The sequence below is a fragment of the Aedes albopictus genome, chromosome 2 (genome assembly GCF_035046485.1).
Source record: "Aedes albopictus strain Foshan chromosome 2, AalbF5, whole genome shotgun sequence".
Lineage (NCBI taxonomy): Eukaryota > Metazoa > Arthropoda > Insecta > Diptera > Culicidae > Aedes > Aedes albopictus.
Window position 1 is genome coordinate 367,152,746 of NC_085137.1, and position 72,089 is coordinate 367,224,834.

Below are 72,089 nucleotides of genomic sequence, written 5' to 3' on the forward strand. Positions count from 1 at the left end.
TAATTGGCACACTCCAGTCTGTGCCCTTTCTTGTAGATTGGGCATATGAGGCCATCCAACCAACTAGTGGGCAATTCTTCATCCTCCCAAATCTATACTAAAAGCACAAATACCAAATACCAAAAGCACAAATGTCATTATTCCCGGCCACGCTCATCTTTACCGTAACTTGAGATAGGGGAAGGAAATGTTGATGTAGCACTTATTTAAAAGGCCTCCGACTCAGTGACACTCCCATAAATACTATGGAGTGGGTGGTTGAGAGATATATTAGGTCAAGCATTCGCCTGAAAGCTGGCGATGGACCCACTGCATTGGTTGTTTACTTGATTAAAATTTAATCTTTTGAAAGCCGGCAATCAAAAAAGATTTTTTTTTTCTATTTATTGTTTAAAAAATTATGTTTCTGTTAAGTGTGAGGCCCAAGCAGAACCGATGCCTCCAGGGTCATCGGATTTTTGAAATAAATGTTAAAAACGCGAGAAAAGAAAAAAAAATAATGGCGGCTCGAGAAATAAGAACATATCAACTTTCATAAAATAATAAACAAAAAATCGCGTTAAACAACAACAAAAACATCTTATTTTATTTAAAAAAAATAAAAATTAAAAAAATAACAAAAATAAATGAAAAAAAAGTAAAACATATCGCGTAAAACAATTTAACTCGTTAAGATCAAATTTATTTAATTTAGAAGTAATTATGTTTCTGCTCAGTGCGAGGCACAAGCACAACCGATCCCTGCAAGGTGATCGGAACTATGCAATAAATGTTTAAAATGCGCAGAAAAAGTTGGCGAATCAAAAAAATAAAAAAAAAATCTTGACCCCTAAAAAAAAATAAATAAATAAATAAGTCGTCCCGAATGCCGGGTTACCCGCTTGTACAACTGAAATAGAAAATAGTATTAAATGGTGGTAGGCTCACAACAGTTACAAAATTTTTGGAAATGAATCTCTCTAGACATAGCCAAAAAAATACCTGAGTCCTCCTAAAGCAAATGTTGTATAAACAATGAAAAACAAAATACAATAAATAAATAAATAAAATAGAAATTAAAGAAGACCAAATTTTGATCTTGGAATCTTCCTGCATTTAAATTAACAAAGCTAAAAAAATTACTAGTTCAAAATTTGTTATGGTAGATCTTACGCCATAACCATGGCCATAACGCACCATTATAAGGTGATCTACCCACGTTACGGGACTATTCGTTCACAATGAACAAACTTGTTAATAAAATCAAATTTGGTAACAAACTACGAAATCATTTTTTTTTGCGCAACTGCTGGATGAATTTGCTGAAGAAACTTCTGTCCGAGTCCGAGATTTCCCAAAGTATTTTGTTTTTAGATCCAAGTTATGGAATTTATGAAATGGAAAGTGAAGGACGTCTTGTTATTATTATTTTTTTTTTTAATTTCACGCACAACTGGCTTTTGGAAAACTCAGCACCATCAGCTGGGACCCAGCATTCATCAATTACACCGCCTTTAAGAACATAACAACCATTCGCAACATCTACTTCACGCTCAGCACTAAAGTGCATAATTTCCAGACTACACCAAAAATGTGTAACCCTTGCACATTCACAAAATCAGCTTCTGTGGAGCGGATCTGGTGTGATGGTTAGAACACTTGACTATCACGCCGAGGACCTGGGATCGAATCCCACTCCCGACAAACTCACAAAATGTGAGTTCTTCCTTCGGAAGGGAAGTAAAGCGTGGGTCCCGAGATGAACTAGCCTAGGGCTAAAAATCTCGTTAATACAGATAAAAAAAAATCAGCTCCTGTGTCCACAAAATCGTTAAATTCACAAAAAATTTTGTACAGCAATCTAGCTAGGTTTACTATTGACCTTGGGAAACAAAAAATATCGACATTACGCATCTAGACGAGTGTACAAGCTGTTTATTAGAATGTTTAACTGTAACACATTTTTGTGTGGTCTGGAAATTATGCACTTATGAGTAGGGCTTACACATTTTAGTGCTGAGCGGTTTTACTGTGTTCCTATACAGTCTCCCTTATCATTATATCTACACTGCTAGTAATCATATAACTGTGTTATATGAGAAGAACGCACAAAGTCCGGGCTGATGTGAGATTACAGGCTTTAAGGATCACCACTGCACTGTAGACAGGTCCGGATTAAGGACTGTGATGGCCCGGGGCCGGAGCGGATGTGGAGGCTCCTCGGTGATATAAATGCGATAAGCAAACATTTTTTTCATTGTTTTTAACACTGTTCTTGAGCAAAATGAAAAATAAAGTTAATGTTTAACGAGCAAAGGTGGGCCCCTAAAATGTGGGGGCCCAGGGCTTGGCGCCCCTCCTCGGCCCCCTCTTACATCTGGCCCTGACTGTAGATTAGATTGCTAATTGACCAGTTTTTGATAGACGGACGTTATTTTCTACATTTTCGACGGCAGGAGACGGTAGGACCTATCGTGGCACCAACAACATCGTTATTGAACATTTTCTTGGCGATGGTAAAGTTGCGCCCAAATCTCTCCCTCATGTTTGATTCCGACGGTCGTCTTTTGTAGAGCAACAGAAGCAACACATTTGGTTTCACGACATCCTTTGTCGCGTCTTAATCTGATTCCATTGCATCAAATATTCATATGGTAACCCTAATTATTTAAGAACGGTCTCATGACTTAATGGAGAAACAAGTTGCAAGCGATACGCTACGCATTGAAACGATGAAGTAACCACAGGCAATTCACTTTCTGGTTCGGCAGATGGCCCTGTTTGGCTCCCGTTAGGTTTTAATTGCAGTTCAAGTTAGCATGTCTCTTTGACAACCCTAGTAAATTATACTTGTTTTTTTTTCGGTGGTTTGGCGTAAGTATTGGATGTAAAGTTGAGAAAAAATCTTAGATTGTTGCCGCCTCGCTGCAAGTGAGTGCAAGCTGTATCAATTTCAAGTAGCGGAACGTTGAGTTATCCTGATAACGGTCGAGATATGCAATGCGGAAGAGTAAATATTTCAATTCGGTCGTATCACGAACAGCTGCCCGAACCTGATAATTTGCGTTGGAGCAAAAAATCTGTAACATGCTCCAATTGAAGAATTTCAGCTGTGGTGTTTTCAACGCGATTAAAACACAACCGTTACAACAACTGCCGATGCCTTACGATGTGCTTTGCATCGGTTAATTTCAGCGCGATATCCATAAATTATCACATTTAACTAGCACTTGTGTCACGTAGCGTAATTTTGATCCGGCTGCGACGCCACCACCGTTTCGATTTATTAGCTGCACAAGCACGTTCTAGTCGTCCGACTACCGGCATTAGAACATCAGAAATGTGCAATGGTTTACTTTCCTTCCCAATCGACATTGAAATTTATTACCCAGATCTAACGTAAAGTTTTAGTTTGCTCGATATTTTATACACCCACCTTATGCGAGGGACACACTTGGTTTTATGAACAACATTTGGCTACCATTACGTTAGACTTAGAAACCATTTTAAATTCAATATCTATCCTCAGGAGTTTGTTTTATAAACCCTCTAACGCCTGGACATATTTTATTCCTTGCGTAAGTTGAATGTCAGGCTTGAATTATTGAAAAGAGTAATCATTTTTATTGTTTTAACATCTAAATAAAGATGGAACCATAAGGTGACGCACAAATCACGGTATTTAATATCTACCCTCCGTCATACCATCATCACAATTAGATGCAACCGATCATCAACCTATTTACTGGTGTGTCAATCGAAACCGCCAACCAAAAATAGTAAAGTTATGCAAATCAGAAAAGAAAGTCCTGCCAAGCCAAAAGGTTTTCACGTTGACGGCAGCACGCCAAGCAATCGAGCTGCATACGAGCAGACATTGCTCCTGCTCTCGTACATGATTACGCTACTCTCTTTGGTGGTTCAAGCTATCCCCCCAAAAAAACGTCAATCTATGCACTCATCGGTTTCAAATGCACCAGTGTAGTAATTTACCCACCTACATCTGTGTGTAGATACAATAAATTCTCGAAAGGGTTGCTCGGTAGGTGAGTTCGGTAGGAATCGTCAAACCGTAAGCAGCGAGTAAAGTCATTAAACGTGGACATGAGGTTTGCATAGTGTCCGCGATGCGATAGACGCTCGTTAATTTACATGGAAAGACGGAAGAGCGTTGCCAAATCGCACCGCAGATTTTTGGCACCGATCGGTCGCACATGTTACCGATCGGCTGCTGGCTGCTGGGGATGAACTATTATGTCACTCGTAATTTTTACTTTTACTCGAGGGAAACGATGCAACTGTTTGTACACCGTTTAGCAAACGTAAGGGATTGTGGGAGTGTGTGTGTCCCTTAGGATTTTTATAGAAATGCGAAAATTGATGCATTTGGATGTAGTAAATTGGCAGTGGAATATGTTCGCGAGCCATTGAGATCGTCAATAGAAAGAATTTCCCACTAGAGGTAAAATCTGAGATGAATTTGCGTAAAGCAGATGTAGCCAGATGCAAGTTCTATGAAACCCAAATAATATATTGATATTGGATTGGAAAGCATTAGTACTTACAAACATTTATTTGCACAACATCTTACCTTACCCTAACGGTCAGACTAAGATCTGAGTGTCCTCTGCTGTACTTAGGAGTCGTTTCCACTCGGTCCATGGCTGTGCGTCTCCAGTTCCGCACTCTGCGAAGGGTCCGCAAATCGTTCTTTACTTGATCTACCCACCTAGCTCCTGTCGATATAAATTCGGAGTGGCGGGCGTGGTTATTCCTCCCTGGAGCCCTTTGCCATCATGTACTTTGTCTTCGACACATTAATGACTAATTCGATACGCCTGGCTTCACTATTTAGTCAGATGTACGTTACCGCCATCGTCTCAAATTTACGAGCAATAATATAATATCATCAGCGAAACCAAGCAGCTGAACGGACCTCGTGAAAATCGTTCCACTCGTATTAATCTCCGCTCTCCTAATTTCACCTTCTAACGCAATGTTGAACAGCAAGCACGAAAGACCATCACCTTGCCGTAACCTTCTGCGAGATTCGAAGGGACTCGAGAGTGTCCCTAATACTCGAACTACTGTACACACGTCACTCGATCCATCGTCGCCTTGATCAATCGTATCAGTTTATCCGGGAATCCGTATTCGTGCATAATCTGCCATAGCTGTTCTCGATCGATTGTATCGTACGCCGATTTGAAATCGATGAACAAGTGATGTGTGGGCCTGGGCACGTTGTATTCGCGACATTTCTGCAACACCTGGCGGATGGCGAACATCTACTCCGTAGTAGCGCGGTGCAATCGGTGATAGACGGCGGCATAAAATTTGAGAGAGTATCTTGAAGGCAGCGCTCAGTAGTGTGATCGCGCGGTAGTTCCCGCAATCCAACTTGTCGCCCTTTTTGTAGATGAGACACACGATACCTTCCATCCATTCCTCCGGTAATACTTCCTCCTCCCAAATCTTGGTAATGACCCAGTGTAGTGTTCCACCGTATTTTAGAAGCTCGCTTGGTAGTTGATCTGCTCCAGCGACTTTGTTGTTTTTCTACCGGCCAACCTCCTCCTTAATCTCTTGGAAGTCAGGGGCCAGAAGTTTTTCGTCCTGTGCACATACTCCTAGATCTGTTACCACGCCACCTTTGGTACTTGCCATTGAGGTGCTTATCGTAATGCTGCTGCCACCTTTTGACCACCTCACGCTCGCTCGTGAGAATATTCCCGTGATTATCTCGGCACATGTCGGCTTGTGGCACAAAGCCTCTGCGCGAGCGGTTCAGCTTCTCGTAGAACTTTCGTGTGTCCTTAGCGCGGTACAGCTCTTCCATCGCTTCGCGATCTCGTTCTACCTGCTGGCGCTTCTTCGCCTGTCTATAACGTGCCTCATTTGCTCTCGTACGGTGTTGCAACATTCTCGCCCATGCTGCATGCTTCTCGTTTTTTTCAACTGTTCACATTCGCCGTCGTACCAGTCGTTTCTGTGATTCGGAGTCGCGAAACCTAGTGATGTAGCCGAGGTACTGCCTATGGCGGATCGGATGTCCCTCCAGTCATCTGCAAGTGTAGCTTCGCCAAGCTGCTCTTCCGTTGGTAGGGCCACTGCCAACTGCTGCGTGTAGTCTTGAGCCACTTCTACGTTACGCAGCTGCTCGATGTTGAGCCGCGGCGTTCGACTTCGACGCGTGGTGATAACTGTCGAAAGTTTTGAGCGCATGCATACAGCGACTAAGTAGTGATCCGAATCTATATTCGCATGTATGTGCGGACGTTGGTTATATCCGAGAAGAATTTACCGTCGATTAGAACGTGGTCGATTTGATTTTCTGTTTGTTGGTCGGGTGATCTCCAGGTGGCTTTGTGGATATCTTTGCGGGGGAAGAAGGTGCTTCGGACTACCATACCACGGGAGGTTGCAAAGTTTACGCATCGCTGGCCGTTATCATTCGATGATTCTATAACATTTACCCGAAAACCATTTACCCGAAAGACATTTACCCGAAAACCATTTACCCGAATGTAACATATACCCGAATGCCAAATACCCGAATGCGACATTTACCCGAACGCGACATTTACCCGAATACTTTTTTACTATGCACAAATTATGATTTTGTGAATAAAGTTCACTTATTTTGTTCTATTTAAAAAGTGCATGTATTATTTAGTATTGTGGATCAGAAAAGCATTTTGATATTCCTCTGGAACCCATTTTATCAAATTTTCCCTGAAATGATCCGCGATAGGAATTCACAGGGCATATGCTTGAATCAAACTCATAACTGCAGCTTACATTTGTTATGTTAACGCTGTTAGCGTTCAATCTAGATATTTACTCTTCTTTGATTCATATGCTGTTCTTTTGATAAGCAAAGAACAGTTTATGATTCAAAGAAGGGGAAATCTCTGTTTGTAGGCCAAAGTGTCATTAGTTCGAAACGATTAGAAACAGCCCTCGGAAAATCAACATATCATTAGAAAATAATATTTGACAGAAAAGTTTGCAGATTGTTCACCAAACAGAACATCCCATTATTAAAAGAAGGAAAAATCTTAGATGTAGACTTGGAATACATCACGCAATCATGTAAGAGTGTAATTTAAAAGAACATCATATAATCGAAACAAGGACAACACTTATATGCATCCCAACTACCAATAATGGTAGCTGAATAACAGCTTATTCAATCAAAATTTCAAAAATTAAGCTTATGATTGGCTTATTCTTCTATTGTACAGCAACAATGTTTGTTGTGCAGTTAGTAGTTCGAACGCCTACAAAATATGCAGCAGTGCAACTCAAAAGAACAGCCTTTGAAGAGAAGAAGGGAAAATCTCCGAAGGATAGGTAATAGTTTGGCCACCAAACAATACAGTGATACTATGTCTGTTAAAGAAACTCTACCCCCTTACCTCGAATGCCATCATAACCTCGAATAGGACATTATTCCAAAAGCCATTTCCCCAAATGGGTCATCACCCCGATAGATATGTATAATAGTTCCCTAAAGGATATAGATAGACAGATGGATTCACGGGTCTCCTATGGAGTTAGTAGTTCGTCCGCAACAAACTAAATAACATTTCAACTCCAACTCGAAAAAGTAGCCTCTTATGGAAAGAATGAATACATTCTATGGAGAAATTACCAGTTTAGCCAGTACCAGCCGACCAACTTATCAACAATTTACGGGTGGACAATGTAAATTCGAAAGAACAGCCTATTTTAAAAAGAAGGCAAATCTTAGAAGAAGTGGATAATACTTGCGGTATGGCTGCCAGTTTGTGATCGTGTATATAAGTAGCTAATTTTGCATTTTTTGGGCGACGTCCTGATTGATTCGGATTGGCGTTCGGGCTAATTGGATGGAGCCGTAAAAGAACAGAATATCAACAAAAATCCTTTGATTAAAATAGCATTGTAACAGCCAGTTAGTCCTGTACCAGAGTGCTTGATGATCCACTCAGTCTGATGATTATTAGGTCTAACCAAAGCCTGCTATATGATACCGGGCCATAACATATTTATTACAGTAAAACCTCCATGAGTCGATATTGAAGGGACCATCGACTCAAGGAAATATCGAGTAGTGGAACAAAAATCCTTTGGGAAGCGTTTTGAAGGGACCATCGCAGTAACCCAGAAATATTTTTTTAGTATGAAAAAAATTACCTCCATGAGTCGATAACGAGTCAAGGAACATCGACTCATGGAGGTTTGACTGTATTGACAAATCATATGGGGATCAAGTACACATTTTTTTATTTTTCGGGTAAGTGTCGCATTCGGGTAAATGTCGCATTCGGGTATTTGTCGCATTCGGGTATTTGTCGCATTCGGGTAAATGACGTTCGGGTAAATGTCATTCGGGTAAATGTCTTTCGGGTAAATGGTTTTCGGGTAAATGTTATAGAACCCATTCGATACGGCGTGCAGGCTGTTTCGCCCGATTACCGGTCAGTACATTTCCTCCCTTCCTACCTGCGCGCTCATGTCGCCGACAACGATTTTCACGTCACACGGCGAGCAACCATCGTACGTTTGCTCTAACTGCGCGTAGAACGCTTCTTTCTCGTCATCAGGTCTCCCTTCGTGTGAGCAGTGGACGTTGATGATGCTGTAGTTGAAGAAACGGTCCTTAACTCTCAACATGCACATCCTTGCGTTGATCGGTTGCCACCCGATCATACGTTGTCGCATCTTGCCCAACACTATAAATCCTGTTCCCAGTTCATTAGTGGACGGCAAGCTGTCCCTTTGCGCTGATGACTCGGCGATAAGCTATAGTGGACGTGTTATCCGTCACCTCGTCACCAAACTTCAAGCCGGATTGAACGCCTACGTCAACTACCTGAATACCTGGAAGATTCGGGTAAACGCCGCCAAAACGCAGATAATCGTGTTTCCCCACCGAAATACCGACCGTCTTAAGCCTAACACCAAAGTAAAGGTGAGAGAATGCGAGGTGGACTGGACCAACGAAGTCCGCCGTCCGGTACCTCGGCCTTGTAATGGACAGCAAACTGCTCTACCGATCGCATGTGGATAGCCTGGTCACCAAGAGCACAATCATGCTGAGACAGCTATACTGCCGTGAATAGCATATCTGTCCCATTTGCATAGGAAATCCAGCAAAAATGGGACTGATATGCGATTCACGGTAGTATACCCCCTCATCAATCGCCGGTCGAAGCTCTCCGTCGTCAACAAGCTTGCCATCTATAAGCAGGTGGTACTTCCCATGCTGCTCTACGGTTCACCAGTCTGGATGGGATGCGCCCCAACTCACATAAAGAAACTTCAAGTGGTGCGTGTGGTAGATCCTCTATTAATGTCCGTTTTCACTTCGTCTACTTCGTACGCACGCGAGTGCTACACGATTGGTAACGCGCGTTGATTGATTGAATCAGTCTCTTCCCGACCGCGCGCCAGCATGGTTTGTCGTATGCCGCAGCGCGTGTGGCATTAGCAGATAACATTAAATAGATCTTTTATGATCGTTACCACAGTGCGGAACAGGTTCTTGAAAATGATCCTGAACCTACCACACAACACAAGGACTACAGAGGTTCCCAGGCTAGCGAATCTTGACCCAATTCTAACTATAACTAACTTTGCCACGCAGCACCGAACTTGAGCCTTGGTTTCAGAATGGGGCACAACAAGGAAAATCTATTCGTATTGTAAATACCTTGTAAATAGTGTAAATATTTTGTAAATAGTAGTAGTTTGTAGTTATTAGATTTAAGGCGTGGAGCGGACCTGGTGTGATGGTAAGAACACTTGACCATCACGCCGAGGACCTGGGATCGAATCCCACTCCCGACATACTCACAAAATGTGAGTTCTTCCTTCGGAAGGGAAGTAAAGCGAGGGTCCCGAGATGAACTAGCCTAGGGCTAAAAATCTCGTTAATACAGATAAAAAAAAAACATTCAAGGCACAACTCCCAACAGCTAACAGCTGAACACACAAACATACATGTGGCCGGGGTTCTGCTAAACCGAACTAAGCGCCAAAAAGATAATTTCGAGATAATTAAGCTCAAAGTTCAACCACTCACAAATAAACAACAGCGGAGATTATTTGAAACTTTTCCGCACACATGTAACATACACGGTGTTCAATAAGTTCAGATACACAGTAAAATTCAATTTATTTCCCATCTGTAATTCAGATTTGCAAAGTGAATGTATTAATTGAAAACTCACATAATACTGATCAAATACAGTATATGTTTTGAAATAAACTGTCCTTTATCCTTTTGAAATAATTGCGAATGTGTCCTTTCGGCCGGCACGCACGTCTGTCATTTGTATTTCGTCTAGTTTTTAGTGAGTAATGGTGTTAAGTTAAATCAAAGTAGGTTGTTAATCCATGATAATCTATTCCAAAACTTGATTATATCCCTATTGTGACAAATTTTAACCAAAATTGGCTTTATATAATGTACTTATGCCTTTTTCATAGATTTATGCACATTTTGACTGAACTTGCAAATTTATCACCATATCATCACTGAAATAGCAGTGTAAAGCTTTTGTCTATTAATCTAGTTATTTTAATTTAGTATAGTGAGATGTAAACTCAAAAGTCAACGTTTTAGACTTCTGTAGCTTGAGCAACTTATCGAAAATTATTCCAGCGTGCCGCAGCCAACAAACTTTAGATACATCCTTAGGCTTATAAAAAAGTAGAAAAAGACTTTATTCAAAACCATATGCTATATTTGATCAGTGTTATATGACCTTCCAATAAATACATTTACTTTGAAAATCTGAATTACAGATGTGAAATTAATTTAAGTTATATGGTGTATCCGAACTTATTGAACACCGTGTACAAGCCTTCATTAATCATCAGAAATGAAGAATACATGTAAATTTTTTGAAATCATTGATATAATTACATTTTATTTCTTGGTTATTTGCACTCAGTTCACTCTGGTTGAACAAAAACATTAGAAAATGGTTTATAGTTCAGTTTGGCTGGATGTGTTTTTTTGTTTCAGATAAAACCAGTTGGATAGTGAAAAAATCTCGATTTTTCATCATCTATCAAGTCGAAATCGATATCACTCACAATTCTTTACATGAATTAAAGAGGACGCGTATAGTATGGTTGCATGAAGGTCTCAAAATAGTTTGAAATATGAACGGCGGAAGCCCTCGCAACTCAGCCCTTCCCACCCATGCTTTTTCTTCATAAGCGGTGCATGTGGAGGCACAGAGCAAGAGTGAATATGTCAAACGATGTCCTTGCATGCCCTGAGGTCCTGAGATGTGAATGTGGAGCAATTTGTGTACTTCAAATTTATGCTGGTCGAAGAAAACCATGAAAATGTTCTGCCAAAGTGCACTAAGTACAAAAAAGTTTTCAAAAATATGAAAGAGATTCGAACTTGGATCATCTGAGTAATAACCAAGCGCGAATTTACTCCACGAATAGCTGTCAGAATTACTGGATTTTTACATGGAAGGAAGATCATCATTTTCTTCACCTAATGGTTAAGAAAACTCAATTTTTCAAAAAATGGTCTTTAGTTCAGTTTAGCAGAACCCCGACCATGTTATAATCTTAACAAAACGCAGCGGAACTAAAGTTTGAAAAGCAAAGCTGAATCACTTACTATGTACACATTGATTGTAAAACAAGAAAAATGATTAAAATAAATATAATTGAACCTGAAAAAAAAAACTTGAATTAGTGGTGCCACAGCTTTGGTAGAAGGTCGCCGCTCGATGCCCGCTTTTCCACACTTTATGTCCTATCCAAAAAAGCTCCTGCAACTCCACCGAAGTTGCGGGGATGTAGTTCGTCGTAGATTATCCTGTAACATCCTGCGAAACCAAGTGACTTGCAATTCCATGTTTCAAGTTTTCAATCGTAGTCTTTATTTCTCCATGTGGGTCTTTGCCGATTGTATCGAGTCGTATTTTCTCCTATGTTATTCGCAATGGGGATTTTTACGGGTGGCTTATTGGGCCTACGCCAACACTCCTGTCTCGCCGGAGGGTCTTCGTGCCAGTTCTGTTAAACGTCCCAACAAACACTGGGACGACCACGCTGATGGGGCTACCACCTTGGATCTAGCTGGGCGAGATGCAGCATTTCCTACTCAGCCGCTGGATGCCAGAAAAGATGCTGTTTGAGCCGCACCTCCTTAGTGAACAGACGCTCGAGTCGTACCTCCTCAATCTAGCTGAAGTCTGAAGAACAACAGTGCCCAGGCTCCACTACCAGCTAAGCACACAACTCTTAGCTGGCGGTCTATATCATCACTTGACTAGTGGAAGCATGAGGTAGGAACTTGGAAGGACCAGAGCTTTGTTGGACGCTCTAATATTTGACTCATCGTTGTGAAACCCAAAACTTGGCTAGCATATTCGAAATTGCGTTGCATGCGGTAGTCAACCATTTGTCACGCATAATATATAGCAGTTTCCTCCTTTGGCGAATGTTTTCCGAACATATGGTGCCAACAATTACACACCAGGTTCGTGTTTTACGACACTACATGGAAAAAACACTTAAATCTGCGAACGTCTTCGCCAATTACATAAATTTACCCAGTCTCCCTCGCAGTTGCACTGCTGTCACGACGGTGCAGTAGCAGCACACACCACGATGCGATTGCTGGCCACATCAAACTTCCGCGGTGCATCTCGGAAAGGTACCTACGCAAACGGACATTTGGTTGACCATGCAGCACCGTCCATCGGGAACAACATGTTTCAAATTGCAACAGTGGCTCTGGAGTGCTGTGAGATACTTGGTGCTGTTCATTTGGGTAGCTTTGAAAGTTTGAACGTTGAAAATGTCAAAGTATGTAGATGTTGCAGAATATCTAACCACAACTTAACAAGCGGATATTTTAGGAACTTCTCGAAAAACAATCAACGTCACCCCTTTGTACTGTACCCCTATCTCCACCCAATCTTAGGCGGCATCCCGATGCCGTATCGGTGCCCGTCTGTCCAGTACGGATCTGAAGCCAAACCACGACGGAACCCGCACAAGATGGAACCTGTAATTAGTATGATTATGTCGATTGAAGTACACACGACGGCAGCCGGCAGTGTACATCCGAAGTCGAAGATAATCAAGATTTACTTCAAACATTATCGGATTCAAAGACGGCAGCGGTCAGTATGAGTGTGACACAAAGTGGCAAGAAAGATGCCTACACGCTGTCAGGCTTCCATTGGAGCAAGGCGTTCGAATCTGCATAAATCGTTCCACCCAATGCACATTGCACTGGTACTTAATACCCATCGGGAGGAGATACCGTGCGGCACATATGGGATCGTTCTCACGTGTCGATGCATTTACTAGAATGTGAGATTTATATGACTGCTGCTGAGCTAGTATTTGTCGAGTGCGGCCTAACGATAATGAATTCATACCTACACGGTACGCATTACGATTCTTAACAAATCAATTAAGGCTTATGCGGAGAACGCATATTTGAATTCTATGGCCAGCAGCTATGTTGATAATCGGTATGCAAAATAGTTTAGGATTATAACACTGAAGAGTTGTAGGATTTGCATAACTATGTGTAACTCTATACGTAATTAATATAACCGATCAAACATCATATCGTTTCCGGGGCGTTATGTCTTTATTGGAATGTGGGGGTTGCAAAAACGGTGAGTCGATAAGGAGACCGTCCAACAAAGCTCTGGTCTACACAAGTTCCTACCTCATGCTTCCACGGGTCAAGCAGGCCAAGAGTTTTTTTTTTCTTTTTTTCCTTCTAAACCATAGGGAGATAATCTGCAAACAGACACCCTAACAGGAAGGTTAGGAAAGTGTGGGGCTGAGGCCGTCTTCTACTACAATAGTAGAAGCTAAGACTACTCTCTCCTCGACCCACTAAACACATTCCTATGGTCGCCAAACCCTACGTCTCTCCGGAACCGCCAAGAAGGTATTGCTTCAGAGAGGGGCTAGTGCACATTGCACCCTCAAGGTTAGCTGCGTAGCCTGCAGCTACGAACATCGATGACTCGCTTTGGAGAGTCCATCACGGTAACATGCTGGCGCTTAGCCAGTTTCCCGAGTGGTCCTCACCACTCCCTTTGTCCTCGGAAGGCGGGCAGGATCAACCCCGCCCGCGCCCTACTGCTGAGCGGACATCAAGAACTGATGCCCACATGCAACTCGATCTGACCTGCCCGCAAAGGAAGGGTATCCTTACCCTTCAGGCCCTCCCAAGTAGCACCTGCAACTAAAATGGAAATGATCATCGTTGCAAACATGTTGCAACTGAGTTTTCATGAAACAAACAAAATTAAAATCGTGTTGTTAATGCCAAACTGAGGTGTAACCGTTTTATAACAACTAGCAAAATGAAAACAAACGTCATCATTAGTCGAAACTTGCGAAACCAATTTGTAACTGAAATATTATCTGATTGTTTCAACGAATCTTAGTTACAACTGTTTACAAACCAAATCAACCAAAACATTGATTCTGATTGTTATAAACATGTCGCACCTGGAACTTATTTAGAACATAACGAACAATTTTGACAGGAGATATAGAATAAAATGTGCGGCAAAATGTTTTTTGATCACGAAAAATATAAAATGCACTATAAAAAATCAAAATGTTTCAAAAATAACGAAATCATGTACAAATAAAATGTAACCTTTTCTTCATAAATTTATCGACATATTCCAAGTTTTATAAAACTAAAGTGGTAAAATAGAAAAAATAAATCTGATTGGAAGTATAATATTGACCCAATAAAAATAATTCTGCCTCATTTTCGCAGTACTGAACGACTGGTACCTACTGGTACCACTGGGAAGATTTGAATATATGGGGTTTTGAGAAATCTAACGTAACGTACAAAAATATTAGGAGTTTCCCACGAACAATTTTACAATGGGTTTACATTTTTTACAAAAAAAAGTGAAATTTTCATTACGTAATAAATGGACAGCCTCTTGTCGACGCAAATGGGAAGTACACGTCCAAGTGACTGCTTTTTTTTTATTATTTATGTCCTACACGGAAAATTCAAACTACCTTATTTTGGGTCGATTTAACCCTAGTATCAAATTGATTAGTTACCCAAAATTAGGTTGTTTTTCCTCTCTCCCCCACAGATCTTGTCAGAAAGAAACAGAGATGCGTCTATCCAACGGGGGTCCTTGAGGCCAATAAGCCAGTTTTGGGTAAATGTAGATTTACCCAAATTTGGGTTGAATGAAGGGGGTCTTGAATTTACCTACTCTTGAGTATATTTTTAGTTGGAGGTAAAGGCAATTTACCTTGTGTGAGTTTAATCAATTCACTCAAATGTTGACTTATTGGGACGAACTATAGGATTGCGTCAAAAGAATCAAATTTTTGGTAGTTTGGCGGTTCCGTGTACCACGTGTACCACGTGAAGCATAGTTGTACTTTGTCAATACGAATTCCCATAGATATGATTCAGCAAACAGTATCTTTCTAAATTCTAAAATTAATTTTCAGCATTTTATGGGTGCATTAAATAAGCTGCTGAATGCACTCCGGCAAAGCAATATGGCGAGTTAATTTTTACCACAAATGCCTAAATTTTCACTCGCAAAATGATAAGTAGACTGAGGCGCGTTGAGAATACGGAGCTAAAATGCGTAACTTACCGATAAATCTGGAACGGCACACAAATTGACGTTCTCGGTCAGCCTTATTTGCGGTATATTTATGCACACAATTTATTCATCACATGAACGATACTGTTGGTGCATAATAACTGGTAGTGACGAATGTGGTGACTAGCTGACTAGTTGTCGAATCGGTCACCATTTTTTAAGTCTACTATAAGTTGTATCTTGGTTATAATTCGGTTGCGTATTGAAACCGTTTATATCACGAATGGATGTTTTATATTGGCTCCACCTCTTGCGCTTTTTTGATTGCAATTTAGTCGTTAATAAGACGATTGGTTCAAATGGCATAACTTTCAATATAGTTGCATACAAATTACAGGAACTTATTAATGTCCAAGTGTGTTGCTTGGGCTATCAGATGCATCCGTAGGTTGCAGACAGCAGGGTCTCACCTACCCCGACCCTTGCCGGGGACCCCTTTCCAACCGCGGGCTCAAATCCAACCCAGTAGACTGACGCCACGACAGCACCGCTACCGGGACTTCCTCTCCGCGGCCACATAATCGCTGTAAGGGTCGATCTCGACCGCAGGGCACCGGTATGACCTACGAAGCCGACTCCGAACCCCTGGACCACCTCTTGTTTTGCATCTGGACTAGCCATTCTCCGAGTCCACGCGCCACCTCCTCTGTAGCTCCCAGACGATATGGGTGATAGCCGTCAAACTCATCCCTACACATCCTCTGGACCAAATTGTCCGGAGTTGTGTCCTCCCCGCATGTGGCAAGCATGCCGTCACGCATTGTGCGAAAACACGGGCACACGAACAAAACGTGTTCCGCCGTTTCCTCTCTAAACCATTGCACACTGGGCATTCAGGAGAATCCGCATGTCCGAAACGGTGTAGATACTGTCGGAAGCAACCATGACCTGTAAGGACCTGTGTCAGGTGGAATGTAACTTCCCCATGGTGCCTATTAATCCAACTATCTACCCTCGGTATCAACCTATGGGTCCACTTTCCTTTCCTGTCCCACGCGCGCTGCCATTTGACCATAGAGGCCATCCTGACAGTCCTGCGTACGCCTCTTGTGCCGCGCATTTCGAAGCACTCCATGTCCTCACTGATAAGAATGCTGATAGGCACCATACCAGTAATGACGCAGAGAGCGTCGTGTGACACGGTACGGTACGCGCTCGTAACCCGCAGGCACATAAGCCTGTAAGTACTTTCCAGCTTACGTCGGTAGCATTCAGTACTTAGCGCGGTGCCCCACGCCGGGCCGCCATACCTAAGTATGGACGTAGCAACACTAGTCAGAAGCTTGCGCTTACTGGCGTACACCGCAGAGCTATTGGACATCATCCGGGACAGTGCCGCAATAGCTGTGGAGGCTCTTTTACAGGCATAATTGACGTGGCTACCGAAGGTAAGCTTATCGTTGATCATCACGCCCAAGCGTTTGACAGAGCGCTTTGACAGGATAGTGCACTCTCCAACACTGATCTTCGTGTGCTGCGCCGACTGCATGTTGTTAACAACCGTCACCTCTGTCTTGTGGTGAGCCAGCTCCAGTTTCCTGGACCGCATCCACGCCTCCACAACCTTGATCGAGTGGTTGGTAGTCAACTTTACCTCCTCGATCGTTTCACCGTAGACTTCGAGCGTAATATCATCGGCAAATCCGACAATCACCACTCCCACTGGGTACTCTAACCTCAACACCTCGTCGTACATGACATTCCATAACACCGGACCCAGGATGGAACCTTGCGGGACTCCTGAGGTTATGTGAAAGTACTTCCGACCCACCTCCGTGTCGTAGACTAGTACACGATTCTGAAAGTAGCTTCCGAGAATCTTGTACAGGTACTCCGTTATCCCCAGACGCAAGAGCGCATCGGCAATAGCAGACCAGCTGGCGCTATTAAACGCATTCCTTACATTCAGAGTCACTACCGCGCAGAAGCGAATTCCCCTCCTCTTAGGCTCGAGTGCTTTCTCGGCGGTTTTTGTAACCGACAAGATAGCGTCTACGGTGGACCTCCCCTTCCGGAAGTCGTACTGGTTGCTCGAAAGACCATTTTCGCCCTCGGTAAACCTCAACATTCTATTGAGGATGATCTTTTCGAGCACCTTCCCCGCCGTATCAATCAAGCATATTGATCTATATGCCGACGGATCTCCGGGTGGTTTCCCCGCCTTTGGCAATAGTACCAGGCTATGCTTCTTCCAAGCTTCTGGGAAAACTCCCTTGTCCAGACATTTCTGCATAGCAGACCTGAACATCTCCGGAGCCTCTGCAATAGCTACTTTTAAGGCCAGGTTCGGAACTCCGTCCGGACCTGGGGCCTTACCTACGCTAAGGGACTTAGCTATCCCCGCAAGTTCCACATCGGTGACCCTCTCCTCATCTTCAGCCCCAGTTCCCGGTTGTCCTACGAAAGGAGGCCAAGGACTAGGATCATAACGCGGAAAAAGTCCTCCAATGATCCCCTCCAACATCTCTGGAGATTGCTCTGTAGGAGCCATCACACCTCTCGCCTTGGCCATAACGATCCTGTAGGCGTCACCCCACGGGTTCGTATTGGCACTCTGACAGAGACCCTCAAAGCAGGCCTTTTTGCTTGCTCTTATCTCGGTCTTGAGCGCGGCTTTTGCAGCGGCGAACACCACCCGCCGTTCGTTTCGCTCTTTCTCTGATCGTGCTCGCTGCCTCCGCCGCCTAGCCCGTAGGCAGGCGCGGCGCAGGTCCGCAATCGCGTCGGTCCACCAGTAAGCCGGTGACCTCCCATTTCTAGGGTGGACTCGCCTAGGCATGGTCGCATCACACGCACGTGAGAGCACCGCTACCAGCTCGTCGCCGTCTAAACCGATTAAGTTTCGCTCACGGCGGAGCGCTTCCCTAAATACCTCTTCGTCGAAGTATGATGTCTTCCACCTACGAGGGCTTGGCCTTGGCCTAGCCGCCTCTTCTTCTATCCGCTGTCTGCTGTTGTTGTAGTCGATACTGTAGCGAACCGCCAGGTAATCGCTGTGAGTGTAGCCATCATCTACTCTCCAGTTCGAACTACTCGTTAGGCCAGGACTACAAAAGGTCACGTCAATAATTGACTCCGCTCCGTTTTGACTATAGGTACTCTTGGTCCCGACGTAAGCCTAGTCGACATCTAAGATGGCCAGTGTTTCTAGCAGGATCTGACCCCGCTGGTTCGTGAAACGGCTTCCCCATTCCACAGCCCAGGCATCAAAGTTACCCGCTATTACCACCGGCCTTCGCCCTGTTAGCACGGTCGTTAAGCGGTCCAGCATTTGCGTGAACCGCTCGATCGGCCACCGCGGAGGCGCATAACAGCTACAGAAGAAGACCGCGTTTACTTTGGCGACCACGAAGCCCTCAAAGGTAGTAGACACCACTGTTGCCGCAGTGCCGTGACGAGTTCTTCCACTTCGGTGACACCCTGCAGGTCAAGAGTTGTGTGGTTATGCTAGCGGGGATTTTCGGCTTTCAGTCTCTATGTAATCATAAACGGATATTGGTTCAACACCTGACGTTTCGGTCACATATATTGTGCCTTTTTCAAAGGATAGATACAGCCCCTCCATTTACTCGTGAGGTTATGTATGTTTTAAACATAGTCGCACGTCTTCACTTCAGTGGTTGAGTTCGTTGGTTGGCGCACTTTTTCAAATTTGAAAAACGCCTTCAGAAGAAAAATTTGTCAGTTACGACCCAAATTACATGTACACACTTAGAAAAAATCATGTAAATTTCTGTCACTCTGGATGCACATATCCAAGCAGCACATATGACGTAATTTTCTGTCACATTTGACTGGATACTAAGTCATATGAAACGTAATGATGTACGATTCACAAACTGTTTACGTCACATTGAATTCAATTTTACAATAATGACGTATTATTAAGTCAGACGACCTGTAAATTTACGTTATTAAATTGTTTACGTTCTGTGTAAAAACTTTACGTCACGAGTAATTTTGCTTTTTTCGTAGTGTGCACAGCAAAAAAAATTCTTGTGATATCACATCATTTTCGCTGCACATCAGTCACGTCGTAAAAGTGATGTACAAATTACATGCTTCCAACGCAGCAAATAAGCCGCCGCAGCTTGAAATGGGGGTCTAGCAATCGCTAGAACCGAATCGATGAATGAATCATATATAAGTAAAATATTGGCATGCACACTACGAAAAAATCAAATTTACTCGTGACGTAAATTTACTGCACAGAACGTTAACAGTTTAATGACGTAAATTTACAGGTCTTTTGACTTAATTATACGTCATTCTTGTAAAATTGAGTTCAAGGTGACGTAAACAATTTGTGAATCGTGAGTCATTACGTTTCATATGACGTAAAATCCAGTTTAATGTGACAGAAAATTACGTCACTTGGGCGTTCAAATTTACGTCATATGTGTCGCTTTTATATGTGCATCCAAAGTGACGCAAATTTACATGAATTTTTCTAAGTGTGTGGATTCGTACACTGATCCGTGGATTGTGAGGCATATCCTTTACCTCTCGGCTATTTCACCGAGTTGGGAGGTGGGTGATTAATATGGTACCGTTTCTGAGTATCTGCTGGAATGGGTTTGTTGACACTTTCCGGTGCCAACGAGGGTGTACAATGGTAAATGTGATAATTGTTGGAAAACGATGTAACCGAGTAAAATTACGTCCAAAATTGGATACGTCGCCAGAAATTACGCACCTGGAAATTACAAAATTATTTGCTGTGTGTACATTACATTATTGTTCACGAAATTAGAGTGTCGAATAAAAAAAAAACGTTTCATTGATCGTCATTACCCCCCCCCCCCTCCCCAACAGTAAATTTCTGACCACGTCACTGTACCCAAAAAAAAAAAATCTGTTTCGTTCATTTAATACATTTTTTTTCTAAAAATTTTCATTGGGCCCCAGATGTCTTGACAATTCCTAAAGGGGGTCGTCACCTCAAAAAGGTTGGGAACACCTGCCTTAGGGGCTGTCCATAAACCACGTGGTCATGAGGGGGGGGGGGGGGTTCGGCCATTGACCATTTTGTATGGACAAATAAAAATTTTTGTATGGACTAATGACCACGCGGGGGGGGGGGGGGGGGGTTGAAAAGTTCCAAAAAAATGACCACGTGGTTTATGGACAGCCCCTTAGTGAGACTGAGATGAACGCTACGATACACTTTGGAAATCATTTTCAAGTATTGGCCATCCCTTCAACACCTCACCATGATCCTCCAAGTAGACGTGTTTGCCTCCGCGCCGCACCGCCGTCGTCGACGTTTAAAATGACCCGACACGCCACTGTTCATATTATTCTACGCTGCCAAACAAAATTTCCCACGCCAAAAAAACCGTCAGCACTTTTACAGCTACCTGTTTATTTCCATAAAATTAAAAGTTCAAAATTCTTTCAGCAACTTTTCTAGAGAATTCTTTTGTTAAACCTCCCCAACATTTCTTCAGACATATATTTTGGGGATGCCTTGACTGCCCATAATCGCATAGTTGACGTAACCACCATTGACAATGACAGCACTCACAAGCTAATCTATCAAATATGCATAATTGTGACCACTTTTATTCAATAGAGCACAAGATCTAATCACTAGCTAGATATCAACGTGAAGAAAAATCATAAACTTTTCATTAATCATTGGTAATATTTCAAAAGTATGTTGAACACTACTTACGTCTTACGTCAACTATGCGATTATGGGCAGTTGAGTTCCTTCATAAGTTTTACAAAAATATCTATTCCTTCATAAGTTCCTTCAGGTATTTCCAAATAAATTCCTCCAAAATTTCTTCGAAGGATACCTTTAAGAATTTTACTCGGATCCTTTAGGTTTAGGACATTCAGAGATTTCTTCAGAAAAAGTTCCCAGGAAGTTTAACATAAATTCCTAAGGAAATTTCTCATGAGATTGTTCTGGGAATCTTTACAGAAGTTTAAGTGTTACTCCAGACATTCTTTCACAGATTTCTTTAAAAATACGTTCACGAGAATTTGGGTAAGCGAATTCTCCAAGAATTTTTCGAAATATTTATTTCTGAATTCCTTCAGGAGTTCCATTAAGGGTTTATGAGAATAAGTTCCTGAAATTTATTTATCAAATCCTTCCAGAATACCTTTAGAAAATACGCTGATTTTCTTTCACAATAATCCTCCAGGAATGCTTTTTCTCTGGGGAATTGAAAAGGAATAAGATAGACGATTTATTCAAAAATTCCTCCTAGGATGCCATCTAATACTTGCTCAGGAATTCATTCATAAATATCACTAAAAACTTCTTCAGTAGTTCAACAAGGACTTATTCATGAATGTCAGCAAAGGTTTAGTCAAAATATATATGGATTAGCTCAGATGTAGCGGCTTCGAATCAAAACCAGTTCTTATCTAACCCAAAGTTTCCAAAGTTTCATTTTGATTCATCAAGATTGCGTAGCCATCAAATCCCTGTTGTGAAAAAAAAGTCAATTCCTCCGTTTTTTTTTCAAAATTTTCAGAAATAAAATCCCTTGAGAAATTTCGTCTGGGTTTACCGAAGAACATTATAGAAGGTTTCGTTTTTGATATTCCTCTTGTGGTTTCATCAGAAATATCTCCTGGGAATCATTCAGAAAACCCCCAAGGAATTCCCTCAGATAGCTATTTTCCATTGATTTTTACAGAAGTACTTTATGAAATTACATAAAACAATGTTTGAGTGATTCTTCTAGGATTTCCTGAAGGAATTTTTAAAGGATTACCTGGAAAAAAAATCTTAAAGGAATCCCTGAAGATACCTCTGGAGATACCAAGAAGACATTTTTGAAAGTTTCCTGAAGAGCTTCTTGAATTTCGAAGCAATTTCTGAAGTAATCGTTGGAGTATCTCCTGGAGGAATCCATGGAGAATTTCTAAAGGAACTCCTATGATTTTGTAGGAATTTCTAGACGAATGTTATAAAAAAATCTTGAGGAAATTTAAGGAAATATCCATGGAGAAGTTTCAGATAAAATCTCTGAAGGGATTTATAAAGGACATCCCTGAGGTATTTCTTAATGAAACCTTTGAGAAATTCCTGAAAGAATTCTTTTAAAAAATCCGCGAGAATACGTGGAGTTATTGAATAAATACTTAAAAAAATCTAAGGGAATAAGTAAAAAGAAAATCGGGTTAAGTACTGCTCCTTTGAATTCCACTTAGAATTTGCATCCTCTGACAGATGCGTATTTCGACCTCAATTGTAAGTCTTCAGTGTCTTGACTGTTCAAATGAACAGTACTTAACCCAATTTTCTTTTTACTTACAGATATTCCCCTAACAAGCCCAGGTGAATCATCATCTAAAGGAATTCCTGGAGAATCATCTGAAACAAACCCTGGAATAACTGCTGGAGATACTTACGGAGGAATTATTGAAAGAATTTCTTGCAAAATGTGTGAAAGTTATTAGTAGATAAAAACTTAAGCTATTTTTTCAGAAGAATTTTAGGAAGAATATTTAGCATCAGAAATTCAAATCAAATCTGGAAGAATTTTTGAAGTAATTATAAAAAAAAATAAAAAAAATGCTCTACAGTAGGTACTTCCAGAAGAATTTTTTGACATATCCCTGGAGAAACGCCAAGAAATAAATCTAAGACGAACCAGCCAAGGGCTGAAAGTATCTCATATAAAGATAAATCAATCAATCAAGAAATAAATCCCAAAGTGATTTCTGAAGAGATTCCTAAAAGGTTCCCCGGAAAAATTCCTTCGAAAATCCCCGAAGTAAGGTTTGAATGAATAAGTTTTTTAATCGAAGACGAAGTGTATAAATTGGGGCAAAAGTTTCTTTTGAAGTTATTGAGCTTAATTCAAATTATTTCTTTCGGGTGTCAAGGTTGTTCGAAGTCTTTTCGAAAAAGAGTCTTTCACTAAAAAAAATATGAAAATTTATCAATATTTCGATAAGTTATAACAAAATGTTGGGTTTTGAACAAAAAAATGTAGTATGCGATGGTCCTTCCAACCACAGTGGGAAAATAAGGTACAAAACCGACAAAGAATTCTGTTACTTTTTAAAACCACGAATGCGGCTTACGAAGTTTTCTAATGTAAAAATGTGCGGGGGGTTGAATAAAACCGGTTTCATAGACCACACGGATCGTTAACATGCTCATTTTACCACAACTACCCATTTTTTTAATTTTGTGATATAAATTCTTGTATTTTCAGAAGCAGCGGTGATTTCGACTAATCAAGTTCATATATATTGCCGATATTAATGGAAATGTTAAACTTGACCACATGAATGATTGTCATTTACCATATTCCATGCTGTCTTTATCGCATTGACGTTGATGTCGTCCTTGATCGACAGATCTCAAAGGATGTGACGTTAAATCACCTCCTGAGCTAGCAATTTCTTGCGCTTCAACGAAATTACTACTACTATAATTTCTGTTGTTGCGTCGAAAGTTTGAGAGATTGTTTGCATCAGACACAGCCGAGAAGCGTTTGATCTAGAGTTTTCACAAATATGAGGCCCAACAAGTTATAACAACTCAGGAACAACCATGTGCGAAACTTAATTCAAAGAAGTACTCTTTGGCACTATTGTTTGGTGAAAAAAAGAACAGTGATCAATTGATTGATTGTTAGTGCGAGTGTAAGCAGTAAGCAAAGATATCCGATTAATAACGTATGTAGAGAAGAACCTTAACCTTACTTCGAATAAGAAATTTACTTTGGACTGTTCGGTCTACACATGGTTACATTTACATTTAGACCCTTCTGAAAAATACAACCCGATTGGCATAGCTCTGATGATCATAAATTGCAAATGAGATCGCACCTTAACCAACTGCCAGTCATTTGTCAAAACAGACTTTCCGCACCCGAATTGCTCAAAAACTCAACGACAGAAATAACCGATGTGTTTTGAATTTCACGCGCTTGAACTTGAAAATTAAATTTAACCATTCACTTTGCTTGCGGTGGCGGCGGCGGCGACAAGCGCAAGCGTACACCGCCGTTCGTGTACCTATAGCGCGTCATACCGTCATACGTACGTGAGCGCAAATGAAAACCTTCAAATCAGCTGAAACTAGTCGAGTGTTGGTAGACACATCTGGTATACTATAATGCTACACAGCCGAGTAACTGCCAAACGCAAGTCTGCTGCTAGCCCCGTCAGGTGCTGCCATCTGAGTCAAGTTCAAGGAACCTTCCCGACGCATACGATTAAGCGACACAGTATCCTATACTAAACAACGCCGTCTCTGGTGAGCGGGAGCGATTGTCGCCCAATCACGACCTAGTGTAACACAACCAAGCAATCTACTTACACATGTGCTGCAAGCGTTTCATGGGGAGCTTACTAAACAGCTGAGAAATTTTACGCTGCATGCGAATGCAACTCATGCACCCAGGCCGTGGTGAATATGTTGCATCAGGTCGCTCACTCTCCCGCGCATCGCAGACACCGGTAGTAACTCGCGGATGCATATGGTACTACGTCATACAAGTGTGCCTCAGTACATGTAGTATCAAATGCCGCACATGTGGTCGAGTAATGAGCCTAGTCAGTCAGTGTAGGCCCGGACGAGCGGACGAAGACCGGGAAACGAGAATGGGGCTGCGCCTAATTGAGTGCACTGATTTTTCAGCGTCAGTTTGTCTGACGAGAATATCAGCGGCGACGGCCGGCAGCGCGGTTGCACGAGAATCGCGAAAAAAGGTGAGACGCTAAATGACCACGTTTGTCTGTAGCAGTAGCTGAATGTACAGGACGGCTGGCATATGCAATAGTGAGCTGAGTTGGTAGGTTCACAGCCTCATTGATAACATTGACGATTGGGCCATAATAAAAATCACATTTAATTAAAGAAACACTTTTAGCACATGTTGAACCATGTAAGGTACCCCGGGGCAAGTGAGAATCGGGGGCAAGTGAGACCTATAGCTGGTATTTTTTTATTATTCATTTTTAAGACTAGCATTCTTCATGGAAAACATAGGTATCATACCTACGGATACTTTAAATACAAAATATTTTATTGTTTCAACCATAAAGAGACCATATACGTTATTGTTGTTTATATGTAATTTTCAATTCACTAGGTGAGATTGACGTGCTCTACTACATTCGTCGTTTAAAAATAGATTTGTCATTCTACAAATACTTTTCGGTTTCAGGATAGTATTTGGAGTTCTTGCAAATGACTTCAAGCGAAAAAGCTGTATTTTATTTTTATTTATTACCTTTAGTTTATTGCTCTCACTTGCCCCAGTGCATTTCACTATCTGGGGTAAGTGGGACCTATGAGAATGAACAAACACAATTTTATGGGTTCATCTCGCCTTGTCCAGCCTACGATGAAATTAGCACGAATGTCAATAAAAATTGACGTGTTAAGTAATCTACTGTTGAATTATACTTTATTACCTCTATTTAGATGATAAAATTCTTGTTAAAAATGGTAAAACCTTGGGCAAAACGAAAAAAAAACAAAAGCATGTATTTTTATGATTTTTTTTTCTTAATATCTTCCATTATTTTTTCACTTTACGCTGCATAATGAATTCTTTTGAGTATTTTGGAACCGTTCATAAAAAATTAAAATAGGGAAATGACCTTTTCAAAATTCATGATTTGATAAAAACATTATTTAATAATCGTAAGATTATGTAAGGGAGAAGATATTACTGGAAATCTCGAAACCCCAGATTTACTTTTGGCGAGATTCATCAACTGTATAATATAGAGACCAAGTTTTGAAATCTTTTGTCTCTTCTCTTTACGGCGCTTTTTGTGTAGAAAAAACAATTTATTTTGCATGAGCTGCTAGAGTTGATTCAAGTTTTTTTCCCCAGCGATTTTTTATGTGTTACGTAATTTATGCACGATACCTTAAACCTCTTCTTATTTTAATCTCTAAACATAATCGTTCATATAAGGGATTTTATGTTACCTTATTTGTTGCAACTTATATTAAGCCCTTTGAACAAAAACTCTGAATAGGTCCCACTTGCCCCGTGAAACGCAGGAAATGAAGATCTGCTACACTTTTCATTACATGCATAATATATGGAATGTAAAAATTTTGAAACAGTTTTAATGCACGTTAGCAAGTACAAATATACCAACAACGTCTTTTGGGTTCATTGGAATTATTTAAAAAAAAATGTGTTCTGAAGTTTTTGGCATGACAAAACAAAATTAGCATTTTTTTAGGTCCCACTTGCCCCGGGGAATTGCAATTTACAATAATTACAATTAAATTACAATTAAGTTGATTGTAATATCATCACCAGGTTGCACCCAACTACACAAGAGCAGGAGCACGCTCAAACAGTATCATTAGATGCTGCCCCATTTAGGTATTATGGGGTTATACAGGGTGTTTGTTTCCGGACTTTAAATAATTTGAGGGCAGATAGGTCTTAATGAGATATGAAAAAGTGCCCAAGGAACATGGGGTCGCAAATCACTGCTAAGTGAGTTATTCAAAATTCTATGATTTTTAACATGCAAAACTTCAAAAAATTGTATCTCAGCTATCTTTGATCAAAATCTCAATCTTTTTGCATGAATTGAAAGCCTGAACCATTGTGCTGTTATGCTTCTTTGACAAAAACTCGATCTAAAGTGATTAACATGCTTAAATTTTGGAAAGTTTGCGGCAAAAGCCGAAAAAAATGCTCTTTTTTTAGGTATTTTTGTTGTTATTTAATGAAAACACGTAGTAAAGTAGAAAAGTGATATTCTACAAAAGATTGTTTATGTTGTTTTCTAACAAACTCTCTTTGGGACCAACATTAATTTTTTTGTCGTTTGGCCACAATAATTAATTCGAAGTTAGGTAAGAAACTCATCAAATTGCGAAAAACATCGCCCCGATTTCATTCAACCGTGCTTTGGCAGCACTTCCCGTTCGTGTGCTTGCTGTTTACTCTCCCAACAGCAGGCAAGAGAAACTATTGCAACGCACATGAATAGCCAAACATTGCCACACAACCAACCAACTCGTCCTGATTGGTGTTATGTTTGGTCGTACATAACAAACATTGCACCAATCTGAGTGAGTTGGTCGTTCGAGTGGAGAGCCGGAGAAGTTTGTAGCCACGACCATGCCTCTGTTATTGTTGATGTGGTGAATGCGCACAGTTTAAAGCAGCGCATCGAATTTCCGCTATGGCGGAAAGCAATGCGGAGGTTGCGAACGAGAGGACGCGCGCAAGATTTTTAAAACATTGATATGCTAGTAGCGATACTAATCCCAGCAAGAAACGTTAGGGTCACATGAGACTAATGTAAGACAAACCGGTGAGACAGTTAGGCTAACAAAATCCCTCACGTTAGGCTCAAGTTCGACAAAATTCAGGCTAATATGACACACTTTTGTTAGACACATTTTCGAGCTCGACCCTTTGTTAGGTATGTTTTGCCTAACGTGAGTCTAATGTTAGGCATATTTTGCACTGGGCTGTTAGACCCCGGTTAGGCAATATTTTTATGCTGGTTTATTTACATCTAGCTGCCATCCACGGTGGAAGTAAAGTTGTGGTAGTGAGCATGGTTGGATTTTCACTACCACAACTTTACTTCCGCCTTGGATGGGAGCTAGATGTAAACAAGTGAATTCAGTGATAATAAGTGGTTAATGATAGCAGATAGCAATTCTCTTAAGAAATGTGGACTTCCAGTGTCGGTTCCGCAGATAGCAACCAAAGCATGCCCCGCCAGGAAACCCGCAACCAACCGGCAAATGACTGTTCCAGTCTGGAGGGAAAATTTAATGTATTCGTCGAGGGAGGAACCACTAGTGGAGCGCATCCAAAAACTCGCCGATCACAAACATCCGAGGAGATCACCTCCAGCAATTTTAACCAGATGAAGGAAATCCGGGAACTTTGAGGTAATAACCTTTGAAATAGTGCTTTTAATTAGAATTTACAAAATGCAATTTTAAGGTGCGGTAGAAAGTGTTTGCAAAAAAAAAATCAAATTTCATTATTCATTTGCTGTTTTTCTAGGACGACCACGACGTATCACTCCCGTTCTGTGCGCGGAACCGCCGAAGAAAAGGAAGAAAATCAACCTAGAAGTCCTAAAGCAACGCGCAGAGCGAAAGTGCCAACGTCTGGAGAAGCAAATCCGCCGCCTGGAGAGAAATGCCAGCAAAAACCGGTCGGAGAGCTGGAGGTTCCGATGAAGCTGACCGACGAACAGAAGCCACGCAAACGAACCGCAGTGAAGATGAGCCCCGAAGTGCTTGAGAGTCTGGTTCTGCTGGAAAAGCAGTGGGCCAAATACCGAATGGAACAGAAGCTGCAGGACTACCAGTTGATCGATCGGGTGCTGGCGGTGCAGACCAAGGCTTAAAACGAACTGCGGCTGGAGTCGGAGGAACTGTACCAGAAGGCGTTGCGGGTTAATGAGGTGCCATTCAAAACGGTAGGGCCGGTAGTTACGATACCGATCGTCCGGGTGTAAGAGTTGCAAGAGATGTTGCTGGAGATAGATGTCGATAGTATGAAGCCCTATGTATATAAACATGTAGCTAAATTCGTATTTAATTTGTTCTTCGTATTTCATTTATTGAAAATTCCTACAGAAATTTCTTCGAATATTCCTCCTTTAAGTTTTCCCACATATTCGTTAGTTCATTTCTCCAGATATTCATTTAAGAATTTTCCAATGTCTGCACAAAGGATTTTCTCCAGAGTTTCCTTAGGAAATTACTTCAGAGAATCCTGCGGAACTGATCCAGAAATTATTTCAAAAATTCGTTCACGTTCGTTCAAAAATGTTTACACAAATTACCTCGTCCGTTCTTCCAGAGATATCGCCGATGGCATGTTTGCGGGGATATAAAAAATAAGCCAGTAATTTCAGATAGCATTATTAAATTATAAACATTAAACTATATTGTAATATTAAATGAATTGGAAATTTCTAAAATCTTTATAAAAAGAGAGATGTGCTATCATTGTATAATAGTAGGCTATGATAAGATGAAGAATTAATAAATCAGATCATTGTATGTGTCAAAAGAGTACGGACGTGTTGAATACGGATTATCACACTTAGTTTATGTCTTCAGAGATTATTTTAAAAATTCCTGGGAATTTTCCTTCGAAAATTTATTCAGAAGTTCTTTTGAGATTTCCACCAGAGATTTTTCTGGACTTGCTCCAGAAAATTCTTCAGACATTTTCTGGAGATTTTTTCGTTCATACTTATCGATTTTTTTTTTTTTTTTTAAATTCCACTAGATTGATGTGAGAATTGCTCCAAGTGTTTCCTAAAAAAATATATCATTAATTTTTCCAGAAATTGCTTCAGGAATGCATCCAGAGATTTCTGAAAGAATTACTCCAGAGCTTCCTGCGTTCATTTCTTCAGATATTCTTCGTAAATTCCTCTGGTAAATTTTCCTTGGATTATTTCGACAATTCGTTCACAAACTCCTTCTGGGATTCCACACATTCTTTATATATTCCTCCACATATTTTACTAATTAACAAATTCATTCAGAGATTCTTTCGGGATTTCCTGTAGAGATTTTTTGGGAATAGTTAGCTCATGCCGCTAAAGATTTTTTTTCATCCAGAGATTAATTTGAGAATTGCTAGGAATCTCCAAGATTTTATCAATAAAATAGTTTTATTCAATCCTCCAGCAAGGTTGGCATTCCACACAAGAACTGTGCAGTGTGCACAGTGCAGCTTATTTACGTATTGAAACCGCTCACTCTGGCTCATGCACTAAGGAAAGGAGCATAGCATCCCTGTCCACCAGAATTTGGTCCGAGAGATTTCTGAAAGAATTATCTCCAGAGACTTTTACAGAAATACATCTAGAGGCCTTTTTTTTCGGAAATTCCTTTAGAGAATCCTAAGGGAATTACTACAGATTTTTTTGGGCATTCCTCCAGATATTCATTTGAGAATTGCTCCACAGATTCCTTCAGGAAATTCCCAAAACATTTCTTGGTTCATTTATTCTGAAAATACTTCTAAAAATTATCCTAAGATTTCTGAGAAAATTACTTCAGATATTCCTTCTTTCATTCTTCAAGATATTCTTTCGGATATTTCTCCAGAATTTGTTCCGTAATTTTTTCAAACGGTTCTTTCAGGAGTTCCTCTGGAGGTTATACTGAAAAGTTATCCATAGGATTCCGTTTGGAATTTTCCCACAAATTACTTCGATTATTTGTCCAGAATATTTTAAGAATTCTTTCAAATATTCATTCAACATTTGGTTCAGAGGTTCTTTCGGGTTTCTCCTGAAATATTTCAGGGATTTCTCTAGAAATTTCTCGAGATATTTTCAGATTTTTCTACAGAGATTCCTAAGAAAATTCCTCCAGAGATTATTTTACTACAGAGATTACTACCGAGATTAATTCTAAGAATTGTTCCACAGATTCCTTAAAGAATTTCCCTCTTTAATTGTTTCTCCAGAAATTCATTCGAATTCCTTGTATTTGTTCATTTCTCCAGAGATTCTTTTGGAAATTTCTCCAGGATTTGTTCCATAAATTTCTAAAGAAATTCTAAATAATTCTTCTGGAGATAATTTCGAAAGTTCAGCTACAGATTCCATCTGGAATTTTCCCACCAATTAATTCGTTCTTCTAGAGAGTACTATATGACTTCTTTCAAATATTCCTTAAAAAAATTTGTTCAGAGTTTCTTTCCGTAAGGGATTTTTGCCACAAATTACTTCGATCTTTATTCTAGAGAGTATTTCATGAATTCTTCAGAGATGCTTTCGGGATTTGCTCCTGAGATATTTCAGGGATACTTTATCATTTTGAGCTGAAAAGGGCTTGGTCCAGTAATTGTTTATCCAGATTCCCTCCAGGAATTTCTTTGGACATTTCTCTAGGGCTTTCTTCGCTCATGCCTCCAGCAGTTTTTTTTTAAATTCCAGCAGAGGTTTGAAAATTTATTCATTTTTTTTTATTTATCCAGATATTTTTGCAATGATTTGTATGGAAATTTATCCACAGATTAATTTGATAGTTCATCTACAAAATCCTTCGTGATTTTTTCAACGAACTCCTTCGTTTATTCCCCCAAAGATTATTGTAAGATTTTATTTGAATTCCTCTAAAAATTTTTCCAGGGATTTTTTTTTTTCAGAAATCCATACAGAGATTAATCTGAGAATTGCTCAACATATTCCTTGTATTTTTTTTTTCTAAAAAAATGTTTCGTTCAATAAGTTTCTTCGGAAATGTATAAAAAATGTATTACTATTCTTCAGAAATTCCTCCAGAAATACCTCTAAAGATTTCTACGGAATAAACAAAATAATTTGTGGTAACTTCCTGAAGGGATACATGCAGGATTATAAGAAAGAATCTGTGGAGGATTGAATTCACAGAATATTTCGTTCCATCTTCTACATATTTTTTTGGGAATTCCCCCAAAAATACTTAAAAGATCTTATTATATATATTATATATGTACATATATATGCTTATTATATCTTATAATTATATCTTACAATTTAATTTACAGGCTCTTGCAGATTTTCTCCTCAAATTTCCCAGTGATCATTTGAGAGAATCCTACGGGACTTAACGCCGACATTATTTAAAAAATACGTGCTCAGATTCATTCACAAATTTTCCACAATTTACCTTGCTCTTTTCCTCAGGAATTCTTTCGGGAATTTCTCCTGAAATAATTTCGATAATTCGTCCAAAACCTGTTTTGGGCATTTTCTGACAAATTCCTCCAAAGATAACCTTTTGAAATACTTCAAATACTGTATGAAAAATTTATTTAGAACTTCTTTCGGGATTTTTTTCAATCATGCCCCCTGAGTTTTCTTTCTGCGATTCCTCTACAGATGCAATAGAAAATTGCTCCACGGATTTCTTCAAGAATTTATTGAACACATTTGTTCAATGCTTTAGAATGTATCTTGGAATGTATATAGAGAATTTCTGATAGAATTACTCCAGAGATTTCTTCATTCATTCGTCCAGAGGTTCTTTCGGGAATTTCTCCAAAGGTTCTTGTGGAAATTTCACCACATATTCCTTAGGCACACAGATTATTTCGGAAATTTCTCTGTAGCTTATTTTGAAAACTCGGCTTTTCTTTCAGGACTTAATCCCAACAAATTTCTTTGTTTATTCCTCCACAGATTGTTTTGGGAATTCATTCAGATTTCTGCAGAAATCATTCAAGAACCTTTTTTTCAGAAACTCCTAGCATACAACGCGCAACGCGAAGCAGCCATCTTAAAGTTTACTAAACATAGAAACATTAATAACGAAATCTAACTAAAATCAATGTAAAGTAAAATAGTTAATTCAGACACGAATGCCACTTAAGTGGTAAAGTGTCTTAAATATATAGTAATAATAATAATAATAAGGGAATTTACTGCAGAGATTCTTTAGTGCAATTATCCAGAAATTCATTTACATTTATTTATTCGTCAACAGGTAAAAATACAGACCCAAATGACGCAGCTATTCTAGCAAAACTCAAATAACTAACGTAAAATTTGAATTTGAAGATGAGTCCACAGATTCCAGAATTGCCCAAATTTTGTTTTATTTTCTCCAGAGCTTTCTGATAGAATTACTCTAGAGATTCATTTATTCTTGCTGAGATTCGCAAATTTCTCCAAGTTTTTTTTTCCGTAACTGGTTTTTCGAAATTTCCTCTGTAGATTATACAGAAAATTAGTCCTCGGATCCTTTTGGAATTTTCCCACAGATTCCTTAGATATTTTCTCTACAGATTATTTTGAGAATTCTTTCAACTATTCCCCCAGGTTCTTTTGGGATTCCCTCCTGATGCTGATACGTTCCGGGAATTCCTTTACAAATTCCATTTTTTTTAATTCCTCAAGAGATTCTTCAGGAAATTACTCCTGAGAATCCCACGAGATAGTCCCACAGATTATATCGATAATTCGTCCTTCAAGAATTTTCCTACATATCCTTTTGTTTTTCTTGTAGAGATTTATATTTAAAGATGTCTAATATGTCTAGAGATTATTGTCTGAATTTTATCGAGAATTTCTACAGAGATTGTTTTGTATATTATTATTATTTCATTATTGAAAATATTTTTCCAGAATATTTTGGAGAAATGTGTCTGGAAATTTGTCCAGAGATTCCTTAGAAAATTCTTCCAGAAAATCCTAGCGGACTTAATCCAGAAATTTCTGAAAAACAGCATTCTTCTAGAAATCCTTAAGATAATCCTTCATAAATTTCTTCATAGGTTTTTGTTTTAGGAATTACTCCTGAGATTCCTACGTAGATTTCTCCTCAGGTTTTTTCAAAGAATCGGAAATTTCCCCAGAGGTCTATACGGACATTTCCAAATAGACTGTTTCGGGAGTTCCTTCGGAGAACTACTCTAGAGAATAACTAACAATGGTAACTAAAAGACCTAAACGACTTTCAAAGAACCACTGCTTGCAACCTAGGCAAAAAGGCACCTTACGTATCAGTTTGACAGTTTTTTTTAAACAACAATTGAAATTAAAATTACGAAGATCAAATCACTTTTCCATACCTTACGAATGTCTCCGGAAAAAAATGAAGCTTCCTTGTTGCATCTAGAGTGACTCGAAGAGAGAGTGGTGTCATGTTCTAATTTTGACAGGTCTCCTGCTCGTTTGGAACGGGAATTTGTATGCTGTTGACAGATGATCGCTGTTCCAATTTTGACATTGACGCCGCTCTCCCTTCCAGTCACTTTAGTTGCGTCAACCTAGAAGAGAAATAAAATCTCTGGTTGAATCCAGAGTTCTGCAAAAAATCACTTTATACATATTCTTGCTGGAAGAATTATGCAACCAAACGAACTATCAAAAACTTCTTATTTGTGACTTTATGTTCTCACTGGAACTTGACTTGCTACTCTTTTACTGTTTTGAGCAACTGTTTTTTAGCACTTTCACAGTTATTAATTGTAAAGCTTTCTTTGTTTGCCATTACATAAATATGTAGATATATTGTGCCACAATCTTGACAACAATACATTTACCAGGGAAGTCGATACAACGTTTCGATAGTATCGGAAATTGTCCCCAACTCCATCAGTTTGGTGATCCAAAACCTTATCCACTAGGCTAACTGGAGACTCAGCTGTCAAAAACTGCAGTTATTATACAGGGTGTTAGGTTCCTGAGTGCAAACTTTTTAAGGGTGATAACCATAAATAGTGAAAAAAAATGTTCTACGCATATGGTCAAATCTCAACCGTTACGTAGTTATTGAACTTCTCATGTTTTTGCCTTAACTGGCTTGGCTATAACTTGAAAATGGTCAAACTTATCGCAGTTTTTTTACCCTTATTCGAAAGATTATTGAATTTTCTATCAAATGGCATCTTTGAATCGATTGGTTTAGTTAAATATTTAAGTTTTCTAGAGCAAATAGCTCAAAAGTAGTGTGTTTTATTTTTTTTTTGTCAATTATCTTTGAAAAATGCGTAATAATTTAAAATTAGGCAAAGTTGTGGTCCCTGTTTAACTCTACAATTCGTTCTTTGACATCAAACTTCTATCTTTTATCGTTTTCTTGCAATTTCGATTTAAACATCGCATTTCAGATTATAAACTTGCAACTGTCAAGGTAAGCAGTTTTTTTGCGCACTGTGCCGCACATTTAAAACAAAAGCTAGAAGGACCATCTATCACCCTTTAAAAAGTTTGCACTCATGAACCTTACACCCTGTATTTATATGGGTTATTTATATTGGATTGCTGTTTTGAAAGATAAACGTGCTCGCAAAAAAAATCATTTCAACGGTTGTCATACGATCAAAAATAACAGTACTGTGGTTTTTTAATTAGTTAAAAAATATTTTTATTGTATTCATAATGATGATTTTCAAATAATACAAAAAAATGTTCTGCTATTATTATTTTTATTCATATTATCGTCGCACCACCAAATCGAAGTCGTCGCTAGAAGCACATGCGAAGTTGCAGCTGCGAAGTAAATTTGAATCTATTTTTTCTGTTGCGCATCATTAAGCTAATTAAGAGCAACAATATGCACTAATCCAAATTGAGTTGCGACATTTCTAAGTAGGTTAAAAATCAATTTTCGCACGTTCGGTCACTTTGTATTTCGACCAAAAGCATAATAATTGGGTTCTTTAGGGGTATCCAAATTATTTAATAATCGGAATCTCCATTCAAAAATTAGTCGAAATCAAAAAATCCTTCATTTTTGGTGCTCGGCAACTATTTTTAAAATGCATTTAAAGTTTGTATGACGATTTTTTTTATTCGGGGCGAACTGTCATTTCATCGATTGAACTGTCATTCTATCCACGGAAATTAAAACTGTTTTGTTTATTTAACCATCAAAACAAAGGATTTGGAATGCAATAAAATTACGTTATGCTCGGAAAAATGAGATCTTCCGATTAGGCTTTAGAAAATAGCAATATTTTATTCACTAAACAACCCATTGTTTTTTTTTTTTAATTTATTTTGTGTGTGTGTGTTTTTTTTTTGTTTTTATTAATGTGTATTTTAACTTATAGCATATTCTACACTTTATTTTGTGTTATTAATAGTCCTATTGCAATACCGAAAGCTGTGTTTTTCTCTTGTTGCATGAAGGCGGAAAACATGGCCTTTACCGATGGGATTTTTGTTCCATTCCTCAGCCTTGTGGATCTGCAAAAGACAATTTATCTTTAGTAATGTGAACTTAAGGTTTATCATGATAATTTTACCTGAAACCAAAGGTATTTCTAATTTTGCAGAAGAACACAACTGGTCCAAATCTTCAGTAAAACGGGTCGTTCATTTGTTTTGCTGATGTTTCCAGATTTCCTATGAAGATACAAAACAGAAATATCCATACGTATCGTTCAACCGAATATGATATTGTATTATATTTTGAAATACTCACGTTGCAAATACTTGTTGTAGTTTTCTCATTTTTTTCTCAAAAATTAAGCTAAGGAAATTTATGTATTAAATGTGGCAATTATCGGTGGTTCCATTTTAGCTTTTTTTAAGCATCTGTTCTCTATTGTTGTGTTACCATATTTTTCTCAAATCAAATATCTCACAAGCTTATGGAAAGTACGCGTAGATATCTTAGGGAAATAACTAAATATTATTATTTAACAAACAACTTCCTCCAAGGAATGCTCCAGGAATTCCTTCATGAATACCTCCAAGAATTCCTCCAGGAGTTTCTCCGGAGATTCTTCCAATAATTCCTCCGCAAATCCTCCAGGGATTCCTTCAGGAATTCCTCCAGAAATTCCTCCAAATATACCCCCAGGAATTCTCACAGACATTTTCCCAGGGATTCCTTCAGAGATTCCACATGGGATTCCTCCAGGAATTTCTCCAGGAATTCCTCCGGGAATTCCTCTAGGGATTCCTGCAGGAATTTCTCCAAGGATTCCTTCAGGAACTCCTTCACGAATTCCTTCAGGGATTTTTTCAGAGATTCCTGCATAGATTCCTCCAACAATTCGTCCAGGGATTTTTCCAAGGATTCCTTCAGGAATTGCACCAAGAATACCTCCAGGAATTTTTCCAGAGCACCTCCCGGAAATCCTCCAGGGATTCTTTCAATAATTGCTCCTGTGAATCTTCCAGGAATTCCTCCAAGGATTTTTTCAGGAATTCCTTTAGGAGTTCTCCAAGAATCCCTTTAAGAATTCCTCCAAGGATTCCTCCAAGAAATCCTCCACAGGTTCCTACAGGAATTTCTCCAAGGATTCATCCAGAGATACAGGGGATGGCCAAAATGTTTGGGATAGGCAACTTTTTTTCTCCCACAAAAAAATTCAACATGCTGTAATTTTTCATAGAGTTCATCAAAAAATCTAAAATTTTGACTGTTTGTCAACCTATTATATGTGCATCATTGGTACATATTTGAGCTCGATTGATTAATCTTTCGCAAAGTTAGAACCGTTCGCGTAAAACACTATTTTTCAGACAACTCATTTTTGAGCTGTCATATCTCGGAAACCAGTGAACCGAATTGAATGAATTTTTAAACGTTTCTTAACAATATTTTGATACTTAATACGACGTTATGAAATGTAATATTTTCTCCCGGCGAATTAAGTTATACCGGGTTGAAATTTTTACCCATATAGAGGATAATAAGTCAAATTTACAATACCACACAAAAATTATTAAATGTTTTCTTCCTTCAATCTAAATAGGCTTTAATATATCTGATTTGAGATAATTTGAGAACAGAAGTGGAAAATCTTTGGATATCAACACTAACATTCATTGACATTGATGTGAAAAAATTACATTTTTTTCGAGAAAAATCCAAAAAGTGTCAATCCATGATAACTTTTTTCAACGTTTAAAAAGTACCTATGTTTTAATAGTTTGTGAAGAATTTACATATTGTTATTTCATTCAATTCGGTTCACTGGTTATGACAGCTCAAAAATGAGTTGTCTGAAAAATAGTGTTTTACGCAAATGGTTCTAACTTTGCGAAAGATTAATCAATCGAGCTCAAATTTATACCAATGATGCACATATAATAGGTTGACAAACAGTCAAAATTTGAGATTTTTTTATGCGCTCTTTGAAAAGTTATAGCATGTTCAACTTTTTGTGAGAGAAAAAAAAGTTGCCTATCCCAAACATTTTGGCCATCCCCTGTACCTCCGAGAATTCTTCCCGGGATTCCTACAGGAAATCCTCCAGGAATTCCTCCAAAGATACCCCCAGAAATTCTCACAGACTTTTTTTCAGGGATTCCTCCAGGAATTCCTCCAAGGATTCCTTCACGAATTTCTCCAAGAACTCCTCCAGGGGTTCCTTAAGAGATTCCTGCAGACATTCCTCCATAAATTTCTCAAGGAATTTTGTCAAGGATTCCTCCAAGAATTTCTCCACAGTACTCCCCAGAAATCCTCCAGGAATTCCTCCAGAGATTCCTTCAGGCATTCCTCACGGGATTCCTCCAGAAATTCCTCCGGGGATTCTTTCAGGAATTCTTAAAGACGTTTCTCCAGAGATTCCTGCAGGAGTTCCTCCAGGAATTTCTCCAGAGATTCCTCAAGAAGTTTCTCTAAAGATTCCTTGAGGAATTCCTTCATGGATTCCTCCAAGAATTCTTTCAGGGATTAATTCAGATACTCCTGCAGAGATTCCTCCAAAAAAAATCTTCCAGGGATTCCTTCAGGAATTTTTCCAAGGATTCCTCCAAGAATTCCCTCCAGAGTACCTCCCAGAAATTGTCCAGGCATTGTTTTAAGAAACCCTTCAAAATTTCCTCCAAGGATTCTTCCAGAAATTCCTCCAAGGATTCCTTCAGGAACTCCTTCAAGAATTCCTCAAAAAGAAATCCTCCAAGAATTCCTCTAAGAGTTCCTCCAGGAATTCCTCCAGAGATTCATCCAAGAAATTCTCCAGGGATTCCTTTAGAAATTTTCTGGAGGGATCCTTGAAGGAATTCCTGAAGTAATCTCCTTGAAGGCATTCCTGGAGGAATGCTTGGAGGAATTCCTGGAGGAATCCCTGAAGGAATTTCCTGAAGGAATTTCCTGAGGAATGCTTGAAGGAACTTTCTGGAGGAATCCTTGAAGGAATCCCTGGAAGAATCATTGAAAGAATTTCTGGAGTATACCTTGAAGGATCTTTCTGGAGGAATCCTTGAAGGAATTTTCTGAAGGAATCCCTGAAGGATTTTTTTGCAGGAATCCTTGAAGAAGTTTCTGGAGGAATTCCAGGAGTGATCCTTGACAGAATTTATGGAGTATACCTTGAAGGAGCTTTCTGGAGAAATCCTTGAAGGAATTTTCTGGAGGAATCCCTGAAGGAATGTTCTGGAGAGATCCGTGAAGGAATTTCTGGAGGAATCTCTTTGAAGGAATTCCTGGAGCAATCTCCTCAAAGGAATTCCTGGAGGAATCCTTGAAGGAATCCCTGGAGGAATTATCGAAGGAATTTCTGGAGTATACCTTGAATGAACTTGCTGGAGGAATCCTTGAAGGAATTTTCTGGAGGAATCCTTGAAGGAATCCCTGGAAGAATCCTTGAAGAAGTTTCTGGAGGAATCTTTGAAGAAAATCCGGGAGGACTCCTTGACGGAATTTCTGGAGGAATATTTGAAGGAATTTTCTGGAGGAATCCCTGGAGGAATTTTCTGGAGGGATCCTTGAAGAAATTCCTGGAGGAATGCTTGAAGGAATTCCTAGAGGAATCCTTGAAGTAATCCCTAAAAGAATCCTTGAAGGAGTTTCTGGAAGAATTCTTGAAGGATTTTTCTGGAGGAATCCTTGAAGGAATTTTCTGGAGGAATGCCTGAAGGAATTTTCTGGAGGGATCCTTGAAGAAATTCCTGGAGGAATGCTTGAAGAAATTCTCCAGGAATTTTGAAGGAATTTCTGGAGGGATTGCTTGAGCAATTCCTTGGAGAATCCCTAGAGAAATTTCTGGAGGAATCTTTGAAGGAATTCTTGGAGGGATTTTTGGAGGAATCTCTGGAGGAAACTCTGGAGAAAGTCCTGAGGTAGACCGGGAGGAAAGCTTTAGAGAAATTACTGAAGGAATCCCTAGAGGAGTTATCGGAGGTGAGAAATTTCGTAAAGAAATTCCGGAGGAATTCCAGGATGTTTCTCTGGAAGATTTGCTGGTGGTTTAAAGAAAAAAATTTCCTGGAGGAATTTCTGAAGGTGTCCTTGGAAAAATTCCTAAAGAAGTGTTATGCTCAGAATGGTCTCAAAACATGGATTATCACTGAAATTCGAATGAAACCCCATAAAGATAGAGTCGTCACATGACTAGTTTGGGAATGTGATCAAAATTTCTCAGATATTGAAGAAAAGTAAGCTCAAAACAACCTCTCCAGCCTCTCCGGGTCTCACCGGAACCGATTCCGGAATATCCGGATATGGTCAATGCGCTCATGTCCTAATTATCGCGCTGCCTTTCAGGTTCTTGATGAAAAAACACGGCATTTGAATCGTCGAAACGAGACTTTACACAAAAATCTGTTGTATATGTCCCCAGTGGGTACTTAGTGGGTAATTAGTCACGGTCTGGTTCTTGGAACTAATATCTTTCATTTAAGCCTAAGAGAATGGAAATCGGATCAAATATGGATTTTTGGGAGCGTGTCAAAGTTATTAACCATTTTTGACCCCTTAATGTCAAATGTGTAACTTTTTCTTAATGCAAAAGGAAGATTAAACTGTGATCGTGTGACAACAATTCTTATTACAAGTTAAATTTGAAAAAAAAAAATAAAATCAGAATTTGAAAGTTCTACTACAACTCTTAACAAAAGTCAAAATTGACCAATCATTTCAATGAATTAATCAGAATCACTCCAAGGAGTTCCATGTTCCATGAAAACTATGATGTTACGATAATTCTTAACACAAACAAATTTTTAAAAGAAATTTAAATAATCATTCAGAATTGCTTAGGGGAATTTACAAAGAACTGTGACCTTACGATAAAAAATTCGAAAGATAATTTAAATAAATTCATCAGAATCGCTTTAAAGAGTTCCATAACAAATGTGATCTAACGCCAACAATTCTTAACACAAGCCAAATTTGAAAAAAAAAACATTTATATGTTCGATCATTAATCAGAGTTGCTCCAAGGAATTTCCTAAGAATTGTGATCTTACGAAGACAACTCTTAACGCAAATAAAATTTAAATAACAATTTCAATTAATTAATCAGAATTGCTCCAATGAGTTTTCTAAGAACTGTGATTTTAAGAGGACAATCCTCTCCTCTCTCTCTCTCCTCTTCTTGGCGTAACGTCCTAACTGGGACAAAGCCTGCTTCTCAGCTTAGTGTTCTATTAGCACTTCCACCATTTTTAACTGTGAGCTTCCTCTGCCAATGACCATTTTGCCTGTGTATATAATATCGTGTGGCAGGCACGAACATACTCCATGCCCAAGGAAGTCAAGGAAATTTCCTTTACGAAAAGATCCTGGACCGACCGGGAAGCGAACCCGTCACCCTCAGCATGGACAATTAAGAGGACAATGCTTAACACAATTCAAATTTCAAAAATTGTTTCAATTAGATAATTAGAATTACTTCATTGAGTTTCCTAAGAACTGTGATCTTACGAAGACAATTCTTACCACAAATGAAATTTCGCAAATAATTTTCATTAATTAATTAGAATTGCTCCAATGAGTTTTCTAAGAACTGTGATCTTACGAAGACACATAATTATTCAGAATTGCCCCAAGGAGTTCTCTAAGAACGGTGATCTAATGACAACGATTCTCAACACAAACAAAATTGCAAAAATAATTTTCACAAAATAATCAGAATTGCTCTAAGGTGCTCCGTAAGAACAGTGATCTTGCGACAACAATTCTTAACACAAATAAAAATTCAAGAATAATTTCTACAAATTTATCAGAATTGCTCCAAGGAGTTCTCTAAGAACTGTGATCTTATGACAATAATTTTAACACAAATGAAATTTCAAAAATAATTCTAAAAAAATAATCAGAATTCCTAAGAGCTGTGATTTCTCGAAAATAATTCTCAACACAAATAAAATTGCAAAAATAATGTCTATAAAATAATCCGAATTGCTCCAAGGAGTTCTCTAAGAACTGTGATCTTACGACAACAATTATCAACACAAATAAAATTTCAAAAAAAAAAAAAAATTTGAAATCAATCAGAGTGGCTCTCACGAAAATAATTCTCAACACAAATAAAATTGCAAAAACAATTTCTACAAAATAATCCGAATTGCTCCAAGGAGTTCTCTAAGAACTGTGATCTTACGACAACAATTCTAAACACAAATGAAATTTTAAAAATAATTCTAATAAAATAATCAGAATTCCTAAGAGCTGTGATCTCTCGAAAAAAATTTTCAACACAAATAAAATTGTAAAAATAATGTCTACAAAATAACCCGAATTGCTCAAAGGAGTTCTCTAAGAACTGTGATCTTACGACAACAATTCTTAAAACAAATAAAATTTCAAAAACAATTTCTACAAAATAATCAGAATTGCGCCAAGGAGTTCTCTAAGAACTGTGATCTTACGACAACAATACTTAACACAAATAAAATTAAAAAAAAATAAATAAAAATCAATCAGAGTGGCTCTCACGAAAATAATTCTCAACACAAATAAAATTGCAAAAACAATTTCTACAAAATAATCCGAATTGCTCCAAGGAGTTCTCTAAGAACTGTGATCTTACGACAGCAATTCTTAACACAAATAAAATTTTAAAAATAATTTCTACAAATTTATCAGAATTGCTCCAAGGAGGTCTCTATGAACTGTGATCTTATAACAACAATTCTTAACACAAATGAAATTTCAAAAATAATTCTAATAAAATAATTAGAATTCCTAAGAGCTGTGATCTCTCGAAAATAATTTTCAACACAAATAAAATTGCAAAAATAATGTCTATAAAATAACCCGAATTGCGCCAAGGAGTTCTCTAAGAACTGTGATCTTATGACAACAACTCTTAACACAAATAAAATTTCAAATATAATTTCAATAAAATAATCAGAATTGCTCCAAGGAGTTCTCTAAGAACTGCGATCTTATGACAACAATTCTCAACACAAATAAAATTTCAAAAAAAAAGAATCAGTGGCTCTCACGAAAATAATTCTCAACACAAATAAAATTGCAAAAATAATTTCTACAAAATAATCAGAATAGCTCCAAGGAGTTCTCTAAGAACTGTGATCTTATGACAACAATTCTTAACACAAATGAAATTTCAAAAATAATTCTAATAAAATAATCAGAATTCCTAAGACAAATAAAATTGCAAAAATAATTTCTACAAAATAATCAGAATTGCTCCAAGGAGTTCTCTAAGAACTGTGTTCTTATGACAACAATTCTTAACACAAATAAAATTTCAAATATAATTTCAATAAAATAATCAGGATTGCTCCAAGGAGTTCTCCAAGAACTGCGATCTTATGACAACAATTCTCAACACAAATAAAATTTCAAAAAAAAAGAATCAATCATAGTGGCTCTTACGAAAATAATTCTCAACACAAATAAAGCCTGTATCCGCAATAATCGGGACATAGAAGTACGGCAGTAACTCTGTACTGAATGAATAAAAATTAGCCAAAAATTAACTGAGAACTCTTTGATGTATGTTTATTATTTGAGCAAAATTTCATGAAAATCGATGCATTACTTTTAACTGTGGATGAGAAACAAACAGACGTGGTTTTTACAATTTTGTACAATCATCACCCATTTTCATTCGCATACTAGATGGTTCTTATCCGCTACAATTCAAAGTTTTGCGAGGATAATTATGAAATTTCGTGAGCAGTTATGGTACTTATAGAGGCACTTTCTTGCAAAATTTCATCAACTTTTATCATTTGATTTGAAAGTTACTGGTATTGATAGGGGGTAGTGTTAGTGAAAATGTTTCATGTTTTTCATGTGCGATGTTTGCCCATTCATAACTTCTGAATATCTCTGCCAATTTTCATGAAATTTTCACAGAAGGTAGTTGATTACGTGTATATTATGCCTGCAAAATTTGATGATTATTGATGTAGTACTTTCAACAATAGAATCGATACAATAAGGGGTACTCACTAAATGTTGTCTGAGGGGCTAAAATCACGGTCAGCTCCAATATATGTTTCGACTATAAAATTGTTGATAGTGTATCGATTTTCTTGAAATTTTGCCTATGCAAGTAAAGTAGATTGAGAGGTTTGAGTTCAAAATTTCAGACATTTTCTTTATCAAATTCAAAAGTTATAGCACTGATAAGCTAAACCAGGGGCTGTACAAAATTCAATTGCTCGCGTTCTACTGTTTCATTGCTACAACAAAAGATACTTCACCGATTCACATGAAATTTTGCAGGTGAAATAAGCACATCTTAAAATATTATCAGGCAAAATTTGAGCAATTCTTATGTAGCTATTGCAGAGTTACAGCCATATTTCTGTGTCCCGATTATTGCGGATACAGGCTTTAAAATTGCAAAAATAATTTCTACAAAATAATCAGAATAGCTCCAAGGAGTTCTCTAAGCACTGTGATCTTATGACAACAATTCTTAACACAAATAAAATTTCAAATATAATTTCAATAAAATAATCAGAATTGCTCCAAGGAGTTCTCTAAGAACTGTGATCTTACGACAACAATCCTTAACACAAATAAAATTTCAAATATAATTTCAATAAAATAATCAGAATTGCTCCAAGGAGTTCTCTAAGAACTGTGATCTTACGACAGCAATTCTTAACACAAATAAAATTTTAAAAATAATTTCTACAAATTTATCAGAATTGCTCCAAGGAGTTCTCTATGAACTGTGATCTTATGACAACAATTCTTAACACAAATGAAATTTCAAAAATAATTCTAATAAAATAATTAGAATTCCTAAGAGCTGTGATCTCTCGAAAATAATTTTCAACACAAATAAAATTGCAAAAATAATGTCTATAAAATAACCCGAATTGCTCCAAGGAGTTCTCTAAGAACTGTGATCTTATGACAACAACTCTTAACACAAATACAATTTCAAATATAATTTCAATAAAATAATCAGAATTGCTCCAAGGAGTTCTCTAAGAACTGTGATCTTACGACAGCAATTCTTAACACAAATAAAATTTCAAAAAAAAAAACAAATTAAAAATCAATCAGAGTGGCTCTCACGAAAATAATTCTCAGCACAAATAAAATTGCAAAAATAATGTCTATAAAATAATCCGAATTGCTCCAAGGAGTTCTCTAAGAACTGTGATCTTATGACAACAATTCTTAACACAAATAAAATTTCAAATATAATTTCAATAAAATAATCAGAATTGCTTCAAGGAGTTCTCTAAGAACTGTGATCTTACGACAACAATTCTTAACACAAATAAAATTTCAAAAAAAAATAAAAATCAATCAGAGTGACTTTCACGAAAATAATTCTCAACACAAATAAAATTTCAAAAACAATTTCTACAAAATAATCAGAATTGCGCCAAGGAGTTCTCTAAGAACTGTGATCTTACGACAACAATTCTTAACACAAATGAAATTTTAAAAATAATTCTAATAAAATATTCAGAATTCCTAAGAGCTGTGATCTCTCGAAAATAATTTTCAACACAAATAAAATTGCAAAAATAATGTCTATAAAATAATCAGAATTGCTCCAAGGAGTTCTCTAAGAACTGTGATCTTACGACAACAATTCTTAACACAAATAAAATTTTAAAAATAATTTCTACAAATTCATCAGAATTGCTCCAAGGAGTTCTCTAAGAACTGTGATCTTACGACAACAATTCTTAACATAAATGAAATTTCAAAAATAATTCTAATAAAATAATCAGAATTCCTAAGAGCTGTGATCTCTCGAAAATAATTCTCAACACAAATAAAATTGCAAAAATAATGTCTACAAAATAATCCGAATTGCTCCAAGGAGTTTTCTAAGAACTGTGATCTTACGACAACAATTCTTAACACAAATAAAATTTTAAAAATAATTTCTACAAATTCATCAGAATTGCTCCAAGGAGTTCTCTATGAACTGTGATCTTATGACAACAATTCTTAACACAAATGAAATTTTAAAAATAATTCTAATAAAATAATCAGAATTCCCTAGAGCTGTGATCTCAAGAAAATAATTCTCAACACAAATAAAATTGCAAAAATAATGTCTATAAAATAACCCGAATTGCTCCAAGGAGTTCTCTAAGAACTGTGATCTTATGACAACAACTCTTAACACAAATAAAATTTCAAATATAATTTCAATAAAATAATCAGAATTGCTCCAAGGAGTTCTCTAAGAACTGCGATCTTATGACAACAATTCTCAACACAAATAAAATTTCAAAAATAATTCTAATAAAATAATCAGAATTCCTAAGAGCTGTGATCTCTCGAAAATAATTCTCAACACAAACAAAATTGCAAAAATTATGTCTACAAAATAATCCGAATTGCTCCAAGGAGTTCTCTAAGAACTGTGATCTTACGACAACAATTCTTAACACAAATAAAATTTTAAAAATAATTTCTACAAATTTATCAGAATTGCTCCAAGGAGTTCTCTATGAATTGTGATCTTATGACAACAATTCTTAACACAAATGAAATTTCAAAAATAATTCTAATAAAATAATCAGAATTCCTAAGAGCTGTGATCTCTCGAAAATAATTCTCAACACAAATAAAATTGTAAAAATAATGTCTACAAAATAATCCGAATTGCTCCAAGGAGTTCTCTAAGAACTGTGATCTTACGACAGCAATTCTTAACACAAATAAAATTTCAAAAAAAAAACAAATTAAAAATCAATCAGAGTGGCTCTCACGAAAATAATTCTCAACACAAATAAAATTGCAAAAATAATGTCTATAAAATAATCCGAATTGCTCCAAGGAGTTCTCTAAGAACTGTGATCTTACGACAACAATTCTTAACACAAATAAAATTTCAAAAAAAAAATAAAAATCAATCAGAGTGACTCTCACGAAAATAATTCTCAACACAAATAAAATTTCAAAAACAATTTCTACAAAATAATCAGAATTGCGCCAAGGAGTTCTCTAAGAACTGTGATCTTACGACAACAATTCTAAACACAAATGAAATTTTAAAAATAATTCTAATAAAATAATCAGAATTCCTAAGAGCTGTGATCTCTCGAAAATAATTCTCAACACAAATAAAATTGTAAAAATAATGTCTACAAAATAATCCGAATTGCTCCAAGGAGTTCTCTAAGAACTGTGATCTTACGACAACAATTCTTAACACAAATAAAATTTCAAAAAAAAATTAAAAATCAATCAGAGTGACTCTCACGAAAATAATTCTCAACACAAATAAAATTTCAAAAACAATTTCTACAAAATAATCAGAATTGCGCCAAGGAGTTCTCTAAGAACTGTGATCTTACGACAACAATTCTTAACACAAATGAAATTTTAAAAATAATTCTAATAAAATAATCAGAATTCCTAAGAGCTGTGATCTCTCGAAAATAATTTTCAACACAAATAAAATTGCAAAAATAATGTCTATAAAATAACCCGAATTGCTCCAAGGAGTTCTCTAAGAACTGTGATCTTATGACAACAACTCTTAACACAAATAAAATTTCAAATATAATTTCAATAAAATAATCAGAATTGCTCCAAGGAGTTCTCTAAGAACTGCGATCTTATGACAACAATTCTCAACACAAATAAAATTTCAAAAAAAAAGAATCAATCATAGTGGCTCTCACGAAAATAATTCTCAACACAAATAAAATTGCAAAAATAATTTCTACAAAATAATCAGAATAGCTCCAAGGAGTTCTCTAAGAACTGTGATCTTATGACAACAATTCTTAACACAAATAAAATTTCAAATATAATTTCAATAAAATAATCAGAATTGCTCCAAGGAGTTCTCTAAGAACTGTGATCTTACGACAACAATTCTTAACACAAATGAAATTTTAAAAATAATTCTAATAAAATAATCAGAATTCCTAAGAGCTGTGATCTCTCGAAAATAATTTTCAACACAAATAAAATTGCAAAAATAATGTCTATAAAATAACCCGAATTGCTCCAAGGAGTTCTCTAAGAACTGTGATCTTTTGACAACAATTCTTAACACAAATGAAATTTCAAAAATAATTCTAATAAAATAATCAGAATTCCTAAGACAAATAAAATTGCAAAAATAATTTCTACAAAATAATCAGAATTGCTCCAAGGAGTTCTCTAAGAACTGTGATCTTACGACAACAATTCTTAACACAAATAAAATTTCAAAAAATAATTTCAATAAATTAATTAAAATTGCTCCTAGGAGCTCTGTTTTCTTACGACAACAATTCTTAATACAAATAAAATTCCAAAAATGATAATTAAAATAGTTATTTATGTAACGAGTTGCAAAAAGTTGATTTTTTCAGCACGAGTCGTACATTTATCCAACGAGGCTTGCCGAGTTGGATAAATACGAAGAGTGCTGAAAAAATCGAGTTTTGCAACGAGTTCCATACAAAATTTTATGCAATGATATTTTCATAATGCAACCCATTTGAGTTACATAATGTTCATAATGCAACTCAAATGAGTTGCATTATGAACATTATACAACTATTTTTCATTATGCAACTCATTTCAGTTGCATAATGAACCAGTTCGGAAAAATTGGCCATTGTGATACCAAAATGAGAGATATAAAATGTAAATTATGATACTGAATTGCATAAAATAATTTTAAAAAAATATTAGAAAAGTAATTATCAATTGCTTCAAGGAATTCCACAAAAATTGTTATCTTGCAATACCAATTCCTGACATACATCAAACTAAAGGAATTATGTCAAATTATGCAATCAAAAAAGGTCCAAGGAGTTTCATAATTGATTATTAAATTATATTTTTTTATTGCACTAAGTTGTTCATAAGAATTATGATCTTGCGAAACCAATTCTTAACACAAAATAATTGAGAAAAATAATTCTCAAAATTGCTCCATAGAGTTCTACAAGAATTGTCATCTTACAATACCAATTCTCTAAACAAATCAAAGTTGAAAAATTGGTTTTAAATAATGCAATCAGAACTCATCCAAGGAATTCCATAAGAATTGTGATCTTTCGATACCAATCACCAAATCAAATTAGAAAAAATATGTTTTTAGCAATCAATAAAAAAAATCTCCAAGGAATTTTATGATTCCAATTAAAGAACACAAGTAAATTTTTAAAGTATTTTCTCAAAACGCCTTGCATTAAGGAGTTCCGTAAATGAGATGGACACTTAGTATCAAGGAAATAATAATTACTTCTTACTTGTTGGTATATACGTTGCCCCGATGAATCTACGCTGAATGATGAATCCTTCTCTGGACCCGATTGTGGATGTATCGTTTCCAGTCCCCTGGACTTTGAATGATCTTGTCTTATTCAACTGAAAACTTCTATCGTAGCCTTCCATGGAGTCACTGACCTCTTTCTGCTTCGTGACTAGCCCAACGTAGCTTGCCGTGTTTTATTACACTTCTTCAGTCGTGAGTAACATCATTCTCGCATGTAACTACATTTCTAAGATACACATTTTTTCACAAATTCTTTTTATTTCACTATCTTTCACCGAATATAAAAAAAGAATATGCGCGGTGGCCGTGAAGATGAACCAACGGCAGAAGTGTAAATAATTGCAACTTGCATCACACCAGCGCCGAATCACAAGGAAACGTCTTCCGGATCTGGTGGCGCACATAACCAAAATTCGCATGTACACAACACATCTCTGGAAATCCCCTGGACACTGCGGGAACGTGAATCTTTCCCTTCCAGCCACCATCCTCGTAGCCCGTCAGAGAGCGCCTCACCATCTGAAAGAACCGCTGCATGTAAACGGAAGATGCGAACGGGATTACAGCACCCACGAACGAATCCATAATCCACTGCCACCGACAAAGGCACCGAGAAATAACACCACGAAATACAATTTACTGTTCGAAATAACTATTAAAACGCACAATTCACAAACTTAAACGCGCCCGCTTAGACGACGGAATAAAAATTTTCAAACGATCTCGTAATTTTCACGGCGATTGTTGCTGTTATTTTTATGCAAACTGCTTCGTTTGCATAACTGTCAACTACCGCAGAGAAAACAAAACGAAAAAAAGAAGAAACGCATTTATGCTGCATGCTTATCGAGCAGCAGCATACCTAACAGTGCCTCACAGATGTCTCACGTCTCACATTTTTCCTGGTGGGATGTTGGTCGCCGAGAGCAAGACGAGCTGCGTGGTGTTTAAGGGCGGACGGGACGGTCGGGTAAATATCCGCCATTGCTCTGTTGCTACTAAGATGGTAATCTCAGATTCTACTTCATATTTTGCAACAAAAACCTATCATTGTGTATGCTCACTTCTACTGCACATGCTGATTGTTTTTCATCATCTTCAGTGCAATAGAACTCGAGATTACCATCTTCAAAATCGCGAGGCAAATTGTTAGAAAGAGAGGCAAGATAGGAAAAATAACACGGCGTCCCGTTTCACCTTAAATTCCTTTGCCGAGTTGGGTTTCCTTGCACTCGCAGTCAAACTGCGGTGCTATTCAGATGGGGTGGGGTTATGCTGACGAAGTCAGATATTATTTTATTGATTTTAAATAAGTAATTCAATAAATAATTCCATAATTAATTACAACATTAATGTATGCTAATTTGCTAAATAAGCTGTGATTAATCTTTTTTCTGGCATTACGTGCCTTCAGGTACACAGTCTGTTCTGTACTATTTAAGGTATGAATGGGTGATATTAAGGTGGATTATTGCGGGAAGTTGGGGTTTTTAAATGAATGTTTGAGAACTTTAGAAGATATTGGGGGCATTGTGAGGGAAGTTGGGTCCTTTAAATAAGTGTTCGGTAATTTTAGGTGATATTGGGGGGCATTCTGAGGGAAGTCGGTTCTTCCCAATAAGTGTTCGGTAATTTTAGCATGCGAGTAACTACATCATATTTGGCCTCTCAGCTCCAATGTCATGCACGCTGCCCGTAGTGCACGACAAGTGAGCACGGCATTGGAGCTGAGGGGCCAAAATGCGCTGTAGTTACGCGCATGAATTTTAGGTGTTATTGGGAGGCATTCTGAGGGAAGTCGGTTCCTCCCAATAAGTGTTCGGTAATTTTAGGTGATATTGGGAGGCATTCTGAGGGAAGTCGGTTCCTCCCAATAAGTGTTCGGTATTTTAGGTGATATTGGGGAGCATTCTGAGTGAAGTCGGTTCCTCCCAATAAGTGTTCGGTAATTTTAGGTGATATTGGGAGGCATTCTGAGGGAAGTCGGTTCCTCCCAATAAGTGTTCGGTAATTTCAGGTGATATTGGGGAGCATTCTGAGGGAAATCGGTTCCTCGCAATAAGTGTTCGGTAATTTTAGGTGATATTGGGAGACATCCTAAGGGAAGCTGGGTCCTCCCAATAAGTGTTTGGTAATTTTAGGTGATATTGGGGGGCATTCTGAGTGAAGTCAGTTCCTCCCAATTAGAGGTGTGCGCCGATGAGAAATCGGCGTGAATCGGCGTGCGGCTCCCCAAGGCAACAAGAATCAAATACATGTACTATATTTTTTAAACGGGGATATGTAAAGGGGGGTTATACCCATGCACTGGTGGAAAAAGTTTATGGTTATGTTGTTTGAAGCCGATCCAGGAACCATCGGCGTGTCGGCGTGGCAAACGGCGGCGGCGGCGGCGTGAAAACCGCACGCCGATCGGCGTATCCCTTCTCAGAAAGGCTACCATCATCAAAACCAAAAAATTTCTGCAGCAGCACATAGCTAGATGTCCATTTGTTGCAATCCAATTATAAGAAAGTAGTTTACTTTGTTCATAATTGTTTGAGAAGCCCCACGCCGATGCACGCCGATTTTACGCCGAATATTCGGCGCATACGTCTACTCCCAATAAGTGTTCGGTAATTTAAGGTGATATTGGGAGGCATTCTGAGGGAAGTCGGTTCCTCCCAATAAGTGTTCGGTATTTTAGGTGATATTGGGAGGCATTCTGAGTGAAGTCAGTTCCTCCCAATAAGTGTTCGGTAATTTTAGGTGATATTGGGAGGCATTCTGAGTGAAGTCGGTTCCTCCCAATAAGTGTTCGGTAAGTTTAGGTGATATTGGGAGACATTCTAAGGGAAGCTGGGTCCTCCCAATAAGTGTTTGGTAATTTTAGGTGATATTGGGGGGCATTCTCAGGAAAGTTGGGTCCTCCCAATAAGTGTTCGGTAATTTTAGGTGATATTGGGGGGCATTCTGAGGGAAGTCGGTTCCTCTTAATAAGTGTTCGGTAATTTTAGGTGATATTGGGAGACATTCTAAGGGAAGCTGGGTCCTCCCAATAAGTGTTCGGTAGTTTCAGGTGATATTGGGAAGCATTCTGAGGGAAGTCGGTTCCTCCCAATAAGTGTTCGGTAACTTTAAGTGATATTGGGGAGCATTCTGAGTGAAGTCGGTTCCTCCCAATAAGTGTTCGGTAATTTTAGTTGATATTGGGAGGCATTCTGAGGGAAGTCGGCTCCTCCCAATAAGTGTTCGGTAATTTTAGGCAGGCTTGGCATTAGTCACCGTTGGCAATCACTTTCATGTAACAGAAAATATTCTTCCGCATTCACATTCGCTTCATCGCAATAGGCTCATCAAATCGTCTACGCCGTTGCTCAGAAGCTTTTCGGGTTGCGAACGTCCATGGAAAGAAAGGTTCAAGTAACCATAGAAAACTTCAATGAAGTTTTTCAAACAACGACCGTCATCGACTACTGAATCGACGGTCATGAAGGTCATTGCAGTAGTTACAAAACTACAGTGTTCATCCAAATTACTCCACCGTTTTGAATTCTGACCACTGAGAATTTGTTTTCACGAGTAGTCAACACTCTTGATTTATGACATAAAATTTAACACAGTGCGCTAGGCCAGCAGTTACAAGAGCGAAACAACGGATATTGGCCACTACGAACAAATGTTCATTAGTTCATCTATTCATCATTCAGCGCCCCATATCGCACAGCATTGCATCTCAATTATTCTAGGGGGTGCATGGCACCCCCGGTAGTTTCGCCTATACCTGCTGGCCGCAGTAGGAACGACCTGTTCTTTCAAATGTTGCTCTAGCTCTCACATATGTTCGGCCAAACCTTTTTCAGAAATGCGTAAGAAATAATTAATTAAAAACATATGCATCAGATATTTATTCACATAAATACATATTAGTTCAATATTATTCACTTTATTATGACTGCAGAGGCGCTGTCGAATATTGAGGACAGCGCCTGGGTGGGCCGAGGGTTGGTATCACCTTTAGCCCTGGACCAGATGAAATCCTACAGTGTGGAGACTTGACCAACTAAACGCGTAAGCTTACGTTCCGCCTGTGTTCAGGAACGTTGGGAATGTTCGGCATGTCGATATCAACAGGGCAACGTATCAAATAATCATCACAGTTTATACATTGAAGCGGGGCCCATATAGCCGAGGCGGTAAACGCACGGGTATTCAGCATGACCATGCTGAGGGTGACGGGTTCGATTCCCGATTCGTAATGGAAATTTCCTTGACTTCCTTGGGCATAGAGTATCTTCGTGCCTGCCACACGATATACACATGCAAAATGGTCATTGGCAGAGGAAGCTCTCAGTTAATAACTGTGGAAGTGCTCATAGAACACTAAGCTGAGAAGCAGGCTTTGTCCCAGTGAGGACGTTACGCCAAGAAGAGGAGGAGGTGTTGCACGTTGCACCGCATACGTAATGTAACCAAAATTTATTGATTGCCCTGGTAGATTTCATGGCCTTCTTGGAGGACCTAGAACATCTTTGGAAAATAGTTATTTGCGGAACAGTGTTCCATGGTTCTGTAGAATACTATCAGTAATGTAACAACAATCCATGGATTACGCTTGTAGAACTTTAGGACTTATTTCTTGTAAGACCTAGAATATTTTTGGAAATTAGTTTTCTTCCGTATGATCAATAGACCTGTAGGATATTAATCCGTATCAGTAATGTAACAATAACGCAAAGATTATGCTTAGAGATATTAAAGCAGTTTTTCACGGAACTTCTTGGAGGACCTAGAACATTTTTCCTAATTAATTTATTACCAAGAAGAGGTCAATGGACCAGTAAGATACGACATAGGTACATTAGGACGTATCAGTAATGTAAAAACAATATGTTGATTACGCTTGTAGATCTTAAGGCCTTTACTCGTGAAAGTTCTTGGGGCACCTAGAACAACTTTGTAAATTAGTTATTTACAAAATAATGCTTCATGGACCTGTAAGGTTGAATCGTATCAGTAATGTTGCAAAAATCTATTGAATACGCTTGTATTGAATATGTTTATAGATCATTAGGCCTTCACTCGTGGAAGTTATTGGATAGCCTAGAACATGTTGGATAATTACTACTCCATGGACCCGTAGGATGTTACACCATATCAGTAAGGTAACAAACATCCATTGGTTACACTTGTAGATTTTAAGATTTCCACTCGCGGAAGTTCTTGGATGACCTAGAACATTTTTGATATGCAGTTCTGTACCGATCAATGCTCCATGGACCTGTAGGATGCTACGCCAGTAATGTAGCAACACTTAATTGATTACGCTTGTAGATTTTCAGGCCCGTACTCGCGGAAGTTCTTGGAGGTCCTAGAACATCTACAGACTACTTCTACAGAGCTATGCGCCAAGGACCAAGGGTTTGCATCGTATCAGTAATGTAACAACAATCCGTTGATGGCACTTGTAGATCTTATGGCACTTACTCGCGATAGCTAAGTTATTGGGTAACCTAACACATCCTTAAATTAGTTATTTATAGAACTTTACTCCAGAAACCACCTTTAACATAAACTCTATTTGACGCCATTTCAGCTCTCCCCTTCCCACATCCCTTTTGACCCAAGCAACACACATGTTATATAAAAGTTAGGACAGCACAAGTTTTGGTTGTATAGAAGTTAGTTCGACGTAATTCTAACATTTTGTTGGAATAACGTCAAATAAACTTCTATACAACCAAAACCTGCGCTGTCGTAACTTTTATATAACATGTGTGTTGCTTGGGAACTCATCAGAACTCCGGCCCTCACCTCTACACGCCCTTCACCCACCTTGAAACCCTTCCCTCGAAATCCCCTTTCATTAACCTTTCAGTACTCGCGCCAATTTTTGTAACGCGAGCAGTCGCGCGTTGTACTTTGTACAACACCCATACATTCTGAAATATCTAAGGATCCTGATTGTTTAGAGGAGGACTGTCTTTGGCAAAGTTGTTGTAAATTTCATGGGCTACTTGATGCTGACAAAGTTGATTCGTAATACGTCCACTAGGCGGCGCTAGTGAGCAATATCATGTTATATCTGATATCTCAGGATCCTGATGTCTTATAAAGATGGTGTCTTCGGCAAAGTTGTTTGGTAAGTCAACGGCTTACAGATTATTGGTAGTTTAATTGGAAATTCCACCACTAGGCAGCGCTAGTGAGCAAATAAACTTTATATTCTATGTATCTCGGGATCCTGATTACTTAGAAAGATGGTGTCTTTGACAAAGTTGTTTGGTAGGTCAAGGACTTCCGGATGATTCGCAGTTTAATTTGAAATTTCACCACTAGGCGGCGCTAGTGAGCAATTTCATGTTATATCTTATATCTCAGCATCCTGATGTCTTAGTAAGATGATGTCTTCGGCAAAGTTGTTTGGTAGGTACTCTACCCGTCATAAGTACGGACTCACAAAAAGTATTGCAACAATATTGCATCACCCCGACTCACCTTGATATCTCTTAAACCTGAGGACTTACAAAGATGCCGCCTTCAGAAAAGTTGTTGCTTTTGGTCTTCTGAATAACATTCCTGAAGACAGCATCTTTGTAAGTCCTCAGGTTTTGAAGATATCAAAGTGAGTCAGGGTGATGCAATATTGTTGCAATACTTTTTGTGAGTCTGTACTTATGACGGGTAGTGTAAACGGCTTACAGATTATTGGCCGTTTAATTGGAAATTTCACCACTAGGCGGCGCTAGTGAGCAAATAAACTTTATATCCTATGTATCTCGGGAACCTGATAACTTATAAAGATGGTGTCTTCGACAAAGTTGTTTGGTAGGTCAAGTACTTACGGATGATTCGCAGTTTAATTTGAAATTTCATCACTTGGCGGCGCTAGTGACAACGTAAATATTATATATTATGTATCTCTGGACCCTTATTACTTAGAAAGATAGTGTCTTCGGCAAAGATGTTTGGTATATCAAGGGCTTATAGATGAGTGACAGTTGCGCTAGTGAGCATGTAAATTTTTAATCTCATGTAGCTCAGGATCCCGATTAAAAAGGCACGGGACACCGTCTTCAACCAGAGGCTGTACATACTGAACAGAACTTAACACTAGACCATGGACCACGACATACATTACATGCACCAGTCGATAGCATGGTGCGGTTACACGCTTGGTAACGCTAATCGAACGGCCACGAAGCTCCACTTTACTCAGAAAGATGGTGACTTTGTAAGGAGACGCTTTCAGCCCTTACCTGCTGTTGCCCGACAGGGCGGCCTAAAGCAGGGTACCTCCACTAAATTAGGACTTCGGATGGAATTAAATGTGTAAATTAAAATAATTTTGCAATTTTAAATACTTATATTCTAATCTGACCTTCGTTTTGCCCCGTTCTCCCCTTTGTCACTTTGGCTTCGGTCGACTCGTTGGGGCCCTTGCTGCAGTGGTGGTGGTTGCTGTTGCTCCCGCACGGACTATGCGGTGCTTCCTTCTCGAGTTCCTTCTTCTTCTTCTTTTCTTTATTCTTCTCGTTCTTCTTCTTCGTGGGCACTTTGGGGGTTGCCTAAGCAACCGTCCTTGACGATTAGCTAGGGGGAAGAGCGGACTCCTTTATCGGATCCCCCCTAGCGACTTTGGCGATAAACGCCGGGCAAATTCACTCGCCGTGAACAGCCCTGGTAGTCTCCACGGAGTACTACCACAGGTGGTGAGCCCCTTTACACCTACCTGTCTTCGTCCTCCTTGACGTTTAGCTACACGGGCGAGACTGGCTCTACTGGCTGAGCCCGTGTAGCGAGGACGGTGGGTGTGTAGGACACTTGACGGTACCGCCGGGAAGCGAAATCTCCTTGATAATTAGCTTCCCGAATGGCGGCGGTCCAACACCCTTTTCACTGCACTTTCACAGCACTTTTTAATGTTCACGAACCACGGGCCGGCACTAATGGGTAGGGATTCACTCACTTCCGAGGCTGGGTACAACCTTCCAGCTGGCTCGTTTTGTAAAAACCACAAAAAACGGCACTTTCCCGGTAAAATTTCGCGGAGTGAACAAACGATCGCGACCGTTGCGTTGCGTGGTTCGTAACTTTCTCTCTATGCTGGCTCGGCTCGACCAAAACAAAACACCACACACCACACTCGATTGTTTCTGCTGCTTGTTGCTGCTGATGTGTGCCTTGTGGTTGGGGAGCTGGGGGGTCGAATGCCTCACCGATACAATAAATAACGTTTTTAATACCCTACAGTCTAACTAACTAAATTCAAATAAAAAATAATAAAAATAAACAAATTAAAATGATGCAAAACACAGTGGTGTATGTGGGTAAAATGCACACTAAAATTAAAGTACACAAAATTGTAACCACAGGTTACAATCTCGCCCACACCGAGGAGAAAAAAAAAATGGAAACCATTTTTTTTAGACTAACCCTAACACCTAGCACCGATAACAATATATATATATATATATATATATATATAACGAATTAAGGACAAACGTCTTAAAATCCCACTACAAAAACGCATCAGAACTTCAAACGCACAAATCTCAAGAAGCAAGCCTCAAACAACAGTGCATTTTATTATTCTGCTCTTGCTCACTTGTAAGGAGCTTCAAATAAGAATATCAGTTGCGCTGGTTTTGTTTACGAAGAGATTTGTGCCCTCGAAATCGTGAGTGGGTGTCAAAGTCGGCCATTGTGGCGGCCATTTTGGGATTCCAACAAGTCTGTCCTTAAAATGAAATAAATTAACAAGAAAATAAATAAAAATAAATAATAAAATGTAAATAAAAAATCTGCCTAACCTAACCAAACAAAGACATTTTCCACAGATTAAAATGTAACAAAGACACAATCAGGGAACGACCGAACAAAAAGAAAAAGCTAAATCGGTACATCGTCTCGTGGTTGTTCTGCAGACAAGGACTGGGACCCGTCGCTATTAACGGCACCAGACCACCCTCGACACATCCGGTTCTCAATGGGAGAGCTAAGAATCTTCAACTCCCCCAGACCAATTCGGGATAACACTCAAAACAACCTGACTTCCTAAAACCCTGCTAGCCTCCGGTTGGAAGTAGCGTAGCAGAGGAACGGTTGTCGTGGTCTTATTATTTTTCCAAGTTATTTTTATTTTTTTGACGTCCACTTTTCTCGTCCTGACGGTATTTATACTTACTAGACAGGTGGGGTTCCAATTCAATCCACATTCATCCAAAGTGTATCACTCATTCATCCCAATCACTGGCCTACGCGTACACACAATCACACAAGACATTTGAATGAACACCCCGCCATTTCACACACTTTCACTCATTCTCATTCACTCTCATTATTTCACTCAAACAATATAACTCATACAGCACACAAAATACCAAAACAAACGGGCAATGGACGCAAGGTATTGTCTTTTACGCTACAAGTAATTCCTTTCGCAAGGATACTTGAGCAAGACACCGAACGTGAATGCAGATCAATTACGAGCTGATTCCGTTTGGAATCAGTCGAATTTCCCTGATTCTGGCAGATAAAATAACGAAGATACAACAAATTAAAAAAGGTTAAAATGGTGTTGTCATCTATGCGCGGGAAATAAACATGAAGATAACTTTCAGTTGACAGGTGCGCATACATAGATGACCTCCCGAATGAATCGACGGTCGTGGTTTGAGCCCTTCCGGCAGGAAGGAAGATTTAATTTGGGGTGTATTGAGGTTGAAATGAGGTAGTGACCCCTAGAGGTTCACAACCTTGAAGAGTTTTCAGGTGCCGGGAGATTTAGGTGTCGGCTCCTGAGGAAAGAAGATGATTGCCAGCGTGAAGTGATGCGCGATGCTCTCGGACCCATCGATCTTCGGAAGCTCCCAAGTGAGCAACCTGGTGAAGTCGATAAGGTGGATCCGAGGAGCTCCTAGGAGATTTTATATTCACGCTGGCTTGGGAAAATTTGCTGTCACCCTCCAACGGCTCAATCAGGCTGTGTGGGCGACACCATTCTTCTTCAGGTGAGTATTGTGATTAAAGCTAGTGTACTAACCAGTGTCCTAGTATTGACAACCGTGGTTGTCAAGCCAATGTTTGACAGTCTTGGGCTGCCGCTAAGATTCTGGAATCGGGCACTCCCCGGTGTTCCACTAACTTTTCCCACAACCTCACACTGAATTTGATATCTACTTGCAGGTCATCGTTGAGCAATATGCAAGCAACCGATGCCTGGATCAAAATAATGGGGAAGTATTAAAAATTTTAAGTTAAATTTAATATTCACTCTCACTGTACCAATTTGGAGAAAATTTGCTCTGAAAATTATTTGATTGAGAAACTCTATTTGAAGAATTCGTACAGGTAAGAGCTACGGGAATTTTCTATTGAAGATTTACAGAGAGATTAGATTTCCAACACGTTTAGTTGGATCTAATCCCATTTTGCAAGCAATAAGGGCACCGAGAAGCTTCAAATCCCTTAAATCCACACAGTACGCAGAAAACACGCTTGGGCTTAGAACACTTTTCGTGTTCATGCCCCTGAAGCCCACAGTTATAACACACTCCCAAGTGTGGCGGACGGTGTTTGTCCACCAGGGAGCTCAAACATATTATGCCTTCTTGTCGCGACTGTGGAGATTTAGGGATTGGGCTAGTCTTCTCTCGGAGATTTCTTTCAGGTCGACCTCCCGTTTCTTTAAAACGAAGAGGTGGAGGTCTATTTCGTTTTGGTGACGATGGAGGGCTATTCTTGTTATAGAATACCCTTGGTTTGTACCCATTCCCATTGTCACGAGGTTGTTGTTGCTGCTGGCTTTGTCTATAACCATCATATGCAGGCTTACTTGAAATAGTAGATACTTCCTTGGGAACTCCAAATACTTTTTGGTAAATGGAGGTTTTGGAAGCATCTATGGTCTTTCCGATGAGCATCAACTCGGACAATGTGTTCACCGGCTTGAAGACGAGAACCTGCTTGTAATCAGGTCTCAGGTTTCGCTTGAAGATGTCCAACTTCTCGTGGGGACTTAGCGGCGCAGGCATAGCACGAAAGATCTTCTCCATCTCAAGATAAAACTCTTGGAAGGATTCATTCCTCTGCTGCTCTCCAAGCCAACGCGTTACCGGTGAACAAATGCATTGCCGAGCTAAACAATTCTGCCTCGGACATTTGTTCTGACTCAGCGTAATGGTGGACACATTCCAAAAATTCGTTGAGTCCCATTCCTTCGTCATTCCCAGCATACTTCCTGATTTTCCAATCGGCCACCCGTTGGGGCCGACGCTGGTAACCGGTGATCTCCACCGATGTTGCTCTTTCCGGCTGACGCGGAAGCGTTAAATTCGGAAGAGCAGTTTGTTGGTGAAAGTTCTGGGAATTGTGCGAAGGTCCGAGATTCTCGAATCTTTTGGAATGGTCCGCATTACGGGAGTCAAAACGTCTTTGAAATGGTTGATTGGGTAGTCCAAAGTTCTTGCTAGAAGTTTGCTTCTGCAGGTTCTCCGGAGTACCCAAACCTTCTAACGCTTGCTGATCAAAATCAGGTAAATCCGGTAAATCGGGACTTTGTTGCAATCGAAGATCTTGCGTATCTACCGGGAAACTCTGGGAGTTTACGTTAGGTATAATTTTGTTGACGATGTCCTGTAACTCAGAAATCTTCTCGCGAAGTGTTTGCACTTCGCGGTTAGTTTTCTGTAGTCCGGAAGCAATCGTACCAATGGACGCAAGGCCGCTACCTAGTTTTCTGACTACATCTTCGAGTGAATCAACTCTAGATGCAGTCCTAGTTTCGCTTTGATTGATCTGCTCTTGCGTCCTTTTGATCTCCGCCCTTATGTCAAATAAGACATCGCGAATTTCTTCGCCCACCGCCTGATTGGAGGATGCTTCAACGATCGGAAGTTGGGTTCCTTTCGGTAAAACATCCTTTCCCGCGGCAATTTGAGTCAACAAATCCTCCACATCATCTTCTTTGTCTTCCTCGGTTGGCGTGAGAGGAGGCACTAAACTATTCGCGAAGTGGTAGTTATGGAGGGCTACCACATCACTCAACAAATCTGCAAAGGTCTTATTGGCCTCCCCCACGACATAGTTTTTGACGATTTGGAGCCGAGCACCCAGATGGAGCAATCTGCTCCGGTAAACCTCCTTGTTCGGACACCTGTACCCCAAATCCTCCTTCATGGACTCAAATTTTCCACGACAAAGCTCCAATTCAGCGTCAATATCCCCTTCAAAGGAGCGGATAGCGGTCTCGGAGCATTTCTGCTCACTGACCAAAAACGCTCGCAGTCGACGACGCTTTTTGGAACTCGATTCACCCGATTCAGGAGGGATAACAACACCGCGGGAGTTCAATTCAAAGTCAATTTCGTCAGGTACTAAGTGATCGGCACGCAAATGGAAGTAGGCGACGTTGAACTCCCCCAACGTCAACATGTCGATCGGCATTTTGACGAATGAGATCACAAATCTTCAAAATGTGGACGAAATTAAAACTTACCAACTGTTTCGTAAGTATAAATACGGTGAGGAATAATTTTCTAGCTCACTAACGGTTCCAAAATGGTTTTCAGTTATCAGGTTGAATCAAATGCTACCCCAAATCGGCCCAGAAGAATCAAAAATCCCGCCCTGAGAACAAAGAGACCCAAAATGCACCAATTCGTTCTGCAGACGAGACGAATAACCGATTTAGGACAACACACAACAATGTAAAATAAATTAAACAACCACGCGACTGTGAAAAATATCCCCACCACTGTGTTTATTCCACCCAAAATCCAAATTTTGGTGGAAGTACCCCTCGCTCAGTGGAAAAAATCGAAGATTTTTTCGCAAAATTTACGTTGGGCGCCAATTGTAACTACGGAGACTTAAAGGGCTACTCCGCAGCCACAGTGGCTCCCAATTACTCCCGGGACAAGCTCAGTAGCATGAGACCCCTCGAGCTGGGTCTCAGGGCCGGCATGCTACTCGGTAATCGGAGGGGCTTCGCGGACAAAGTATGAAAAACAGGAAATTTCACATTCTTAACATTTTATTTAAAACCTTTCTGTGGAGTGTGGGTGTGGGTTGGACATTTTTGGTGTGGCGTGTAAGCGAGAGTAGTACGGAATAAACGTTTTGTGGTACTCACTGCTGCTACTGGTTTATCGTCGCTTTGGCCCACACGGCTGCTCCTGCACTACCGTGGGGCCGGAATTTCGCCGCCGGGGCAGCTCGGGAATCGGTGAATGGCAGGTTTGGGCCGGTACTCGGCCGACGGGACCAGCAGGCGTTGCTGGGTGGTGTCGGGTGATCAGGCGTCTTCCCTCGTGGACACGATCGGCCGGCCGTGGCATGGCCACCTTGGACGGCCGAGAGGGGAACTCCTCCTTGACACTTAAGGCCCCTGGCCTGAGGAGATCGTCCGGGCTCGGACGATTGCGGATCCTTTGCTATTAGGCTCGGGAGCCATCTTGACAATTACAAAGTTGTTTGGTAGATCAAAGACCAAATGGAGGAAAAGTTACCTCTCGTGCCGACCTGCTAAAAGATCGAAAACTTACAGGTAGTTGTCCGTTTGAATCATAATTTCACCACTAAGTAGATGACGCTAGTGAACATAAAAAATGGATATGCAATAGTTCTCAGGATCCTGGTTACTAGAAGAGAGATGGTGGTTTCGGCAAAGTTGTCAAATAGGTTAAGTGCATTTGGTTGATGGATCGTTGAAATTATTATTTCGCCAGTAAGTGGTGCCAATGAGTATGCAAATTTTATATCTTATATATCTCCGAGTCTGATTACCTGGGAAGTTGATATCTTCGGCAAGGTTGGTTGGTAGATCAAGGGCTTTCAGTTGATTGACCATTTGATTCGTGCTTCTGCCACCAGAAGACGCTAGTTGTAAATTTGCAAAAGCATGAACGTGTTATTATTCATCTAGAAAAAAATCAACGAGCTGTAAATTTTTATACTTCCGAATGTTTTCAAAATTTGAAAATAACACAACTAGTTGATTATAATTTGTTTAAATTTGCACTTGATTGATTAATTTTACATGAAGTTAAAGCGCTTAGTAAAATATTTAATATCTGACCGTCGTATTTCAATATATTCTATCTTAAGGTGAAACGGGACGCCGTGTTATTTTTCCTATCTTGCTTCTCTTTCTAACAATTTGCCTCGCGATTTTGAAGATGGTAATCTCGAGTTCTATCGCACTGAAGATGCTGAAAACCAATCAGCATATGCACTGCAAGTGAGCATACACAATGATAGGTTTTTGTTGCAAAATATTAAGTAGAATCTGAGATTACCATCTTAGTAGCAACCGAGCAATGGCGGATATTTACACGACCGTCCTGTTCGCCCTTAAGGTTGTCAATGTCACGGGATAAGTACATCCATCCTTTATCCACCAAACAACAATGTCTAAGACATCATCTTTCTAAGTAATCAGGATCTTGAGATATATGAAGTACAAAATGGGAATGCTCACTAGTGCCACCTGGATGTGAAATTGCACGTCATATTTGTCTTCATCAGTTAGTGTTTGATCTACTAAACAACTTTTCAGAAGACACCATCTTTCTAAGTAATCAGGGTCTTGAGACACATGAGTTATAAAATTTGAATACCCACTAGCGCCACCTAGATGTGGAGTTTCAAATCATACGGCTCTCCATCAGTTAGTGTTCGAAGTTGTTTAGTAACTTTGCTGAAGACATCATCTTTCTAAGTAATCAGGATCTCGAGATATATGAGTTATAATATTTGAGTACTCACTTGCGCCACCTGGATGTGGAATTCCACATCATACTTGTCTTCATCAGTTAGTGTTTGATCTACTAAACAACTTTGCAGAAGACACCATCTTTCTAAGTAATCAGGGTCCTGAGATGTATGAGTTATAAAATTTCAATGCCCACTAGCGCTACCTAGATGTGGAGTTTCAAACCAAACGGCTCTCCATCAGTTAGTGTTTAACCAACCAAAGAACTTTGCCGAAGACACCATCTTTCTAAGTACTCAGGATCCTGAGTTATATGGGATAGAAAAATTACATGCTCACTAGCGCCGCCTATCGGTTGAAATCTGAATTCCTCAGATCACCTCACGAAGCCCCTTGATATCACAAGTAACTTTGCCGAAGACACCATATTTCTAGATCATTTAGATTTTGAAATACACTTATTCACATTCAACTGTCTATCTTATCTTAAATATAGTACGTTCTTAATTTTGCGATTTTCAATTTTCCGCATTATAAGGAGTTATACTGTTTTCAAACAAGGTCTTATATTATTCCAAATAAGATTCCTGTAGAATACATTTGGGGTTGACATCGATAGAAAAGATGGTTTCAAAGTAATACATAGTCGATAATTCTCATGTGTTGTACAAAGTACAACAGCGCGATTAACGGAAGGTTAATTCAGGAAGAGTTCCCTTCTGGACACTTGCAAGAGAATTTTGAAAACCGTTTTAATTCGCTAATTCGTGTTGAATAGCTGTGTAAAAAAACAGTGTAAAAATACCTTTGAAAATTTCTCTGGTAATTTCCTTGGAAATTTATTTGGCAATGCCCTACGGAATTCCGTCTGTTTTTTTTTCAAGGTTTATTAGATACACTCTTGCGAAAAATAAAAAATAACTAACCAAAAATTTCCGAAAAAATATTAAAAAAGAAGTTTTCAAAGAAACTCCCGAAAAATTTTGCGGAGTGATTTCTAAAAACGCTTGAATAGAAATAGCAGACGGCTCCCAAAAGGAATAACCGAAGGCCCAAAGGATTTGCTACAACAATTACATGAGGAAATCGCAAAGAAATTGCCAAAGGACGTCTTAAAGTGATTTCTGAAGAAGTTTTCAACAGAGTTGCTGAAGATGAGTCTAAAAAGAATACCGAATAAGTTGTCAAAGGCACTCGCAAAACAGTTTTTAAAGAAAATTCCTAAAAACTTCAAGAAATTGCCCGATCAATTCCAATGGATTTCCTGTATACTTTCCAATAAAATTTTTGAAGAAATTGTCAGATAAGTTAACAATGAATTTGTCAACGGAATTGCAGAAAAAAAAATTAACGATAGGAAGAAATTATAAAAGTAATTGCAAAATTATTTCTTTAAAAAAATTTCGGAGAAAAAAAAATGCTGATGTTAATAAAAAAAATGCTCAAGGAATCCTCAAAAGCATTGCTGAATTAAAACTCATAAATTCACCACAGGAACTCCGAAAGGAACTTCCGGAAAAATTCTGAAATAATTCACTAAAAAATTGCCAAAGAAAATTTGAAGAAATGTGCAAATAAGTTCCCAAAGGAATAATTCCCTGATAATTTCTCATAATAAATCAAATAAAATATATCTGAATAAGTGTTCAAATGCAAGGCAGAATGGTTTCCAAAAAAAAAAAAAAAAAATTGATTGATTTCCAAAAGAAATAACGAACCATTTTTCAAAGCAAAAGTTGAAAAACTGCCAAAGGAACTCCTCAAAAGTCTACCAATCAATTGTCTCGGAAATTTCAAAGAGATTCCTTTATAAAAAAATCCCATAAAAATTCGAAAGCTTTTATTTATTTGAACATCTCTTCTGAAGCCAGTATCCTTTGAAATAACCCAGAATGTGAGATACACGACGCTTACAGCAAACTCGTAACTCATTACAATACTTAAGCGCCATAGTGCTCAAATCTTGAACTTAATGGTTTTCTAGAAGAAAGTTTCCAAGTCAGCGACTTCACCAAAAACATCATTATTTTAAGTGGAACAGAACACGGGATATATGACGTTTAGACTAATCTGAAAGTTTTTAAGATGACTGTGTGGGTGAATTTTGAACCTAATTGTTTTCTAGATGAAAGGATTCATTCTTCTTTGCAACATTGCCATAGACAGTATCCTTCTATGCGGTCCAGATCGTGACACATATGACGCATCGACCAAATCGGTAGGATATTATAGCACAAAGGCCATGTATTGAATGAATTTTTAACTAAATTTCTGTAAAGAACTTTTGGTTTGTGTGGGAATATTATAGCTTGAGTTTTGGAAACATTTGGAAAATTCTTCAATTTTTGCATATGCATTACGAATAAATTAAGAAATAAACTTCTGCCATGCCAATTTTGTTCCATTTTCAAGCCGATGGTAATACTTACTATCACGCTCTCCATAAGTACCTCAAAATCTTTGATGAACTTACCACACAAAATCTTGGCAAAGCCTTCGAGAGTCCCAGTTTAATCAACCATCCTGGAAAAATAAAGTAATTTATCAATTTCATCCAAAGCGTTTTTGACTTCTTCAAATACCCGCTTCCGCGTTTGGACAAAACTTTTCCTTCACGCACCGAGTCAACTCATTTACATGCGATGGCCATTCCGGGTGCAAAAGCCTATGCATAAATATCCACAGAACGCCCTTCCCCGCTACCAACACACCTCCTCCACCCCTTTGGAATACAATTCATTCCAGTTTGGCCCGAGGCGAACAAGTTTCCCCATTCTCCCCGGACCGGCGTGGCACGGCACAACACAACAGCATCGTTTTCCGAAAAGTTGTGCGAAAACTTTTTTCATCAGCTATTATAATTTAGTGGATGTATTTCCCTGAACGGTTCTCCTTCCTGTTTCTCGACCATGATACCAAGGTTCGAAGCAGGGGTTCTCAACAGTTTTCATGTTTCTTTCTTTGTTCTTAGCTCAGTGTTCTACGAGATTTTCGTTGATAACTTCGATCAATCTTTGACAATTGACCAGTTGAATAGACATACTAGTTAAGTCATTAATGTGCTGATTACCTACGAAAATCTCTTGGATCTACTGGGAATTGTACCTGTTAACCTTAACATAGTCGTAATTAGAACTTTAAATGTTTGTGGCAAACAAAAATATTCATATCTTCATTTATTGTCTTTCACTTGTTCTCGAGAGTTTTAAAATATCGGCCAAAAAACCTTAAGGTTCTTCGAAATTCCTGACGAAAACTTTCATATACTTCTACAACAGTTCCGTATCCGGTCCTCTCTTCAGCATATCATCCCAAGCAACACACATGTTATATAAGAGTTTCGACAGCGCAAGTTTTGGTTGTATAGAAGTTAATTTTACGTAGTTTTAACATTGTGTTGGAATAACGTCAAATAAACTTCTATACAACCAAAAGTTGCGCTGTCGTAACTAATATATAACATGTGTGTTGCTTGGGATACATCATCCCCCATGGACAACCACTGGTCTAATATCCCTACCGCTCACACACCCAAAATAGGGCAAGCAAACGTTTGCACCGACACGAGTCACCATCGCACCACCGCACCAGACCGGGCAACGATTCATTTTCTCCAAATTTTCAGGCCAACTCATTTCGAATTTTGGTTTCCAACCCCCCAATCAACGGTTACCAGCAGCCGCCACCAGCAGCCCAGTCCCTACTGTCCTTCGCCAAGGCCCTGTTCTCCTGAGAGAGGGATGAAGTGTTGAACTATTATGCGGTTGGCTAGGGAAGAAGTGGGTGAAACCAAATCACTTTTCCGCTCGCACCTCCCGCTATTCCGGTTGCGGTTCTTCATCATTGGTGCAGGGATGCTAGATTTTTTATTTTGACCGAAAAAAATGTATCACAGCGATTCAAATTGTTTCTTGTTTTCGTATTTGAAGGTACGATATTTTTTTATTTCCAATGGCAGAATCGCGCTACAATATTCGTTGGTCAGTCGGTTTCCACGGTAGGGCGATGGAAGTGCGAGTGAAAAATCCGGGATCAGAATCGCGCTACAATATTCGTTGGTCAGTCGGTTTTCTCGATAGGGCGATGGAAGTGCGAGTGAAAAATTCGGGATCAGAATCACGCTACAATATTCGTTGGACAGTCGGTTTTCTCGATAGGGCGATGGAAGTGCGAGTGAAAAATCCGGGTTCAGAATCGTGCTACAATAATCGTAGATCAGTCGGTTTCCACGGTAGGGCGATGGAAACTCGAGCACGAAATCCGGGATCAGTGGTCATCGTGATCAAATAAATCATAATCGTGATGAAGACCGCGACGTGTATTTCCATATAACTAGTGGATCATATCACCTAACAGAGGTGGCTCCTAGATCCACACCTTACCCTACCCTACTAACCACCATTCCTTCCCGTGACAACTGTGGGGATGCTGTGGATTCCACGGTTTCTAGTAGCAACGGTTGTCGAACTAACATTCCTTCCCTTTCCTGATGACCGTAAGGACGTGGCCAGCGCCGTTATTGACTTTAAATAGCTGAACTCTCGAATTGTGCACATTGAGAATGGTTAGCTAGTCCCAAGCTTTCACATTCATTGGCTCTCTGTGCAACTTCGATTGTTCTGGTCAATCACGGAGTAGCAACTACGATGTGTACGGTTATCTTTGCTTTGCTTTGCTTTGCTTGAAGGTATGATATTTTTTTATTTCCAATGATGTACAGTTTTCCGTATATCGCTGAGCACACGGGTTGATTGCATTGCACTAGCAAACCTCCTCCGGTAATACTTCCTCTTCCCAAATCTTGGTAATGACTCAGTGTAGTACTCTCACCAGTGCTTCTCCACCGTATTTTAGAAGCTCACTTGATCAGCTCCAGCGGCTTTGTTGTTTTTCAACTAGCTAACCTCCTCTTCAATCTCTTGGAGGTCAGGGGCTGGAAATCTTTCGTCCTGCGCATGTACCCCTAGATCTTTTACCACGCCACCTTCGGTGCTTGCAACGTCGTCATTGAAGTGTTCATCGTAATGCTGCCGCCACTTCTCGACCACCTCACGCTCGTGAGAAGATTCCCGTGATTGTTTCGGCACATGTCGGCTTATGGTACGAAACCTCTGTGTGAGCGATTTAGCTTCTCGCAGAACTTCCGTGTGCCATTAGCGCGGTACAGCTCTTTCATCGCTTCGCGATGTTTTCTTCCTGCTGGCGCTTCTTCCTCCGGAAGACTGAGTTCTTCTGTCCCGCGCCTGTCTATAATGTGCCTCATTCGCCCTCGTACGGTGTTGCAACATTCTCGCCCAACTTGTAGTACCAGTATTCAACTTGTACTTGTCGCTGAGATTCTACAACGGTCGTCTGAAACGCGCTGAAGTATTCCGAAACCTATCGTTATCACTTGAAGTGTCTCAAAAACACTACTGAAACCCCCTGAGACTTCTCTCTATCAACAATTCTGAAACATATTCTCCCTTAAACTCCACGAAACCCTCAGAGCCGCGCTTGAGATCCTCGGAAACTTCTCTTGAAGCTCTGTGAACCTTTCTGATGCCCCAAGAAACCTTTTAAAATTCCCTGAAACTCTTGGCAGCCCCTCTCATACCACTCCTGATACCCCCAGGAAACTCGTGAAGCCTCGTGAAACTGCCTGAAACCAAATGAAATGCTTTGAAACGCGGCTGAAACCTCATTAAGATCTGAACGGTACAATACCGTAAACTTCTCTATTACTTTCCTGAAACCCCATAAAACATCCTGAAACGCCTTCAAATCACTCTGGAACACCCTGAGATCATGAAAGACTTCTCCGAAGTGGAGCGGGCCTGGTATGGAAACACGTGACCTTCACGTCGAGAATGTGAGATTGAATTCCACTCTCGACATTCTCGCAAAATGTTAAATTTCCCTTCTGAAGTAATGCCGTGGGTCACGTGAATTCCCTGAAATTTCCGGGAGCCAGTCGGAGACCTCCAGAACTTCTCAGAAGCCCCATAAGATACCCGGATACACCTTGAAATCTCTCTAAAATTGCCCGTGTCTTTCAGAAACTTCTCTTAAATTTCGAGGAGTCTCTTGATAATCCTCTAAACAGTTTATGATCGAATATCATAGTGCAGATATAAATTTGTGTATTCCATGAAAGATAGGTTGACCTAAATTATCACAAATATTTCATGAAGTGAGCCTTGAGAGTTAAAAGGTTCATGGACCCTATTTGGTAGTGTAACGTTACTATCTAGAATGAAATCAAATTACCTCATATTGCAGTGGTTGTTTTTATCAACTTAGATCCATTACAGTAACAATGGCCCGTAATGTCACAAAAAAAATATAACAATGCCTATTGTTCCTCGAACTACTTTGGTAAATACAGCGGATGTAACACTACTTAACGTACTGGCAAAAGCTATTATCACAAATGAAGACCTGAAGCTATGGTCTCCGAAATAGTTTGGTTGATTTGGAATATTTCAAAATTATCTTGTAATGCCAGGGGGATTACAGATTACAGTTGGATCTTTATTGGTGCAGTTCATTGTGAGAATGACTACTGTTACTGTCAAGAGCTAAACTTCAATACAGTTTGGATGACCCGGAATGTCCCAAAGATTTATAATAATAGCAGGTAGACTTCAGCAATACCCACGGTTAAATATGCAACGTTGCTATGTATATCAGATATGGCTGTTGTTACGAGTGTGAACCTGAAGTTCTGAACTCCAAGATAGTTTGGCAGACCTGGAATATTCATATAATGTCTCTAAATGACATTTGAGATTTCAAGAGCTTCACGGATCCCAGCAGATTATGCAATGCTATTACATATTTATAGTGAAAACACATAGATATATTCTTGTAGACTTGAAGGACTTCATTATAGGACAGTTTGGACGACCCTGAATGTCCCGAAGGTTTATAATTATATCAAGTAGACTTCAGATTGATCCAGTAAGTAAGTGTGGTTGATTATGAAACGTTACTTAGTATAGCAGATATGGCTGCTATGCTGTTACGAATGTAGACCTGAAGTTCTGAACTCCAAGAAATTTTGGATGGCCTGGAATATATCTAAAGTGCCTCTAAATATCATTTGAGATTTCAAGAACTTTACGGATCCCAGCAAATTAAGTAATGCTATTATTTATGGCGAAACACATAATGTTATTCTTGTAGATTTGAAGGACTTCATTATAGGACAGTTTGGACGACCCTGAATGTCCCAAAGGTTTACAATAATATCAAGTAGACTTCAGATTGGTCCAGTAAGTGCGGTTGATTATGCAACATTACTCAGTATAACATATATGGCTACTGTTACGAGTTTAGACCTGAAGTTCCGAACTCGAAGATAGTTTGGCTGATCTGGAATATCCCTATAGTGAGTGTCCCTGAATGACATTGTAGATTTGACGAGCTTTTTAGATCCCAGTAGATTATGCAATGTTATTATAAAGTTATTCTTGAAGATTTGAAGGACTTCATTACAGAACAGTTTGGACGACCCTGGATTCCCTAATTATAAACTTGAAGTATCAAGTGGACTTCAGATTGTTCCAGTAAGTGGGCTTCGTGGCCGTGCGGTTAGCGGCGTCAGTCGTCTAGGCGTTTCGTAAGCCTCGGAGTGCGGGTTCGATTCCCGCTCCAGTCGGGGAAAACTTTTCGTCGAACGGAAAATTCTCCATTGGGCCACTGGGTGTTCTGTGTGTTGTCCGTTGTCTCGTGTATGTGTAATGTTCAGTCTGTGCAGCCTCTGGCTGAAGACGGTGTATTGTCTTTTTATATAAGTGCGGTTGATCGTGCAAAGTTACTCAGTATTACAGATATGGCTACTGTTACGACTGTAGACCTGAAGTTTTGAACTCCAAGGTAGTTTGGCTAACCTGGAACATCCCTATAGTGTTTCTAAATGTCGTGGAATTTCAATAGTTTCACGGGTCCCAG

At 39.0% G+C, this 72,089-nt stretch overlaps 1 long non-coding RNA gene and 1 pseudogene across 1 annotated transcript; one reads left to right on the top strand and one right to left on the bottom strand.

Annotated features, from left to right (window-relative positions):
* The first annotated feature begins 24,735 nt into the window (after window positions 1–24,735).
* LOC134288860 (large ribosomal subunit protein mL40-like) lies at window positions 24,736–29,435 on the top strand (annotated as a pseudogene).
* Window positions 29,436–36,154: 6,719 nt separating this feature from the next.
* LOC115266043 (uncharacterized) lies at window positions 36,155–40,325 on the bottom strand. The gene is made up of 2 exons (XR_009997164.1): window positions 36,517–40,325; window positions 36,155–36,437 (listed from the first exon to the last, which is right to left on the bottom strand). It is a non-coding gene; the product is annotated as an uncharacterized LOC115266043 (long non-coding RNA).
* Between the last annotated feature and the right edge of the window lie 31,764 nt (window positions 40,326–72,089).